Source organism: Amblyraja radiata, chromosome 16 (genome assembly GCF_010909765.2).
Source record: "Amblyraja radiata isolate CabotCenter1 chromosome 16, sAmbRad1.1.pri, whole genome shotgun sequence".
In the NCBI taxonomy this organism is placed as follows: domain Eukaryota; kingdom Metazoa; phylum Chordata; class Chondrichthyes; order Rajiformes; family Rajidae; genus Amblyraja; species Amblyraja radiata.
In genome coordinates, this window is record NC_045971.1 from 18675057 (window position 1) to 18733352 (window position 58296).

Consider the following 58296-nt stretch of genomic DNA (forward strand, 5'->3'; position numbering starts at 1 on the left):
CCAGCAATGGCATTAAAATGTTTTAAATAATCTATTGTGCAATTTTTTGTTTGGTTTTCAAATTAGTATTTGCCATGCAATAACGTAACTTTGCCCCATCATAGGTCGTGCATTTTGTGATATATTTAGCACGTGATCTGTTAGGATGGCAATGTGAATAGTTTGTTCCGACCAGTGGAGGTTCCCAAACTGTCTGAGGTTTTACCGCAAGGCACAGTCTTTCTCACAACTAGGCACCAATGCCAACCATGGTTTTTATTGCAAAACTTTGGCCGCCACTTTGTGAAGGGATTTATTTACTTATGTGAGTATGTCACATTTCTGTAACACCAGCATAATGAAAAGCATTCCTTATGTGATCAATGTGTTTTCCAAATTTAATCTATAATCTTTGACTTGTTTCTTGATATTGTACAATAAACAGGTGGGTGGCGCGACCGATGTCGCAGCGGCCTCTGCAGTCTGTCTGTTTTTTTTATTTTTTTGTCCCGTTGAGGGTATAGTTTGTAGTGGGCTTTTAAATGTGTATGTGTGGGGGGTGGGGGGTGGGTAGGGGAAACTTATAAATCTCTTCCCTGCACGGAGACCCGACCTTTTCCCTGTCGGGTCTCCGTTGTCATTGGGGCCTAGCACCGTGGAGCGGCCTCCAACCGGAACGACCTGGAGGCTCAAGTCACGGAGCCTGCGGAGCTGCGGACCTACCATCGTGGAGCTGGCCGGTTCGGAGCGTGGAGAGCTGCGGTGGCGCGCTGCTGCGACCCGACTCCGGTGGATGGTGACACCGGGAGCTCGCTTGTCCCTGCTGGGAGACTGCTTTACGGGGCACCGGCAACGGCGACTTCTCCCGCTCGAATTGCGGGGTTGAGAGTGACCTGGAGCGGGGCCTTACATCGCCCGGCGCGGCTTTAAATTGCCGTGGACCTGCTAGCACCCGCCGGGGGCTCCAACATCAAGACCCGGAGCAGGGCCTTAGATCGCCCGGCGTGACTTTAAATGGCCGCGGACTTCCTAGCGCCCGCCGGGGGCTTTGACTCTTACATCGGGAGAAAAATGGAGAGCAGGGGAGAGACAAGACTTTGCCTTCCATCACAGTGAGGAGGAGATTCGCTGTGATGGATGTTTGTGTAAATTGTGTTGGTGTGTGTCTTGGTTCTTTTCTTGTATGGCTGCAGAAACCAAATTTCGTTTGAACCTCATGTGAGGTTCAAAATGACAAATAAATGGTATTGTATTGTATTGTAGACAGTAGGTGCAGGAGTAGGCTATTCAGCTCTTTGAGCCAGCACTGCCATTCACTGTGATCATGGGTGATCATCCACAATCAGTACCCCGTTCATGCCTTTTCCCCATATCCCTTGACTCCGCTATCTTTAAGAGCTCTACCTAACCCTATCTTGAAAGCATCCAGAGAATTGGCCTCCACTGCCTCCTGAGGCAGAGAATTCCACACATTCACAACTCTGGGTGAAAAGGTTTTTACTCCTCTCCATTCTAAATGGCTTAACCCTTATTCTTAAACTGTGGCCCCTGGTTCTGGACTCCCCCAACCGGGAACGCGTTTCCTGCCTCGAGCGTGTCCAAATCCTTAATAATCTTATATGTTTCAATAAGATGCCCTCTCATCCTTCTAAACTCCAGAATATACAAGCCCAGCTGCTCCATTCTTGCAGCAAATGATAATCCCGCCATCCCAGGAATTAACTTTGTAAACCTACGCTGCATTGAATATAGATAGCCAACTGAATATAGATTTATAGAAGCATACAAAAGCATAGAAAATAAGTGCAGGAGTAGGCCATTCGGACCTTCAAGCCAGCATTGCCATTCAATATGATCATGGTTGATCATCCAAAATCGTTCCTGCTTTCTCCCCATATCTTTTGATTCTGTTCGCCCTAAGAGCTATATCTAACTGTCTTGAATACATCATAGAATTATACACTGTGGAAACAGGCCCTTCGGCCCAAATTGCCCACACCGGTCAACATGTCCCAGCTACACTAGTCCCACCTGCCTGCATTTGGTCCATATCCCCTCAAACCTTTCCTATCCATGCACCTGTCTAACCTGTCTTCTTAAAAATTAGGATAGTCCCAGCCTCAACTACCTCATCTGGCAGCTTGTTCTATACACCCACCACCCTTTGTGTGAAAAAGTTACCCATCAGATTCCTATTTAATCTTTTCCCCTTCAACTTAAACCCATGTCCTCTGGTCCTTGATTCACCTACACTGGACAAGAGACTCTGCATCTACTCAATCTCCTCTCGATTTTATACACCTCTTTAAGATCACCCCTCATCCTCCTGCGCTCCAGAAAATAGAGTCCCAGCCAATCAACCTCTCCCTGTAGCTCAGATCCTTTAGTCCTGGCAACATCCTTGTAAATCTATAACATGGTGCCCAGAACTGAAAACAATACTCTAAATGCGGTCTCACCAACTTCTTATACAATTGCAACATGACCCCGCAACTTCTGTGCCCTGACTGGTAAAGGCCAATGTACCAAAAGCTTTTTTGACCATCTTATCTACCAGCGACTTGACCTTCAAGGAACCATGCAACTGCACTCCTAGATCCCACTGCTCTCCCAACACTCCCCAGAGCACTTCCATTCATTATGGAGGTCCTGCCCATGTTAGACTTCCCAAAATGCAAATTTCTCTGCTAAATGTTAAATGGTTTAATATGCTAAATTAAAATACACATGTCTGTTACAAGCACTGTGGATTGATATTTGCTTATATTACTATTACCTTGGTGGTCTACAATGAGCCTTGCATATGAAGGGAAGATTCTCTGGATAAACAAATTGCAGGCAATGCAATGTCTGGAACTGCCTTTGCTGAATCTCACCACCTCTTTACTCTGACTCATTCTCTGGTTCCCTTGACTTGCTGTGCCCCACCTAATCAGCATTTAGAGCCACTTGAGAAGTCCCGGAATAAAGTAACTTTTTGTTATTTGATCCAACCTTCAAACAAAATGCTAGCACATGTTGGAGGTCAGTTTGCTGATTCTCAAAATATTTTTGTTGCACCCCCTCTCCTTATTCACCTCTTCATCCTGCACTCCTGATTAGCATTATATATTAATCTTTAGCTAATTGCAAACATACTAACATGAGAACAAGCTTCCGCGTTTGATTCAACAAAGAGCTTGCATTAACATTCCTTTCAACTCCTGCCTGCTTCTTTATTTTAGTTTAGTGACACAGCGTAGAAACAGGCCCTTCGTCTGCACCGACCAGCGATCCCCGCACATTAACACTATCCTACACACACTAGGGCCAATTTTATATCTATACCAAGCCAATTATCTGACAAACCTGTGCGTCTGGAGTGTGGGAGGAAATGGAGCACCCGGGGAAAACCCACGCGGTCACGGGGGAGAACGTACTAACTCCGTTTGAATCATCACAATGAAAATACTGGTGTTCTAAAATCTTTATTATACCTTTTATGTGCAAATAAAATCTAAATTTTGCCCAAAGCATTTAATTGTGTGAGTTTAACCAATGTCTCCCCCCAGTGGATATTGTATTCATAACTTCATTAGATTTCTAATTGATGATCACATGATTTTTTTCAAATACTTAATTGCCCAATTATTGAGCATCACAAGGGAATGGTTTATTTACCCCGATCTGCCGTAATGCCATACTTTCCAGTAAACCTTTCAATGCCCCCAAAATCTCTGGTTGCGAGTTTAATTTAGAGGTACAGCATGAAACCAGCCCCTTCGGCCCAGCGAGTCCACATCAACCATCGATCACCCATTCACAATAGTTCTGTGGTATCCCACTTACTCATTCGCTACTTGCACACGAGGGGTAATTTACAGTCTAATTAACCTACAAACCCACATGTCCTTGGGATGGGGGAGGAAACTGGAGCACCTGGAGAAAACTTGTGGGGTCATATGGAGAATGTGCAAACTTCACACAAACGGCCCCTGAGGTCAGGATTAAACCTGGATCCGGGGCACTGAGGCAGCAGCTCTACCAACTATGCCACTGTGCTGCCTCTGGTGTTTCTGTTCTATTAACCTAATGGATGCTTCTGTAAGCTAACATCCAGGCAACAGTTTACCATTGTTAATTAGTTTGTAAAGTGATATTATCGTTTTAAAACATCAACACATATCTTTTTATAAAAATCCCAAGCAAATTTTATTTTTATGTAATTAGCAAGAACAATTAAAACAGTAAATCCTTACTTTCATAATAATGCCACTGGAACTTTTAATATGTCATTAGTCTTCATGATATCAAATGATAGGGAGGGAAATAGGTTGAACAAGTTAGGGCTTTATTCTTTGGAGCGCAGAAGGTTAAGGGGGGACTTGATAGAGGTTTTTAAAATGATGAGGGATAGACAGAGTTGACGTGGAAAAGTTTTTCCCACAGAGTAGGGAAGATTCAAACAAGGGGACATGACTTGAGAATTAAGGGACTGAAGTTTAGGGGTAACATGAGGGGGAACTTCTTTACTCAGAGAGTGGTAGCTGTGTGGAATGAGCTTCCAGTGAAGGTGGTGGAGGCAGGTTCGTTTTTATCATTTAAAAATAAATTGGATAGTTATATGGATGGGAAAGGAATGGAGGGTTATGGTCTGAGCGCAGGTATATGGGACTAGGGGAGATTATGTGTTCGGCACGGACTAGAAGGGTCGAGATGGCCTGTTTCTGTGCTGTAATTGTTATATGGTTATAGAGTTTACTGGCAGATTAATTAAAACTGCGGTAGGCCTGATGAAATAGTTTAAAAATCAAATGTGTTTCTATTTGGCATTCTTGAATGCCACTTGCACACATGAAAGCACATGTACACGCGTGCTTACATACATAACATGAATCATGCATAGCAACTTGCCCATTATCCCTTTGCATAATCTGCCATTATGTTATCTCGTATCAGGAAGATTTGTCATGCACAGCAGAGTCTTATTTGCCATTGAGAGCCATTCAATATCATGCGGCGATGATCTTTAATGAGCTGAACTTGTTAAAGAATCCTTCAATACGGAAGTAGGCCCTTCGGCCCAACTAGACCCTGTTGACCAAGATGCCCTATCCACACAAGTTTAACCTGTTTGCATTTGGCTCATGTCACTCTAAACCTTTTCGATCTAAACCAATCGATCAAACCTAAACCAAAACTCTTAAAGGATTGGACAGGCTAGATTTAGAAAAAAATTGATGATGTTGGGGGAGTCCAGAACCAGGGGTCACAGTTTAGGAATTACGGGTAGGTCATGAGATGAGGAAAAACTTTTTCACCCAGAGAGTCGTAAATCTGGAATTCTCTGCCGCAGAAGGCAGTGGAGGCCGATTCACTGGATGTTTTCATGTGAGAGTTAGATTTAGCTCTTGGGGCTAAAGAAATCAAGGAATATGGGGAGAAAGCAGGAACGGGTTACTGATTTTAGATGTTCAGCAATGATCATATTGAATAGCGGTGCTGGCTCAAAGGGCCGAATGGCCTTCTCCTGCACCTATTTTTTTATGTTTTCTCTTTCTATGTTTTCTATGATCCATGTATTTTAAATGCTGTTCTAGTACCTGCCTCAACTACCTCCTCTGGCAGTAGTAATAAAGAACTATAGATACTGGTACCTCCTCTGAAAGCTTGTTCCATATACCCAACGCTCTCTGTGTGGAAAAGCTTCCCCTCAGGTCCCAATGAAATCTTTCCCCTCTCACCTTTAACCTGTGACCTCTGATTCTTGATCGCTACTCTGGATTTTATAAAACTCTGTCTTTTAGGTATCCGAATGTCACCAGAAGCTATATGTTAACGTCTTGTTCGTTCACAATGGCTGCCTCACTGACGCTGAAAATTAACGACTGATAAGTGTTAAGTTTAGAATCTTGTGGATTAAATCACTTTATATTTAAACAGTAAAAATTAAACTTTCTTTTATTTTCATCTTTCGTTCCTTTCTCAACATGTTTTTTCTCTCCCTGAGATTTCTTTTTGCAGTGAATTCACCCACTTTAATTTACAACTCCTTCTCAGTCCTTCCACTGGTAATCTCACAATCGTTCAATGTGACAGGTTAAAGCAATGCCCCACTCACTCAATGTTTCATAGCCTTTGTCCCTGCCTGCAAAGTTATCAGTGCTCGCTCTGGGCAAGTTGATGTGCAATATATTAAAAATCTAAACCTTCAAGGTCAAGCTAAATTACCAGCATACTACCCTCCATGCTCAGATGAACAAGTTATGGCCCAGTGGTCGTGGGTTCTGATTATTTTGCTATATATCTTCCAGTTTAATGGAGACCATTTTCTATTACATGTCAAATAAACACCGTTTTAATATAACCTCAATTATCTGACCTGTCGTCAGATGCTTCCAGCAAGAAATATTTAACTTGCGATGAACCATAACTGACTGAACGTTCCAGCCCATGATGATGTGAGGAATCTTCAATATTATTCCGATCAGAAACCGAAAGGAAATGTAAAGATCTTTGCACGAACTCTGACTTCTGTCTGGCCCCTTGCAGAGTGCTAATATCACGAGTGGTGCCAGTATATTTGCTCCGACCTTCGATGTCTATTTGTGTTATTATACTGTGATAATTATGATAAAAGTAAATGATTTGTGAATCAATAAAACTGCTCTCTTTTGTGACCCTGTGGGCAACCTGTGATCTTTGGAAAAAGTTAACATCTATTTCATGGTTACTACAATGATGGTGAGTTGCACTCGATGGCCCTGATGTTGCATCATGCACACGTTTGCCCGCATCTCTATAGGTTTACAGCTGATGCCACTTTCCATTCAGGATAGGCCATTTGGTCCATGGCAGATTTATCTTTCTCTCTTAATCCCATTCTCCTGGCTTCTCCCTGTAACCCCTGACACCTGTACTAATCAACACCTGTGGCAATGAATTCCACAGATTCACCAACCTCTGACGGAAGAAATCGCTCCTCATCTTCCTAAAGAATCGTCCTTTTATTCTATGGCCTCTGGTCCTATCCTCTCCCACTAGTGGAAACATCCTATCCACATTCACTCAATCCAGGCTTTTCACTGTTCGGTATGTAAATTGCTGATGCAAGTCTCTTGAATCTTTATTATACAATCTATGGCAGTATCTAATGGCATTTCAATATAATTGCTTACTTAACAAACCTCTTCACTTAATCATCTGTCTGCTGGTGTTATGGCGCATATACTGTGTGATCCGAAACAATTAACTTCCAAACAGTGAAGTCCTCATATACGTATATTGAATTGTCCCTGAAATTAGCTTTGTTGCCTGTCTTAGATGGAACTGCAATCTGTTGAAATGTGATCTTTCTCTCGGCAGCTGGCTGTTTTCCCTAATTTCTGTTAGTTTATATTAGTGTTTATACATTTTTCCACATTATAATATTAGCAGAAAAGGGTGGATATCAATAAAATTGGCACAAGCATATTGGTCGTATTGGACATGTTATTCCAACTGCACGTGAAAGATCCTTGCTGTTGTATGAAGCATTTCATGTTATTAACCAGACAATAGGCATGCAGAATAAGTGTTGCGGTTTACTTCATAGTTTGCTGCAATGGTAAGGAGCTGTAGACACTATCTATTTCAATGTACCATGCACTCCATTTGCTGTAATGCCCATAAAACTTCATTGGGCTGTACTGATTAATTGGGAGCTGAACTCCCAGAGGAAGACAGTCCCAGGACCACATTGGAAGAAAAAAACTTGGTCTAAGTACAGGATATCGCCTCCCCCTCCGTGTCTTTTTCTATGGGATGGAATCCTCACCACCCAGTGATGACCCCTTCTCCCGTCTCCACCGGTCCCCATCCTCTTGGACTCCCCAGAACGGCCTTCTTACCCTCTCTGGACCTCTTTATTTCTAACTGCCGGCATGACATCAACCATCTCAACTTTTCCACTCCCCTTACCTACTCTAACCTCACCCCCTCTGAATGTACAGCCCTCCGCTCACTCTGCAGCAACCCGACACAAAAAACCACAAAAAGGTCTGAAGAAGGGTCTCGACCCGAAACGTCACCCATTCCTCCTCTCCAGAGATGCTGACTGTCCCGCTGAGTTACTTCAGCTTTTTGTGTCTATCTTCGGTTTAAATCAGAATCTGCAGTTTCTACACCTATCGGCAAGCTGGGCTGTTTAATTATTTTACACTAATTTTTTTACATTATTTTGCACTCGTTTTTTATTACATTAATTACATTGCATTTTGTATATCACCTATACATACAATAGTTAATGCACTGCATATTTAAGGTAATTCAACTTCTCTCACTATTCTTCTCACTGCCCACTCCAATTCTATTTTTAAGGAATTCAACACTTTTTTTGCTATATGAAAACAAACTGCTGCAGGAACAGAGCAGGACCTGTCGCATTGTGGAGGGAAACAGCGGGTCAGACAAAGTCATTAAAATAAATGGCTCCAAAATCTGATGAAGGATTATCAACCTTTCTCCACAGACTCTGTCTGCACCAATTTTTAGTAGTTAATTATTTTAATTTTAGGTTTCCAGCTGTATTTTGCTTTTTGTGTTTTCATAAGTATCTGCTTGTACTGTATGGGTTAAAATGTAGTGTGGAAACAGAACCCTTATTTATAGGTCTTTTTATTTGTTTTCTGTTGCGATGAATCACTCAGTGTTGCCTTGGGGACATGACAGTCAGTCGCTTCTTTCTGTTTCTTTTTTGTTTTACGTCCCTATATCATGTTGCTGCAAAGATACCCAGTGATTTAGCGGTGCATGTGAAGAACCTTTGTGCTCTCCAATGAGGATGAAATGGCCATTTAACATTCCAATACTCGTCATATACTTGGCTTTCTGGACCAAATTTATTACACTGTCATTTCCATTGCACAGGTAGGCTCAGCGAAGAAACAGATGCTTGCAAACGTTAACCTCGACAAGTGTAAGTATAATTACTTTTGAGTTTAGTTTATTGTCACGTGTACCGAGGTACAGTGAAAAGCTTTTGTTGCGTGCGAACCAGTCAGCAGAAAGACAATACATGATAACAATCAAGCAGTCCACAGTGCGCAGATATATGACAAAGGAAATAATGTGAATAATGTTTAGTGCAACATAAAATCCAGTCAAGATATAGACTTTTCATTATATTAAAAAAAAAAAAGTGCGAACCTAGTGGGTCAGGCAGCATCTGTGGAGGAAAATGGACAGACAACTGTTTAGGTTGGGACCCTTCTTCAGTCTGATTGTAATGGGGTGGGGGGGGGGGGAAGCTGTAAAATAAATATTGTGGTGAGGCAGTGGAACAAAGCCTGGCAAGTGATAGGTGGATACAGTTGAGGGGACGGGGGACGGGGGGGGGTTGATTGTTAAATTGGTGGAGTAGGTGATGATAGCTCAAAGTGAAAAGGAGACAAAATGGTGTTGGACAAGGAGAGAAGAGGAGGAATAAATTGTAAAGCTGGAGGGAGGGGTATGGGTGGAAGGGGGATATGGGGATGGAAAAGAGGGGAGATGACAGAAATGTGAGACTCGATGGCAGGCGAGTGTAGGAAGGAGGGGAAGGAGCAGGGTGACAGGGCAATAGATGCTTGATATATATTCAAGGTCGAAAAGCAGCTGTTGATACTAATCTAATTGCAGAATGCACACTCTTTGATGTAATAAATGAAAGATTTGTTATTAATTTCCAGGTATCTATTAATGATATTAATTCATTCAATATACAATAAATATAAGGTGTTGCTTGGCAGTTTATTACCAGGAAATAATAAAGATTATGAGATTACAGTTTTGCTATTAATGTGCTTGTATTATTTACCACACTTTCACTCTGTTGTTATATAAAATAAATAGAAATACAAATGTTGGAATCTGATACTAAAGCAGAAATGCTAGAAGAACTCAGCCAGGCAAGTGACATCTGTGAAAAATAATATTTTAATTTCAAAATTAAAATGTATTCATAATAAAAATATATACAAAACCAATGCGTGCAAAACTCTTAATACATTCATAATGTGCCTCTTTCGCTCACCGAGTCAGCGCCAACCAATGATCACCTGTACTCTAGCTCCGTTATCTCTGTTTCACATCCTACACACTAGGGGTAATTTACAGAGGCCATTTAACCTACAGTTAACCTGCATGTCTTTGGGATATTATAGGAATCCGGAGAACCTGGAGAAAACACGCACTGTCACAGAGAGAACGTACAAAGTCCATACAAACAGCACCTGTAGTCAAGATCGAACCAAGGTTTCTAGCATTGTAATGCAGCAATTCTACCACAGTGCCACTGTGCTGCTCTTGTAGAGAATGTACAAGTTCTTGTGATGTGCACAAATCAATGTTAGCACCTCCCTTTCTCCTTGCACATAAGACCATTGGCACTTGGGGTGATACCCCTTTCATTGATTGAGGGATGTCCTCATCAGACTTAGCTCCTCAATGGCCAGACTGGTTCTTCCCCACAGAGCCTTCATGTTGGTTGCACTGAGCTTCAGTCCATCCCTAAGCAAGTACTCCTGCAGTCTGGAATGGGCCAGTCAGCAACTATCTCCAACGGACATTTTCTTGTGCTGCAAGTCCAATAATTTCTGCGTAGACCAAAGAGCAGTACTAGAAGTCCGTCTGTAAAATAAATCAGTCGATGTTAGATCTATGGCCCTTCCTTAAAACTGAAGGATGCATGGAGGGTTTACAGTTTACAAAGCCTAGCTTGGGGGAGGAAACATGGACAAGGAAACATAGAAAATAGGTGCAGGAGTAGGCCATTCGGCCTTCCAAACCAGCTCCGCCATTCAATATGATCATGGCTGATCATCGAAAATCAGTACCTCATTCCTGCTTTTTTCACCATGTCTCTTGATTCTGTAAGCCCTAAGAGCTAAATCTAACTATCTCTTGAAAACATCCAGAGAATTGGCCTCCACTGCCTTCTGTGGCAGAGAATTCTACAGATTCACAACTCTAGGTGAAAAAACTTTTCCTCATCTCAGTCCTAAATAGTCTACCCCTTATTCTTAAACTGTGACCCTTGGTTGTGGACTCCCCTCAAAACTAGGGGCCACAATTTAAGAATAAGGGGTAGGCCCTTATTCCTTATGGGCCTTTACAGCTGTAAGCCCTTATATCTACAAAGCCTAGCCTGTGGGAGGACCAGTGTTTACCCTCGCAACCAAGGCCAGAATAATTCTGAGGTTTCCTAATGTTACTTTTCCTCCAATTTCTTCCAAAGTATGCAGTAGTCCAGTTTCTCGGTGATATATTAGCAAAGACGTGTAGTTCTCAGCACCAATTATTGAGTTGAGAGAGCCACCTATGAGATTGAATTTTATGAAAATTATATTTTATGGTTTGATAGAGTGATATTTAATTATAATTGTTAATGTTCATGTTCCCTTCAGGCAGCTCATCGGCAGTGCCACTGAGTCCATGTCAGTGGATGGGCCAAAGATAAACAAAAAACTGAATAACTCAGACCCTTCTTCTCAACCCAAAACGTCACCTATTCCTTTTCTCCAGAGATGCTGTCTGACCCGCTGAGTTACTCCATCTTTTTGTGTCTATCTTCGGTTTAAACCAGCATCTGCAGTTCCTTCCTACCCACCAGTGGATGGACCACCTATTTACATAGATAGTATGTAGGTAATACATACCTATCTACGTAAATAGGTACATCGACCACCTACTTACATTAATCTTACATTAATTCCATTATTTATTATCCCCACGGCTTCATTAACACCCCCCCCCCCCCCAGATTTTACCACTCACCAACACATTAGCAGTGACATACATGCTCTAATTAACTTACCGACTTAAAAGTCTTTTGGATGTGGGAAGATACTGGAGCAACCGGAAGAATTCCACACGATCACGGAGAAAACATTCAAACTCCACACAGACAACATCCGTGGCAGGGATTGAACCAGCATCTCTTGCACTGTGAGCCAGCGTTTCTACTAGCTGCATTACTGTCCTGCTATCCTGCAATGTTTTAACTCTCACAAGAATGCGTGAATCTGAGTAAATTGTCACCTGGAGCTATGGTTGCAACAGCATCTCAACAGTAAAGTGAATCCTGGGCACATGACTAACTTCCACTCCTCACTTAGTTGTGAATAGCACTTTATGCAAAGAGTGGGCATTTGTAATTTGTAATATGGCAGTGGGCAGAATAACTCAATGCGGAGGGTTGATAGAATTCTGCAATGGATGCTTTGGGTTAATGACAACTGTCAGAACGATTTCATGCTGCTTTTTAGTGCGGAGTGATTTAATGCTGTTATGCTAGACTCGTATAACTCAAGGCCAATGGTGCCTTTCACAATGTTGTCTTAACTCTAAGCATTATATCCTTGCAACTTACAATTCTTGGTTATATTTAATGCATTGATTGCATATGAGTAGGAATAAATGAAACAGTCCAGTAAAACTTTGATAATCTCGTTCATTTGGGATTTTGGAAGTGCATTACTGGCAGACTATTGGATATTGACCCTATTAGTATAGTTTAGAGATACAGCGTGGAAGCAGGCCCTTCGGCCCACTGGATCCATCCTGACCGATGATCACTCATACACTAGTTCTATTGTAGACACTGGGGACATAAGCCATATAACCTGCAAACTTTACTTTATGGATAAAGTGTGGAAACAGACCCTTCGTTACACTGAGTCCACGCCGACCAGCAATCACCCCAAACGCTAGTACTATCCTATATCCTAGGGGCAATTTACAATTTACAGACACCAATTAACCTACAAACCTGTACGTCTTTGGAGTGTGGGAGAAAACCGGAGCACCTCGAAAAAAACCCACGCGGTCACAGTGAGAACGTACAAACTCCATATAGACAGCACCCATAGTCATGGACGAACCCAGGTCTCTGGCGCTGTAAGGCAGCAACTATACTGCTGCGCCACTGTGCCAACCCAACAATCTTTAAATTCACTATTTTTAGATGTAACGGAGCATTACAATAAATATTCCAATGAACCCAGTAAGTTTAAAGGGTTCAATGGAAACAGGGCTCCAGTGAGTTCCGGGGGTGGATAGGAAACATCATCTGTTAGACGCTTACCAAACCTTTGGAATTTCAGAACGGTCATGCAATAGATTATTGATGCTTTACACTGATTCAATTAATCTCAATTTGGTTCATGGTGATGGTCTTAAAAAAGGATTAGTTTTTTTAATCTTCCTTGGAAAGGAAAGGATAAATCAGTCAGGAATCTCCCATCCTGCTACCAAGCAGCAGCTGGTACAGTTGTTGCCTCTCGACATCAGAGAGCCGGGTTCGATCCTGACCTCGGGTTCCGTCTGTGTGGAGTTGCACATTCTATCTGTGATTGCGTGAATTTCTTCTGGGTGATCTGGTTTTCTCCTACATACCTAAAGACATGTGGGATTATAGGTTAATTGGCCTCTGTAAATTGCCCTGCGTGTGTAGGGATCCATAGAACCAGTGTGATTAGGTGATCGATGGTCGGTGTGGGTCGCTAGGCCAAAGGACCCATTTCCAGGCTGTATTTCTGAAAGAAAATTCCTGATGAGTTTTCTGTCAAGAGATTGGGTGGCTACTTGGTTAAATGGCTGCTGACTATCATTGGTTCACAATGGGGTCACTAGAACAGTATATTAAATGATCATTTCTATATGTGATATGTATCTCAAAGTTTGTTAGCTCCATTAAGAGTATAGGGGGACATCTTTATGAAAAGCACTGAAAATGTGGAGACACAAGAAACTGCAGATGCTAGAATCTTGGGCAAAACCAAAGTGCTGGAGGAACTTAGCGGGATTAAAACTATTCAAAACCACGTGTCAGAATCCAACAGGATCTATATTTAGTATTCTATATTCCAACTGCAAATTAGTATCATGAGATTACATGTTTTGCAGAACTATTTCCATGCTTAGATCTTCTATTTTCATTGGAACAATGAGTGGTTTAGTTCCACAAGTTCTTTCTTGCTAGATTCTTGGCCAAAACCAAAGTGATGAAGGAACTTGGCGGGACAGGCAGCATCTGTGGAGGGAATGGATAAGCAACATTTCGGGTAGGGACCCTTCACACTTTGAAAACTAGTCACCTGGCAACATTAGAACTGCAATAACCAAATCTAACATAAAACATTGCTGTTAAAAATTAAATATATATTTTCTGCTCTGGTACATTTTTTCTGTGTGGTCTCTTTGGAACCAGGCAGACGGGCGATAGGTTTATTTGGTCAATAATACCCAAACACATAGTCATTGCAATTATTGGATTTATTTTCATTTTCTTGAATGTTTTTTTTAATTAAATGTGCCTGCCCCTGGCAACTTTGTTACCACAATAATGTGGAACCTGGAAGTAAAATAAATAAATAATTATCCAAGGGTGAAGAGAAGCACACATTCCTGATACATTGCAGTAATGAGCATTTATGTTGTGACCAAGTTACAGGTTGCTCAGGAAATTATGCAGTAAGTGGGTGAATTTGAATACCATCCACCATAGATTTTGTTTCTTGTCAAAACGACTCGAGTTTTGTCATTACAATGCAAACCACATGAAGTAAGTGAATAGTTTAGTTTAGTTTAGAGATGCAGTGTGGCAACAGGCCCTTCGGCCCACTGAGTCCGCGCCGACCAGCGATCCTTGCACATTAACGGTACCTACACACACTAAGGACAATTTACGATTATACCTAGCCATTTAACCTACAAACCTGTACGTCTTTGGAGTGTGGGAGGAAACTGGAGATCCCGGAGAAAACCCATGCAGGTCACGGTGAGCACGTACAAACTCCGTACAGACAAGCACCAGTAATTAGGATCGAACCCGGGTCTTTGGCGATGTAAGGCAGTAACTCTACCGCTGTACCACCATGCCACCCACTTACTGTACACCAATGTTCAGCTCATTGTTTGGTTGAACAGTACAAATAAAATGGAACAGCACTGGTGAAGTGGCAGCCATAGATAGATTCTTGATTAGTGCGGGTGTCAGGGGTTATGGGGAGAAGGCAGAGGAATTGGATTAGGAGGGAGAGATAGATCAGCCATGATTGAATGGCAGACTTGATGGGCCGAATGGCCTAATTCTGCTCCTGTCACATGAACTTGTGACCATGTTATTGATGTTAAAAACAGTACTTGTCGTTCATAATCTCTGCCAGTTTGTCCCAAATACCTTGGCAGCCAACAAAGCTCTTTTGAAGCTAATGTTATGGCACACATATCTTCATGGGCGATAACGCCAAGACCTAGCTCAGTGCTGACAAATATTTTAGGTAAAAAAAATTGTGATCTTCATGATAATTCCATTCATTAGGATAAGCAGAATCAATATTAGAGTTTGCATTTGCAGATTACAGTTCTGTCCAAGTATTAATGCAGGAATTTTTACATAACATCGATACTACAACACATGAATTTGCACTATCCTCACTGAGCTAAGTTTCATTTAATTAGCTCCATTGAGTCATAGAGTTATACGGTACGGAAACGGGCCCATCGGCCCAACTCGTCCATGCCAACTAAGATGTCCCATCTGAGCTAGTCCCATTTACTCATGTTTGGTCCATATCCCTCTAAACCTTTCCTATCCATGTACCGTTTCAATTTAAAAGTCTTTTAAATGTTGTTATTGTACTTGCCTCAACTACTTCCTCTGGCAGCCCGCTCCATATACCCACCACATTTTGTGTAAAAGTTGCCACTTGGGTTCCTATTAAATCTTTCCCTTCTCACCTTAAAACTATATCCTTAAGTTCTTCATTTCCCAACTCTGGGGTGGGGGTTGGGGAAGACTATGCCTTCATCCTATCTATGGCTGCCGTGAAGAGAGAGTGGACGCTGGCGCGCTTTGGCTGCCGCTGCTCTTTCTTCACACTGTGTATTTGATTTTCTGTTTTTGGATTGAATTCTGTTTTTAATTTGTGTCTCTGTGATGTCTTTTTTACCTGTTCTATTCCGATTATATGTTTTTATTCCGATTACTATGTAAGGTGTCCTTGAGATGTCTGAAAGGCGCCCATTAAATAAAATTTATTATTATTATTATTATCCCCTTCATGATTTTATACCCCTCTGTAAGATGACCCCTCTGGTGACTGTCTTGTTTATGACCACTTGGCAACTGGTTTTGTTTTGTTTGTCGGTCATTATCGTGTCGCCAACCTGCAATCTGATCCACTTGTAGAAAACATGTGTGAGGTAGTTGTGTTAATGTTTGAATGGAAACTCAGTAACATACTTTCTTTTCCTCAATTGATTGAAGGGCCAGGTTTCTCTCAATTGATTGAAAGTACAAGGTTGTGCCTAGAATCATTTAGATGGGATATCACAGGTTTTGGATGGAGACTTTGCTATTGGGCACTGCAATTACTTAGAACGTACAACAGTATAGCAGAAGAATGGGCCGATCGACCCATATTGTCTATGATGAACATGATGCCAAGTTAAAGTAATCTTGTCTACCTGCATGCAATCCATATCCCTCCATTCCCTGCATATCGGGATGCGCTTGCCCAAAAACGTATTAAATGCCAACTTTTGTATCTGCACCATCTCCCTGGCAGTGTATTCCGGGCACCCACCAGCCTCTATGCAAAACAAACTTGCCCCACACTGCTCTTTTAAACATAGCCCTTCTTACCTTAAAACCAGTTGCTAATTTTTTTGCAGCTTTTCGCGCAGCTGCAAGGAAAGTGACTTGAAAGGGCACCACATCTCCCAGCGCAAGAGTACACATCAACCCCTTGGCAACTACAGGGGCCACCAGAGGTACCACCACCGATGCCGATTTTCATCTTTGTCAAATAGTACTTGACCAAGGTCTCAGCTGCAAGAGGGAGACAAAAGGTAGATGAGAGACGAGGAATCTTTACTCTGCAAGGATTACGCAGCAAACACTTTAACAATACATTTCTCATTGTCCACTCTCCCAGGTACAGGTACAGGTATCTCTTCATCATCATCATCGTTGAAAACATTAGCGACGCAGTGGTGCTGGTTTCCGACACTGGGGCACGGTGACAGACTCACCACACATCTCTGTCCTCCATGCAGCTGGCAAGCTTCTCTTTTGTCTCTACACATGCATCTTCCATCAATGTCTTCAGCATCGTCTTGATTGGCCGTCCCGGGTCACGTCTTCCATGGGTGGGTTCCCACAACACAACCTTGTTTGCTGGCATTTCTGGGTGGCGGTGGCAGTGACCAGCGAGCCTCATCCTTCTCCACCTGATCTTCTCGGTCAGAGGTGGATTCTCCCCATAGAGCTGGGCGTTGCTGCTGTGGTCCCTCCAACTGACATTTTGAACTTTTCTGAGTGTAGGTACCATCGAGAGACTTGGACAGTGCTCGAGTGAGAGTCCATGCCTCACACCCGTACAATAATATGGTCTCCACAGTTGCATGGAAGAATCTCAGTTTGAGACCCTTAGACGTCCGAGAAGTCCAGATTTACGCCATGTTGTTGAGGGCTTTCCGTGCGAGCGCTTTCCAGACCTTGATGTCATTCTCCGAGCTCTGCATCCTCGCTCCCAGGTACTTGGTCCTCCACTTTCTTGAGAGATGCACTGCCACTGGTCTTGAGAGGCTCGTGGTCACCAACGTTGTACGCCATGTACTCCGTCTTCTTGGCATTGAGGTGGAGGCCCACTTTCCTGCACTCCGTCTCGACCCTGCCGAGCAGCTCCTGTGCATCCCTAATCTGGTCTGACAGCAGGACGATGTCACCAGCGAAGTTGAGGTCTGACAAGTTGACTGGCCCGATTCTTCTCTAACGCCTTGGGGTGATTGTAAAGCCTCATGTTCTCATGTTCCTTGAGCGCCTGCCTTATGGCATAATCAAGGACAATGACGAAGAGAAAGGGTGCCAGGGGGTCTCGCTGTAAGACCCCCGCGAAGATCGCGAACCATTTTGCTCTCGCCATCCGGGGTGACAACCTTGGCCATGGTGCCCAAGTACATATCCTCAATTGCTCTAAGGAGACGAGGAGGGATACCGTAAGCCTTCAAAATCCTCATCAATTTGCATAGGGTGGTAAAGAAAGCTTTTGGTATGCTAGCCTTTATAAATCAGAGCATTGAGTATAGAAGCTGGGATGTAATGTTAAAATTGTACAAGGCATTGGTGAGACCAAATCTGGAGTATGGTGTACAATTTTGGTCGCCCAATTATAGGAAGGATGTCAACAAAATAGAGAGAGTACAGAGGAGATTTACTAGAATGTTGCCTGGGTTTCAACAACTAAGTTACAGAGATAGGTTGAATAAGTTAGGTCTTTATTCTCTGGAGCGCAGAAGGTTAAGGGGGGACTTGATAGAGGTCTTTAAAATGATGAGAGGGATAGACAGAGTTGATGTGGACAAGCTTTTCCCTTTGAGAATAGGGAAGATTCAAACAAGAGGACATGACTTTAGAATTAAGGGACAGAAGTTTAGGGGTAACATGAGGGGGAACTTCTTTACTCAGAGAGTGGTAGCTGTGTGGAATGAGCTTCCAGTGGAAGTGGTGGCTGCAGGTTCGTTGGTATCATTTAAAAATAAATTGGATAGGCATATGGATGAGAAGGGAATGGAGGGGTATGGTATGAGTGCAGGCAGGTGGGACTAAGGGAAAAAAGTTGTTCGGCACAGACTTGTAGGGCCGAGATGGCCTGTTTCCGTGCTGTAATTGTTATATGGTTATATGGTTATATCGATGAATCAAGTCAAATGCCTTCTTGAAGTCTATGAAGTTTAGGAGGCCGGCAGGTTGTTATTCTTCACCTCTTCAATGATTCTTTGCAGGCCAAGGATCTGTGTGACCGCGCTCCTCTTCTCTCTGAAGCCGTTCTGATTGTAATGTAGCTTTGGGTCGATAGCAGCCCTAATCCGGTTGAGAATCAAGCGGTTGTAGACTTTGGCCATAACACATGTCAGGCTGATGCCACAATAGTTGTCAGTCTTGTTCAGGCTCCCAGATTTGGGGAAGGGGATGATGTTGGATTGTGACCACTGTGTTGTCTTATTCGTCATTAGCGCTGCGTTGCAGAACTTGAGCATGATGTCGTCGGGCTCACAGTTTTTCAACACCTCTGGAGGGATGTTATCAGGGCCTGGACTCTTCCCTTGCTTCAGCAAGGTCTTCACTTTTCGCAGCTCCTCCATGGTGAAGGGGTTGTCGTGAATCTGTGCATCCATGAGGACAGTCTCGATCTCCTCGTCTTCCTCAGTGACAGTTGGAGGAGACCCAAGCAAGTTCTTGAAGTGGGTGAACCAAGTGTTGATTCGGTCCTCTGGAGAGTTCCTGTTGACTTGACCTGACTTGGCCTTCTTCCTGCCACTGATCTCGTTCACGACCCTCCCTTCATCGCTATACCGCTTGCCATTGTTGGCTGCCTCTATCATTCTCGCTACCTCCTCCTCCTTCAGTTTGTCGTACACCTCAAAGAGTTGGAATTTGGTCGCCTCCAGGTCCACCTTGTGCTGCTCCATCCTGCTCCTAGTGTAGGCCTCCTGGCATTCAACAACTTTCCGTGCTGCAACAACTTCCGGGTGCTCAGAGTTGCGACTTGTCTTCACACGCTTCACTTTGGGTAGACTCTTCATTGCTTCAGAGTTGGCCTCTATGAACTGTTCGTAGCGAGCCGTAGCATTTTCCCTCTTATCTTTTGCAGCTTGGTTTCTGGTAGACAATTGCACTGAGAGAATTGGCCAGTGTAAAATGCAGATTGACCCAGCACACAAACCAATCTGCACACTCACGCAATGGCTTTGACAACTGATAAAGTCCTGCCCCAGCCATTAATAAAAACAGCACAAATATCTCCTGATCTCAACAGCTTGAAAGAAATTTTATTAATAATTGCAGAAAGGCTTTAAAAAACAGGATAGAGAATAGAGAATGTCAGTGATCTGAGAAAACTTCAAGTTTCAAATTATATCTAAGTTTCTCAACAGTTTCAGTATCCAGTCCCACCTTCACCTTGGTTAATAAACAATGTAAATCAACCCATTTGGAGACACACAAAAACTGCAACTGGAATCTTGAGCAAAACACCAGGTGCTGGGCAATCTCTTGCGGGTCCAGAAGCATCCTTGGAGGGAACTGACAGATGACGTTTCGGGTTGGGAACCTTCTTCAGACCAGATCCTCCTCAATCTGTAGTCTGGAGAAGAGTCCCGACCCAAAACATTGTCTGCCCATTCCCTCCACTGATGCTGCCTGACCCACTGAGTTCCTCCAGCACTTTGTGTTGAACCCATTTTGGGATTTCTGTATATGTGGGATGTCTAATCACAAATCAAATGCCTGAACAGTGTTTTTACAGTTAAAAAAATTACTGATGTTTATCAAGGTCTTTCTGAAAATTTTTAAAAAGCACAAGTAAAATGCAAATTGTTTTGCATTCTGCATCTCATGGGATATGTGTAATTAACAATAGATCTTGAGGAAATTATTCCACTCTTTTCACTTGTCAGAAAGAATAGAAAACCTCATGTGTGCAAAAACCGCATGATTTATTTAGTTTAGTTTAGAGATGTAGTGCTGAAAGGCCCTTCGGCCCACCGAGTCCGCACCGACCAGCGATCCCTGCACATTTTTTAAAGATGTTTTTATTGCATGACTTCGATGTTACACCAGAGTTTAAGCATTTGTTCATTCTGGAGAATAAATTTATTTGCTGTGGAAATAAATGTTTACTAAGTAGTCGGTCAAATCTGACACCTTTTTGTTCTTTTATTGTTCTTTGGCATTGTCTGAGTAAGACTGCGTATAAAAAGGGCAGAGCATCTTTTTGTTGTTGAAAGTCAGTCGACCGCACCCAGGCTTCATGCTAGCATGGCCAAGTAGCCAACTTACAACTATGAAACCAGTGAAAGTTGTCTCAGTGGGAAGAGTGAGTCTCTTCTTGCTTATTGTACCATGCCTTAGTTGCTGGATAATTACAATATCAGTGTGGAGTCATGGAGTCATGCAACACAAGAACAGGGGCAACGTTAGCGTTACTGCCTTATGGGCCCGTTCCACTTACGCAACTTTTTAGGCTACTACAGGAGACTATACAGGCACCACATGGTCGCCACATGTTCGTTGGTGGTTGCTGGTGAGTTGCTTTCATGGTCGTGAGGAGTTCCCACATTCTGGGAACTAGTCGCGGCCTCATTATGGTCGCCGAGAATTTTTCAACATGCTGAACAATTAGCGGCGACTAGAATAAAGCTGCCATGGAGAGTAGCGAGAATTCTCATGCCTGGGTGGGCCGCTAGGAGGTCCTAGTGGATTGTCAGGAGGTTGAAGGTTCTCTTAGTTTCTCATAGGTTGTAGCTGATGCAGACCGGTGAATTTCATTGGCTCATTGGGGAACAAAAAAAGCAGTAGTTTTCAGAACCAAGGATAACTGACCAGTAATGTTAAATGTCCGCTGAACTCCACAGCTGTGTATCTCTGGCTTATTAAAAGTTGTCTGGCTTCTTAAAAGTTGTCTCCACTCCTTCTCCTTCCTTCTCCCCCCCCCCCCCCCCCCCCCTCTTTTAAAGGACTTACTGTACACTGTACTTTAGCTGTCTTAATTATAGCACCAACCTTCCTGTTCATCCAGGTGTGTGTCTGTATCACCTTGGCTTTGCACCGTGAATTTCAGACAGTGCACCCCCCACTCGCCCTGGCCCCCGCCTTTGCGATGTGTGTGTGTGTGTGTGTGTGTGTGTGTGTGTGTGTGTGTGTGTGTGTGTGTGTGTGTGTGTGTGTGTGTATGTGTGTGTGTGTGTGTGTGTGTGTGTGTGTGTGTGTGTGTGTGTGTGTGTGTGTGTGTGTGTGTGTGTGTGTGTTCCACTCTGCCCGTTGCCGGTTTTTCAGGCGACTGCCAGCAACTTGACAATCGCCGGCAGACCGCTGACAAATCGCCAAAGTGGGACAGGCCCATTACAGTGCTTGCAGTGCCAGAGACCTGAGTTTGACCCCGACTACGTTCTCCCCATGGCCGTGTGGGTTTTCTCCGAGATCTTTGTATAAGTGTAAATTGTTCCTAGAGTGTGTAGGCTTGTGTTAATGTGCGGGGATCACTGGTCGGTGCGGACTCGGTGGGCTGAAGAACCTGTTTTCGCGCTGTATCTCTGAACTAAACTAAACTAAACTAAAGAGGCCCTTCGGCCCCACCTGTCCGTGCCAATCTAGATGCCCCATCAGAGCCGGTCCCATTTGTTTCTCCTATCTCGGCAAGCTGCAGTTTTTTGAACTCAACATCAAATCCCACAATATCTTGCTTTCTCTGTCCGTATCAGAACTGGTCAGCTGATGCATGACATTTCTCTTTCAGCCCAGCTTGTCATGTTCTACATTTCACAAATGTAATATTCCTTTGCTTGTTTTCTCACTCTCCAACTAGCTCATTGACAGCTTATCCACATGGCAAAAAAAGAAATTGTTGGAGGAACTCAGTGGGCCAGGCAGCATCAGTGGAGGGAATGGACAGAGGACATTTTGGGGCGGAATCCTTCATGAGACCTGACATGAAACGTCTTCTGTCCATTCTATCACGGATGCCACCTGACCTCCTGAGTTCCTCCAGCATTTCGTGTCTCTCCTCAAGATTCCAGCACCTGCAGTTTTATGTGTCTCCATTATCCTCCTGGCAATCTGGCTTTCCTTTTCAGAAATGTTATTTTTGTCATATCATCTGACCTCCAACCTCTACAACTTAAAATCAATTTGTTTTCTCTAATTTCACTCAGTTCTGACAGATTCATATTCTTTGACCCAAAGCATTAACTTTATTTCTCTTTCCATGGAAGCTGCCCAACCTGCTGAGTTTTTCAAGTATATTCGGACATATTATTTTGCCCCAGCACCATGCAGTTCGAACACTGTCATTAAGAGGTAATATTTATATACTTACGATCATCTTGTAGCTCAAATTCAATGGGATAATGATCTGAGACTCTTTTGCCCTGTAAAGAGAATTATATCTAAAGCTTGCAGTATGTATATTGATCAAATATTCTTATTTCTCACATCTAATCAAAGACCAAATATTGCGGATGCTTTCTGAACTTATGATGGAAGGATTGAGTCAAATTTCTGATATCTTAGATCGCGCATGGATCCCTATCACGTATATCTCCTCAACTCATTTGATGACTTTAGACATTTTCACAGGATGACCAGTGCGATTTCTGAAGATGTTTTCTATGGAGAACTAGCCTCTGAGAAGAGACCAATTGGGAACCTACATCCAATTATTGAAGACATCTGTAAGAGGGAGTTAGAAGCATCGGAAGTCAAGATGGAAAACCAGGAGGTAGCTACCTGGGAATGCAGTCTATGGAACCACAAACTCTGAAAAGGCTTCCCAGAAAGAAAAGAGAAGCAAATGCTACATGCAAAGGGGGGAGAAAAAAAAAGCCCTCAGAAGGAATAAACATGGTACAGATACCATATACAGCTAAGTCCACCTAGAGATATACTTGATCTAATAGAGCTGTCATTCCCATCTGGGCCTTTATAACTAAGGCAAACACTGCTCTCCAGCAATGGAAGGCACTCTCGTAGGCACATGACCATCATCTGTCAAGGTGCTTACACAGATATAATGCACCCAAATTAACTACTTCAATCTGTGTCTTTGGTATTTTGTTGGTAAATAGTTTATAGATTAATAGATAGATATATGGATAGGAAAGGTTTAGAGGGATATGAGCCAAATGTGGGCAAATGAAACCAGCCCAGAGTGCCAACTTGGTTAGAATGAACAGGGTGAGCCAAAGAGCCTGTTTTTGTTGTACACTGCTCTAGGACTCAAACAGCATTTAGAAATAGGATTTCTCTTCCAGGTTAATAAAAATGCCCAACATTTTTTATTCTTACTGTGTGATATGAGAGGTTGAAAGCTCTCTGGAAATTGAAAGCTTTTGCTGAGCCAGGAACTATGGTGTCAATGAGTCCTTCCCCGGTCACCACAAACCTAAGGAATGAATATAATGTCACATTACGATCAGAATGACTAAATACATGCAATACAAATACTTGAATCTCTGTGTTCTGGACAGTACCTGTCATAGGCACAGTGTGTGTTTGTGTTAAATGTGGTATCGACTTCATCTCCAATCAACCAATGGAAAATAGGATATCGACGCAATCGTATGTTGGGCCAATCTTTGTCTGTGACGTAGCGACAAGCTGCATTGTAATCTCCGAGGATCAGGATGTCCTGCATCAGCAATCAAGAGACAATAAAGTGCTTAGAGAAAATAGACACAAAATGCTGGAGTAACTCAGCAGGATAGGCAGAATCTCTGGATAGAAGCAATGGGTAACGTTTTGGGTCGAGACCAGTGATGGAAATGGGGGGGTTCGCAGGGGGATGGCGTTCCCCTAGTTTTCAATTTCCAGCTCGGGTTTAATCAGTACTGCAGAAAGATGCGAGTCGTTTATCACTTTAATCAACTCAGACGAAAACTATTTATTAACTGCCACTGTTACCACTTGTTAACAGCCAGTAGTTAACAGGCAGTAGTTATACAATGTGTCACCAATACATCGATCCACATTCCTCAGTAAATGTATTACTCAGACCATGTGTTAATGACACCGCGTTCCTTTGAATACAATCCAAGGGAGAATTTCTTAAACTCACTATCAGGGCTACCGGACCGTGAGCACGGGCTCAGGCAAAGTCATGTTATTTTATTATTCCACATTATTTTATTTGCCGCCATGCCGCTGTGCCTCTCTGCCGCTGTCCTCCCTGCCTCCGTGCCTTCCTGCCCCCCTGCCTCCGTGCTCCCTGCCTCCGTGCCTCTGTGCCTCTGTGCCCCCCCTTCCTCTGTGCCCCCCCTGTCTCTGTGCCCCCCCTGTCTCTGTGCCCCCCTCTGCCCCTCTCCCCCTCTCTGCCGCTGTGCCGCTCTGCCCCTCTCTCCCGCTCTCTCTGTTTTTATGTAGAGGGGTAATAGAGAAGTGCTCCGGACCGCGAGCTCACTGACTGAATGATACAGACGTCCTGACTGAAAATCACACCCTTCCGATCAATTATTTTAGGGTAAGCCTTTCTAGAGAACATGCTACTTTTTGCTTTGCCCATTTCCAAAATATAGAATTTTGAATTTGGCATTTGATTGGTACAAGGAGACTACAAAGCTCGTAATATCTATGTTTTTTACGCACTGTAACATTCTACATTTCTACTTTTGGGTATGTATATGGCAATTATGGCTCATGGAATTTTTTCCCACACTTCTAGTTATATTCGTAACAACATATTTAAATGTTAAATTTTGTATCTTTCCCAACCCCTTATAAAATGCCTGAAAAAGGGACCTGACCCTAAACGTCACCTAGCCATTTCCTCCATAGATAGACACAAAATGCAGGAGTAACTCAGCGGGTCAGGCAGCATCTCTGGAGAGAAGGAATAGGTGATGTTTTGGGTCGATACCCTTCTTCGGACCCTCCATAGATCCGGCCTGACCAGCTGAGTTCTCCAGCACTTTATGTTTTGCTCTTAAAATAAATCCTTGGTCCGCTGAAGAAACAACACGATAGACCATTCTGGAAGTGCAAGTTTTGCTGTAAACTTCATACTGTAGAACACATCATAATACACCCTGAGTGATTTAATGTCTATTATGATTGATGAATCTTCTACTATTAATGGGAAAACTGTTAGAAACATAGAAAATAGGTGCAGGAGTAGGCCATTCGGCCCTTCGAGCCTGCACCGCCATTCAATATGATCATGGCTGATCATCCAACTCAGTATCCTGTACCTGCCTTCTCTCCATACCCCCTGATCCCTTTAGCCACAAGGGCCACATCTAACTCCCTCTTAAATATAGCCAACAAACTGGCCTCAACTACCTTCTGTGGCAGAGAATTCCAGAGATTCACCACTCTCTGTGTGAAAAATGTTTTCCTCATCTCGGTCCTAAAAGATTTCCCCCTTATCCTTAAACTGTGACCCCTTGTTCTGGACTTTCCCAACATCGGAAACAATCTTCCTGCATCTAGCCTGTCCAACCCCTTAAGAATTTTGTAAGTTTCTATAAGATCCCCCCTCAATCTTCTAAATTCTAGCGAGTACAAACCGAGTCTATCCAGTCTTTCTTCATATGAAAGTCCTGACATCCCAGGAATCAGTCTGGTGAACCTTCTCTGTACTCCCTCTATGGCAAGAATGTCTTTCCTCAGGTTAGGAGACCAAAACTGTACGCAATACTCCAGGTGTGGTCTCACCAAGACCCTGTACAACTGCAGTAAAACCTCCCTGCTCCTATACTCAAATCCTTTTGCTATGAATGCTAACATACCATTCGCCTTCTTCACTGCCTGCTGCACCTGCATGCCTACTTTTAATGACTGGTGTACCATGACACCCAGGTCTCGTTGCATCTCCCCCTTTCCTAATCGGCCACCATTCAGATAATAGTCTACTTTCCTGTTTTTGCCACCAAAGTGGATAACCTCACATTTATCCACATTATACTGCATTGTTCTGGTAGTCTGCTTGAGAGCAGCAGTTGGTGAAACTTCCCAACCTGTATTATTCTATTTTGATTTAGAACATATGAAACTTGGTGCAAATGCAAAATCTATATATGATGGACTTCTAAGTTGCTTACAAAGAGGTGGTTTTTCAATACAGTACCTAAAGAAAATGTGATATCACTTGTAACTGACGGTGCATCAGTAATGTTAGGACGAAATGCAGGGCTTGTAAACTATTTCTTGATGATTTCCCTAATGCAACTGTTTGGCACTGTGCCAGTCACAGGCTTGAACTCAGTGCAGGTGATGCTATAAGTGAAGTTGCAGGTTTGAATCATTTTCAGATATTTTGTGATATATTGTATTCCTTATATCATAGGTCTCCTAAGAATCAGGATGAGTTAACTGCATGCGCTGATGCTCTTCACTGTCTATTGTTGAAAATTGGTCGTGTTTTCAGTGTGAGATGGGTTGCTTCGTCTTACCGCATTGTAAAGGCAATGTGGCAGCCTTATAAAGCTATTTGGGAGCATTTAGTAAAAGCAAGCTGTGATGCTTCAAGATCTAGTGCAGAAAGAGCAAAGTACGAGGGGCTGAGAAAAGTATTAGAATCATCAGCTTTCGTAAATAATTTGGGCTTGTTGATGGACAGTTTGCTAGAGTTGTCTGAATTATCACTTGAACTACAGAACAGAAATTGTACACTTAGTAAAGCACATGAGGCAATTAAACGAATTATCAAGGTTCTTGAATGTCAAATCAAATCTCCTTCTTTCAACTCCGCAACATCGCGCGCTGCTGAAAGACTCATCCATGCCTTCATCTCCTCCCGACTGGACTACTGCAACTCACTTCTCCTTGGCATCAGCTCCACCTACATCAACCGACTCCAACTGGTCCAGAACGCAGCCGCCCGACTCATCACCCACACCAAATCCTGGCATCACATCACTCCAGTCCTCAAACAACTTCACTGGCTTCCCATCTCCCACCGGATCAACTGCAAAATCCTGATCCTCACCTACAAAGCCCTCCACCATCTGGCCCCCCCTTATCTCACTGACCTCCTCTCCCCCTACCAACCCTCACGGTCCCTCAGATCCACATCAGCCGGTCTCCTCTCCATCCACAAGTCCAACCTCCGCAGTTTTGGGGACAGAGCCTTCTCTAGGGCAGCTCCCAGGCTCTGGAACTCCCTCCCCCAACTGATCCGCAATTCTGTGTCCCTCACCATCTTCCAGTCCCGCCTCAAGACCCATCTCTTCACCTCTGCCTATCCTTAGCCCCACGTCCCCCTCCCTTTTCATCTGTGCATTAATTGCCTCATATTGTGTTTTGTATTGAATTCCGTCTTTACTTTGTGTACTAGTCATGTCTCTACTATTTATTTCATTCCCCTTACATGTTTTTCCTCTACCTGCTAAATTTTTGTAAGGTGTCCTTGAGACTCTTGAAAGGCGCCCATAAATAAAGTGTATTATTATTATTATTAAATAGAGAAGCCAGGAACATTTTATACTCAAGTGGAGAAAGCAACAAGCCAGATGATATTTAATGGAATACATTTGAGAGCTGGTAAAGTATCTACTATACGTAGACAACATTTTTTGAGGAGTTTGGTCAATAATATGAAATCCAGGCTGCTTGAACATACAACAGCTTCCAATGATAAATGTAAAAAGTTTATTAACGTTGAAATATTTAGATATTAACAATATTCCAGAAGATTCACTTTTTTACCTTTGGGGATAATGATGTAGAAGAAATGGCAGAACAATTTGGCTTAAATGGTCGGCTTTGTGTCAGGGCCTTCAGAGAATTCAAGGAATCTAAAGGGGAAGATAGCTACTGCAGATTTTCAGCAGCTGCTAACGGCTGCAAATACAATTCCGGTATCAACAGCAGAATGTGAAAGAAGCTTCAGTGGCATGAATTTCTGTATGTATCACAATAGTAATAATGTACGCATTGAGCTATCTAGAACTGACCAGATACACTAAACTAACTAGATAATTTTAATCGATCATATGAAGTTAAGTTGGGATAAGATTTACTAATTTTTCTGCCCCAAATTCATCAAAGGTGAGCAATGTTAAAAAAAAAAAGTCCTCATGCTGTTCCCGGGCTGTATCTTTAAAGTAAAGGTTCTCATGCAATTTAGATGCCAATCGATAAAGGATTCAAAACATGTTTGGTTTTACTCCGTGCTATTTTTGATTTTTAATAAATTCCCATCCAGTTCCTGGTCAGTTCATCGGTAATGTATTTATGCATACTTTTGCAGAATAGAGACATTCTTTACATTGGCTCCCATAAGATAGGCCCCAGTTACAGACTGGCTGATCCAAGCCTAGCATTGTGCCACCTATGGAGCCCTACAGGCTGAGTTGAGTCCACAAATATCTGTTTGCTGTATAAAAGGATGCTGGCATGTTTGGGGATCCTCAAATGCCAAAGGCTAACTAGCTTTAACCTGTTCAGTGTCACCCCTGAGCATACTCGGGTCATGGCAAATTGTTAAAAAAAACTTGGCAGTGAACGGGTTAATGTCATAATAATTATTGGCTGGAACTATATTTTACCTGTCCGAGCCATTCTTTTGGTTTGTCTATATTTCTTCTCCTTCTGGGACTATTAGGTCGGTGAACCTCAACCTTTGTCTCCTACTCCATCCATCTGTCGAACTAACCTCCCCCATCTGTATCCATCTATCACGTGTGGAGACAAGGAACTACATATGCTGTATAGTATACAAAAGGACACAGCATTAACTCAGCAGGTCAGGCAGCATGTGCAGAGGACATGGGTAGGTGAGATTTCGGATTGAAGAAGCGTCTCGACCCGAAACGCCACCTATCCATGTTCTCCAGAGATGCTGCCTGGCCTGCTTAGTTACTCCAGCACATTGTATCCTTTTCTATCTATCACTTGCCAGGTTTGTCCCACCTCTGCCTCTTTACTAGCTTTCTTCCCCACTCCTACAGTCAGTCTGAAGCAGAGTCCTCACCCAAAACATCACCTATCCATGCCTTCCACAGATGCTGTCTGACCTGCTGAGTTACACTGAGCACCCTTGTGTTTTGCTCAGGATTTTGATCCTCAGTTTGACAAATTGATGCCCAAAAATTCAACATTCTTAGAACTAGGGTTTGTTTTTTTTTCATTTGATGCGTGACAATTTAGTAAGCTTTATGGAACAGCAACACAATGACACAAAATTGTGACAATGACAACGTTGTTTGCCAGTGTTCAGCCTTCCACATGATGGAGTAGAGTGACATGGATCTGTAGCTAAAGTTCACCAAATGTCATACTTCTGTTCTGGGTTGCATAACAATAGAGATATGAAGCAGGATTCCACCTTCCTCACAGAGGATAAAGAAAATCTAAGCTGTACTTGGATTCCTATATTATCTTTGGATGTTGGAAGGGTGCAAAAGAGATCCACCTGCATGTTACCCTGACTTGCAGGCTTGAGTTATAGCGAGAGATCGGATAGCCTGGAATGCAGGAGGTCGAGGGGTGACTTCATTGAGGTAGCTGGCAGAGGCTCAGAGAAATAGTGGATTGTAACCAAATTATTGCAAACTTACTGGGGAACTATAAATGACAGGGAAGAGGAAGCCAAAGAAAGTGCAGGTAGCCAGCTTGTTCAGAATAAGCATGAATTAATTTTTTGAGCAGATGGATTTGTGCTTTGTGCCATTATACTGAGTGCATATTTGCTACTAGGCTTTGTCGACCATACCTCTGTATTGAAGTGTTTTCTTGCATCAGCCCAAACATCATACAACGCATCAACCTCTCTGACTGCATAATTTGGACTGGTGTGGATGGCTGCCAGAACAAAGTCCTTCACAACTGTCAATACACATTGTGCCGCATGTTAATAGGAAAGAGTTTGTGAAAGAATGAATGAATGAATGAATGAATGAATGAATGAATGAATGAATGAATGAATGAATGAATGAATGAATGAATACGTTTATTGTCATTGCACAATACTGTGCAACGAAATTCCATTACATCTCCTCCGGTTAAAAACAATACAAACACGACAAACATTGACACATATGTACACTTATTAGTAAAAATAAATAGGTGTTTTAAAAGAATTTAAAAGAATTTAAAAGAATTTGGCGGCATTTCTTAGAATTACATTTTGCTTCCCCAGCATTCTCTGTTGGAATTTAGCTCTTTTATCGCACATGGGTAGAAACTATTCTTTAGTCTACCGGTGCGAGCCTTCAGAGTCCTGAATCGCCTCCCAGAGGGTAGCAGAGTAAAAAGGTGGTTGGCAGGGTGGGATGTGTCCTGCTTGATATTTGTGGCCCGGCGCAAGCATCGGGCCCTATATATGTCATCCAAGGAGGGCAGTTGGGTGTTTGTAATGTTCTGCGCAGTTTTTATAATTCCCTGCAACGCCCTCCTCTCAGCCACAGTACAGCTAGCAAACCACACCAGGATTCCATAGGAGAGGATACTTATTTCTTACAATACACTCATCAAACGTCTTTAAAGGGCAAACAAATTGGCACTAGAGCTATACATAGATCTCTCTTTCATCTTTGGATGTTGGAAAGGGTGCAAAAGAGATTTAGTGACCAGGGCTTGGGGGCTTGGATTAATGGTTAGATAGGCTGGACCTTGTTTTTAGAGCGCCGGAGGCTGAGGGGAGATCTTTTTAAGCAGTACAAGATAATGAAAGGTAGGGATAGACTGAACACTCACAGTAGGTATGTTGCAAAGCGTACCTGAAGCGTCGCTGAAAATCTGTCGCTGCGGGTGTACGCGATTTTGGCGCCGTTTAGAGGGGGGCGGGTTTAAAACGCGATTTTCTCTAGGCTGTTCAAATCGAAGATGTTCAGCCTTGTTAATTATTAACGAAAAATCGCTGGAAGACCCCGTCGCAAAAGCTATTATTAGTTTTAAAGGCCTCGTATAATAGTTATAGTAGTTTAAAAATCAATCTCTAAACCCGCGAACAACGGCAGCCGTCAGGGTCTCATAGAGCAAACCACAGAAGGTATGTAGCTTATTTTTACATTAAAAAGGGCTTCTTAAGATCCCTTTATACAAAGTTTAATATTGCGAGTAGCTCATTTTGGCCCATTATATCCCGCAGTATTTTTCTGGGCATTTGAGGGCACAAATCTAGCGCAATGTGAACGTTCTAAACCAGCGCGTTCACAGGAACCCACTAGAAAGCTGATTTAAAATGGACTTTAATTTACAGCAATTGAACACTAAATTCCTTCTATTTGGCCTATAAATTAATGTAAATGAGATTTTAAAATCATGTTTTATTGTGAATTATTTATGAATATTATTTGCACACTTAGGCTATTTAAAAGTGTTAATCATTTATTAAGAAATGGATAGATGTTTAGATCTAGTAATTGAAGTTTGAAATTAGCTACACTTGGGTAACTAACTAATTATATGCTTTAATTTCAGGTCATCCAAGTAAGATTATTTTATATTTGTTTCAGAATGGTTCAATCTATGATAACTGAAAATTTCATTCAGTTCTCTTAATTTTTAAGAAAGTTATGGGCTTTTGACTGTCCACGATCACAGCTTTTTTGTTACGTCCATAGAAAATCAATAGGGAACAAGATGCTAATTTCCGAGTATGAAAATGGCCATAACTTTTTAAATACATGAGATATGAAAGTTAATTAGGTGTCAAATAAACTTCTTTTTATGCTTTATCTGATGGGATAAATTACAGACTTGATTTTTTAAATCTCAAAATTTTGTAACATTGCTACTCACAGTACTGCTTGATGACTCTATGACTCTTTGGCCACAAATGACAAATAGTACCTGGGACATTGATTTCCACAAAATTGATGATCACAAAGGGGGCAGAACGGCAGGGGCGGGTTCATGCTACAGTGTTAACCTATGCCCCTGTCCCACTTAGGAAACCTGAACGGAAACCTCTGGAGACTTTGCGCCCCACCCAAGGTTTCCGTGCGGTTCCCGGAGGTTGCAGGTGGTTGCCGGAGGTTGCAGGTAGTGGAAGCAGGTAGGGAGACTGACAAAAACCTCTGGGAACCTCCGGGAACCGCACGGAAACCTTGGGTGGGGCGCAAAGTCTCCAGAGGTTTCCGTTCAGGTTTCCTAAGTGGGACAGCCGACAGGGGCATTAGCATCAAAAACCAAAGACAAACTTCTACTGCAGAAAAACACTACTCCAAGGCATCCCCTTCAAGAACCATTAAATATAAACAAAGACATAACATTAAATACATACATTTGACATTTTCACCCAGGGACTCGGTTCCATCTCCCATATGTATGCCTCTCATAACTTTATATAATTCTATCAGGTCTCCGCTCAGCCTCAGCTGTCAGCCTCCACGTTGTATACATGGATTTTGTAAGGCATTTGACAATGGAAACATTTAGACCGGTACGTACATGGATAGGACAGGCTTAGAGTGATATGGGCCAAATGCAGGCAGGTGGGACTCGTATAGATGGGACATCTTGGCCGGTGTGGGAAAGTTGAGCCGAAGGGTCTGTTTCCACACTGTATGGCTTTATGACTCTATAAGTTTGTCCAACCTCTAATCCAGGTAGCGTCTTGATGAACCAATTCTGCACTCTGTCCAAAACCAGGAGCAGCCTTTTTCCCCAAATAAAGAATCAAAGAAATGCTCAGTAATCAGATAAGTAAGCCTTACTTGAGCTGCGTGAGTGAAAGTGCACGATAAAGGGTTCACGCATTCAGTCCCACACTTTTCACACCCATCGTCAAAGTGGTACCATCCCACCGGCTTCAGAATGTTCTCTCTGTCAGAATTAAAACCCAGAGAATGAACTTCATTGACAAAAAAGGTGCATGTGTTCTGAACATGGTCTAAAGAGGTGTTTTTGAATGCTTCTGAACTCTGGCAGATCTAATGCACATGCAATATATTGTTAGATAACCACAGTGGATTTAACCAGAAACATTGACATTTAATGCTTTTGTGAAACTTCACTCAGAATTGAATAGTGCTGACTATGGCTCAGCACTTCAACTTCCCCTCCAACTCCATATCCGACCTCTCTGTCCTAGGTCTCCTCCATGGCCAGAGCGAGTAACACCGGAAATTGGAGGAACAGCACCTCATATTCCGCTTGGGGAGTCTTCATCCTGGGGGCATGAACATTGAATTCTCCCAATTTTGTTAGTCCTTACTGTCTCCTCCCCTTCCTCAGCCCTCCTGCTGTCTCCTCCCATCCCCCAGCCTTCGGGCTCCTCCTCCTTTTTCCTTTCCTCTCCCCAACCCCCCACCCCCCATCAGTCTGAAGAAGGGTTTCTGCCCGAAACGTTGCCTATTTCCTTCGCTCCATAGATGCTGCTGCACCCGCTGAGTTTCTCCAGCTTTTTTGTGTACCTTCGATTTTCCAGCATCTGCAGTTCCTTCTTAAACACTGACTATGTTGTACATATTTACACAATGGGACAGACCTATCACCAATTATTAATTACCTCTGAGAAGATGGTGGTGAATCCTTGACAAAACAATGGCTTGCTTAAAAATCAAACACGTTGTCGTGGGACTGGAATCCATCTACGCTAGATCAATAAGATCATTAATGACTCGGATAGGTTTATATGAAATCTGGTTGGTTGATGCACAACATTACTCGTGCAATTTAAGATTATTCAATTCACCTGTTATTGGGCTGAGGTTAATATTTATGTCAATGGCTGAAAAGTCTGCAGGAGTGTTAACTCAATTAAACTTTACCTCCGAAACTGTCAAGCATAATATTAAACTATGATTTATTACACTGATTTATCATACTGTAATAAAGTAATATTACAGTATGATTTTATCTGAAGAGCCATAATTCCAAATAATACACAAACATTTCTAATGGTTTTTGTCATTGAGTCGTATAGTACTGAAACAGGTCCTTTATCTGACCATCTGTGTACTCATTTGTAGTAAGTTTGTCGATAGTAAAATGCCTTTGGAATTATTTATTCCAAAACAATCTTCATCCAAAATTCAGTCAGTACAGTCACACTAAAGTGATTATTAAATGTTTAAAGAATAAAATGATGAGTAGGAAGAGCAAATGTTTTAAATCTACTAATGACATGCGACTGTAATCCTAAATTATCCCAAAGATGCATTGACCATGCATTGATCCCAATTGAAATGGTGGCAGAGGAGAGAATATTCATGTGAACAGCATTGATGCTCTGAAGAGAGGATTAGATGTCAATTGAAGTGGAACTGGAAGGGAACAACAACATTTCGAGTAACTGAGCAAATTACAGTCACAAAGATATTCTGAATTATGACCATTCCAGGAAGGTGTTTTCAGCTGGATGACATGATGTCTATTTTTTTTTTTACTTTGTATTTCTCTTCACACCTGCTGCCTGACCAGCTGAGTATTTCAAGCATTGTCTATTCAAATGTCAGATTTCCAGCTTTTCATAAAACAATAAATGCTGCGGATGCTGGAATCTGGAACAAAGCACAAAGTGGTGGAGGTACTCAACAGGTCAGACAGCAGATGAGGTTTCAGGTCAGATCTCTTCCATAATATTTTCTGTTTTGTGTCTTTATCAGGATCATCACTGAATATTTTGCGTATCAATCATGAGCTTTCCTCAATGAAAGGATGTCATTACTAATGGGATGGAGGTCCAAACTTAGTTGAGAAAAAGTAACGATTTTGATAGAAGAAATAAACAAATGCTAGCAACATGGCCTGGTTCGTTCCCACTTCCCATAAGTAATGATCTGCCTAATCCCAAGTTTCCGTCAGTACAATGATGGGGGAGTTATAGATGAAATAGTTGAACTAAAATGGACTTACTTGAAAATAAATGCATATTTTTCTCTATAATTTCTACGTCCAAGGCGATCAGAGATGATATAATTGTATTTCAGCACTGAAAATTCAAAAAGAAAATTTAGTGACTTAAAATAATTCAAATGAAAAGTGGGAGACAACATCTGAAAGATTCAAACTATAGCTTCATTCTTGAAAATAAGCTAAATTCCATCTTCAGTGGATGTTATTGGGTTCCTTTAAAATAGTACTCAGTTGTGTGGTGTAAAAGCCCAACGGGAGAGTGGGGAGAGTTAATCAGATTATATTCTGTTCAAAGGAGTAACATTTGATATTGCACAGATTTACAATGTGTAGACTCGTAGATTAGAAGGAATCCCACTTCTGCACCTTCTCTCCGCAATGGTCCACAAATTCAACTACGCCCTAAAGGTTGCTCTGGCTGGGCATTGCAGTGGGATGAAACAGTGAGCATTGGGTCTCAGGCACAAGTAAAGGGGCATAACTGACTGCCTTCACAACTCAGGATTGAGTGAGTTTCTAAATAAGCAAACCGCAAAAGCATTCCAAGGTGGGACAAGAGGATCAGGATGGAGGATGGCATCGGCCAAATGGGCCTGTGCTCTCTCCTGTGTAATGAGGTAGTGCATGAGGGTCTGGTGGCAATGACTGGTTGGGGGCGATTATCCTTTGGTAATGGGGATGGCAAATTGGAATCTTGTGGCAGGAGGAGATGGGAGAGATCTTGACCTGAAATAACTTGACTTACTGATGGGTAATTGTTTCTTTAGAAATGGCCTGTTGTTGGAGACTAATCCAAGTTTGGCTGCAATGCTCCAAGTGAGGAGACACAAGAGACTGCAGTTACTGGAATATTGAGCAAAAATCAAAGTGCCGGATGAACTCAGCAGGTCAGACAGCATCTGTGGAGGGAAAGGGACAGACATCAGTCTGAAGAAGGGTCTCGACCCAAAACGTCAACCATTCCTTCTCTCCAGAGATGCTGCCTGGCCCGCTGAGTTATTCCAGCATTTTGTGTCTACCTTCGATTTAAACCAGCATCTGCAGTTCTTTCCTGGACAGATGATGCTTTGGGTTGGGAAACTTCTTCAAATTGAAGAAGGATCTCAACTTGAAACATCGTCTGTTCATTTCCCTCCACAGATGCTGCCTGATCTGCTGAGTTCATCCGGCACTGATTTTTATACTTCAAAAGGAGGATTGCATAGGAAACTGTGCCATGCTGTGCATCCCAATGAGAACATAAGGCAATTCACACCTGAAAGCTCCCAGTCAAATTTCCAAAGAGGCACCAAATGAACTGGAAATGTTAGTTTTGGTTTTGCTTTTTGGTCGCATAATGCTGCGAAAACGTAGGCCAGAGACCTGGGTTCGATCCCGACTATGGTTTGTACGTTCTCCCTGTGACTGTGTGGGTTTTCTCCGGATGCTCCAGTTTCCTCCCACATTCCAAGGTCGTATAGGTTTGTAGGTTAATTGGCTTCAGTAAAAATTGAAAACTGTCCCTAATGTGTAGGATAGTGCTTGTGTATACGATATGATAAAACATAATTCATCCCCGGAGGGAAATTATTCTGCCAACAATCACAACACACAACAAGGTACAAGAAAAACTTAAAATTAAAAGTGAAAACAAATAGAATAAGACAAGCGACTGTTGGCTGGCTGCTGTGCGTACAGCTCCTTCACCAGAACAAATGAACAAACAAACAAACAAACACAGACTTATCCGCTGGGCAGAGGATTCCAAACAAAAGTGCCCCCCCCCACTTTGTTCTCCTACTGTCCCTCACAGCGGTCCCCCTACACTGGGTCCTCCTTTGTTCTTCACAGTGGTCATTGTCTTTCCCTCCCCCTCTCACGCTCGTTGATTGTGGGTCGATCGCGAGATCCCACCGCCGCCAAGGTTCCGGCCGCCCCTCTTGCCACCGAGGCTCCACCACCGCCGGGGCTCCTGTTGCCGCTGAGGCACCCGCTGCCACTGCCAAGGCTCACTTCGTCGCCACTGCTGAGGCTCCTTTGGCCCAGGCAGGCCTGTGGGGCGAAATGGTCCTACTGGGACGTGTTCCGGTCATCAGCGCCACGGTTGTTCGGCGGGTGGATCGGGCCTGCGCGGCTCCCCAGGACACTTCTGCCGCTCGCATGGCAGTGATTGCTGGTCGACGCGGACTCGGTGGGCCGAAGGGCCCGTTTCCGTACTGTATCGCTCGTGTCAAGTCTAGTATGGCATTACGCAATAACATTTGTTGAGCTAGTCTATCAAACTTTTAGCATCTGAGTTTTAGGTTCTCACTAGAACTGTAGTCCCTCCCACCCATCCATCTTCTCTTCCCATTGGTTTTGAGTGGATACACATGAGGCACTGTGGAGATGGGGCTTGACAATTAAACTCTTCCAGATGTCACAGTCTAAATCAGCACAGCTTATCGTACACCTAAATATCAGCCTGCATTACACCAGTACAGAACTAAAACAGTAAATAAAGTTTCTCTTTACTTACTAATTCAGTTCTCTCACTAGATCGGTAACCGCTGAGTTTTCCGCACCCATGATTTCTTGAATGGTGATGAGATCATACCTTTGTAAAATCTAATAAAGAACTAAAATGCCTGCTCAATGGATTTCTGCCTTTAAATGTATGCTTGAATTTTGCTTACCTGGATATGAATGTCAAGAATAGGTCTATCATCGATTTTCCGTTGACTAAATCTCTGGATGTTAAAAGATGCAATCATAAGTCCCTGGCTACCTTGCAGTAAGCAACCAAGCACAATGAACATCACACGGTTCCATGGTCTGAATTCTGGATTAAAATAGAAATGAAAAATTAATTGAAGCACGTGCTTAAATATTGATGTGGTTTAATGTCAAATAATCCAAAATGTTGCAAACCTGGTCAGAATAAAAAGTGCAGGAAAGATTCAGCGGTTCAAAAAATGTCAGCAGAAAGAGGAAATAGAGTTAATGACCCAGCAAAACACAATTTTCTAGAGGAACTCGAGGTGCCAGGCAGCATCTGTGGAGGGAATGGACAGACAATGTTTTAGATCGGGATACTTCTTCAGGTGGGGGAGGGGGGGGGAGGGGTAGAGAATGCTGAAAAAGAGAGGTGGAGGTATTCCAAAGCCTGGTAAGTGATAGATGGATACAGGTGGAGGGGTAGGGATGATTGGAATGAGTGGAGTAAGTGACAAAGATTGGAGGTAAAAAGGAGACGATTCTTCAGCTGTGGACAGCATGCCTTTGACTTGCATGCATGCATGGGCAAGCGCTGAAGTCTTAGAGAAGCTGGAACTCAAATTTTAAAGTTTTGACCACTCGCTTTCCACTCGCTGTTCTGCTCCCACACCCATCTCTGAGTCCGGTAGCACAGCACTAACATCTCCTCTGGCAGTTCGTTCAATACACCCAGCACCCTACACCACGGATTCCTATAAAATCTTTCCCCATTCATCTTAAACCTATGCCCTCTGGTTATTGATTCAACTACTCAGGGCAAGAAACAGTGCTTCTACCCCATCTATTCCTGTCATGATTTTATACACCTCTACAAGATTACCCTTAATTCTTCTGCGCTCCATCAAATAGTCCCAGCCTGCTCACCTTCTCCCTGCACCTCAGACCCTCGAGTCCTGGCATCCTTGTACATCATCTCTGCACCCTTGCCAACTTAACAACATCTTTCCTATAACATGGTCCCCAGAACCGAACATGATACTCTAAATGCGGCCTCACCAACATCTTATATAGCACCAACATGACCTCCCAACTTCTATGGTCAATACTCTGACTGATGAAGGCCAATGTGCCAAAAGCTTTTTTGACCAGCCCATCTATCTTTAGTTTAGTTTAGAGATACAGCACGGAAACAGGCCCTACAGCCCACCAGGTCCGCGCCGACCAGCGATCCCTGCACATTAACACCATCCTACACCCACTCTGGACAATGTTTACATTTACCAAGTCAATTAACCTACAAACCTGTACATCTTTGGAATGTGGGAGGAAACCGAAGATCTCGGTGAAAACCCACGCAGGTCACGGGGAGAACGTATAAACTCCGTACAGACAGCACCCGTAATTGGGATCAAACCTGGGTCATCGGCGCTGCATTCGCTGTAAGGCAGCAACTCTACCGCTGCACCACCTTGACTGCACATCTTCAAGGAACCTGTGATGCCACCTTCAAGGAACAATGTACCTGTACTCCTAGATCCCTCTGCTCTGCAACACTCCACAGAGCCCTGCCATTCACTGTGTAAGTCCTGCCCATGTTAGACTTTTCAAAATGCAACACCTCACATTTGTCTATTAAATTCCAGCAACCATTCCTCAGGCCACCTGGCCAACCGATCAAGATCCTGCTGCAATTTTTAACAACCATCTTCACGATCTGCGGTACCACCCATTTTTGTATCATCTGCAAACTTGTTAATCTTGACTTTACATTCTCACCTAAAGCATTGATACAGATGACAAGCAGTAACAGGACCAGCACCAAACCCTGAGACACACCACTAGTCAGAGGCCTCCAGTCTGAGAAGTAACCACCCACTATCACCCTCTGCTTCCTTCCCTGAAGCCAATTTTCTATCCATTCAGCTCTCTCTCCTTGGATCCCATACGATTCAACCTTCCAGAGCAGCCTACCATGTGGAACCTCGTTGAATGCATTCTGTAATTCATATATACAACATCTACAGCTCTGCCTTCATCAACCTTTTTGATCACATCTTCAAAACATTTAATCAGATTCATGAGACAAGACCTCCCACATACAAAACCATGCTGACTATCCTTAATCAGCCCTTGTCCATCTAAATGAATATATATCCTATCCCTGAGACTACTCTCCAGTAACTTTATGATTATAGATGTTAAGCTCACTGGCTTATAGTGCCCAGCCTTTTCCCTGCAGCTCTTCTTGAATAGAGGCACTACATTTGCCATCCTCCACTCTTCCGGCACCTCGCATGCATTTAATGATGATTTGTAAATTTCAGCTAAAGCTCCCGCAATGTCCTCTAGTTTCCCACAGTGTCCTCAGATATATCGGGTCAGGCCATGGAGATTTGTCTTCCTTCCTACACTTGAGGACCTTCAGCACATCTTCGACCATAATACTCTCTGCTTTCAACTTCCATTGACTGCCCGAAGTTCCTCCATCCTCCTGCCTTTCTCCTCGGTAAAAAACAGAGGAGAATGACTAATTGAGGACCATGCCTATCTCCTGTGACTCCACGCAGGGATAACCACTTTGATTCCTGAGGGGTCCCACTCTCTCTCTCTCTCTGGTCACCCTTTTTCCCTTTATGTAATTATAAAATCTCTTAAAACTATCTGCCAGAGCTATCTCCTGTCCCCTTTTGCCCATCTGATTTCCTTTTTGAGTTTGCTCCTTAGTTCCAGACACTCCTCCAGGGATGCACTTGTTCACAGCTGCCTATACCTGTCCCATGCCTCCTTCTTACGCTTGACCAAAGCCTCAATTTCCCTCGTCATCCAAGCTTTTTTATGTTTGCTTGCCTTGCCCTTCACTCCAACAGGGATGTGCATGTCCTGTGCTCTTGTCTCACTTTCCCGATGTTCCTTTTCCTTCAACAACCTATTCCAATCAAATTCTTTGTCCCTTTCTCATACCGTCAAAGTAGGCATTACCCCAATTTAGCATTTTAACTCATGGTCTCTCTCTGTCCCTCTCCATAACTATCTTTAACCTGATCGAACAGTGGTCACTGGTCCCAAAAGGCTCATCCGCAAACATTTGATCCACTTGCCCCTCCCTATGTCCCAAGAGTAGTTACTCCTGCTTCATTTATATCTCTCATTCCTGTTCCCGTGACTTTTAGTCTGAAAATGTATCTCGACTCGAAGCGTCACCCATTCCTTCTCCTCAGAGATGCCGCCTGTCCCGCTGAGTTACTCCAGCTTTTTGTGTCTATCTTCGGTTTGAACCAGCATCTGTAGTTCCTTCCGACACAAGTGATGCCCTCTCCTTGTTGGGGCCTCTACATATTGCCGGAGAAAACTCTTCTGAACACTTTTGAAAAATTGCACCCCATCAAAACATTTCCAAATATGACATTCCCAGTCAATATTGGGAAAGTTCAAATCCCCTATACCACAGCCTTATTTGATCTGCAGCTGTCTGCAATCTCCTGGATAATTTTCTAAAATGTTTTAGAGAGGAAACCTGCCATTCTTGTCTGATCTGCCAGATTTGACTAAAATCCTCAGAAATGTAGTTGATTTCTAACTGATCTTAGAAATAAATAACTAAGCAAGCCGTTTAGTTCAAAGACATTTTGTTATATGCATAACACACTGTTCTCAGCATATATTGCACAACTTGGGGCCAAAGTGGTGCTGCTGGTAGAGCTGCTGCTTCACAGAACCAGAAAACCCGGGTTCAGCCCTTATCTCAGGTGCTGTCTGTGTGGTGATCGCACGTTTCCCTGTGACCATGTGGGTTTCCCCAGGTGCTCTGCTTTCCTCCCTCATTCCAAAGATATGTGGGTATGTTGGTTAATTAGTTGGTTCTTGATTCCCCTACTCTGGATAAAAGAAACATGCATTTACTCTATTTATTCCCCTCATGATCTTATACACCTCTACAAAATCATGTCTCATCCTCTCGCAGTCCTAGTTTGTCCAACTTCTCCCTAGGGACATCCCAAAGATATGTGGGCTTTTGTTGATTAATTGGCCCCTGTAAATTGCCTCGAGTGTGTAGAAACATAGAAACATAGAAAATAGGTGCAGGAGTAGGCCATTCGGCCCTTCGAGCCTGCACCGCCATTCAATATGATCATGGCTGATCATCCAACTCAGTATCCCATCCCTGCCTTCTCTCCATACCACCTGATCCCTTTAGCCACAAGGGCCACATCTAACTCCCTCTTAAATATAGCCAATGAACTCACCTCAACTACCTTCTGTGGCAGAGAATTCCACAGATTCACCACTCTCTATGTAAAAAATGATTTTCTCATCTCGGTCCTAAAAGACTTCCCTCTTATCCTTAAACTATGACCCCTAGTTCTGGACTTCCCCAACATCGGGAATAATCTTCCTGCATCTAGCCTGTCCAACCCCTTAAGAATTTTGTAAGTTTCTATAAGTAGGGAGTGGATGGCAAAGTGGGATAACATCGAAGTATTATGAAAGGGTGATCGATGATCAGCATGGACTTGGTGGGTCGTAGGGCCTATTTCCATGCTGCACCTTTCAATCACTCAATCTGATGAACTTAACATCCAAGGTACCCAGAACTACACACGATTCTTTTGTCTTACAGAAATTAGGTACATTTCTGACAGTGAGTAAATCTGCAGTTTTTAAACAAATCAAAACCAGATTTTAATAAAATAAATTTAGCTGTCAGTTACAAAGGAGTGAGAGTAAGAATTCACGTTTTGGATTGATGACTTCAGCCAGAATTGTTAATTTTTTTCACAAATCCACAGAGATGACCCAACTAGGTGAGTGATTTTGGCATTTTCCATTTTATTTTTGATTTTGTTTTGTTCTCTTAGCCACTGGGACAAGCCGTTATGCAGCAAATGTTTATGCCATCTGTTCAACAGCGCGCTTCCAGTATGAAGAAGCAACCAGTATGGATGGAGCAATCAGATTCATAAAGCAAGAATCTACCAACTTTACATTCTACTGCATAGCACTGGCACCTTAATTCAATAAGCTCTTCTACTAAGTCTTTTAATGTAAATCCTGAACTCTTTGACAGATCTGAACAGTTATTAATAGCTAAAAGAAATAGGGTTTTAAATTCTCTACATTTTATCCATAAGCTTTTAAAAAAATACTTGAATATCCCCATGTATTTCTAAAAGTATATAATTTACCTTTATCTATATACTTATAATACTCTGATCTTGGCTGTGGATGTAATTGTGTGTGGATTTGTGTGTTTATTTATTAGGCATTAGGCATTAGGCAACTTTATTTATATAGCACATTTCATACACGAGGCAGACTCAAAGTGCTTCACATAAAAACATGTCATACAATAAATGAAATAATAAAATGAAATAAAATAGAACTAAAAGAAAAGAAAATCAAAATTAAAAATGCATTATAAAAAGTGCAAAAGTTAAAAGTGCAATGTAGTTAAGATTTAGCTGAAAGCTAAAGTAAACATAAAAGTTTTCAGTCTTGTTTTAAAAGTGGTCAAAGTTGAGGCAAGTCTTAAATCTTCAGGAAGTTTATTCCAGCTATTTGATGCATAGTAACTAAATCCTGCTTTCCCATGTTTTGTATTTACTCTGGGAATCACTAGCAGATTGGTTTCAGAAGATCTTAGAGAAGGCTTATATAGTGGAAGCATGTCAGTGATATACTTTGGCCCTAAACCATGTAGTGATTTATAGGTGAGCAGCAGGATTTTAAAATCAATTCTCTGACATACAGGGAGCCAATGTAAGGATTTAAGAATTGGTGTAATGTGTTCAAATTTTTTGGTCTTTGTTAGGACTCTAGCAACAGCGTTCTGAACAAGCTGTAGCTGCCTGACAGTTTTTTTTGGAAGACCTGCAAGGAGACCGTTACAATAATCTAGCCTACTATTAATAAAGGCATGTACAAGTTTTTCTAAGTCTTGAGCTGACATGAGTCCTCTTAATCTTGCTATGTTTTTGAGGTGATAGTAGGCCGATTTTGTTACTGATTTGATGTGACTGTCGAAATTTAAATCTGAATCCATAATGACCCCAAGATTTCTGGCTTTGTTTGAAGTTTTCAGGGACAGAGAGTGAAGGTGTTGGGTTACTTTAAGCCTTTCTTTTTTAGCACCAAAAACAATTATCTCCGTTTTGTCCTTATTTAGTTGGAGAAAATTTTGGCACATCCAGTCTTTGACTTGCTCAATGCACTGGCACAACAGATCTATGGGGCGATAGTCATTTGGTGATAGCGCTACATAGATTTGAGTGTCATCGGCATAGCAGTGGTGGTCAATATTATTATTTCGCATGATTTGCCCTAGTGGGAGCATGTAGATGTTGAATAAAGAGGGCCCTAAGATCGAACCTTGCGGTACTCCACACGTCACGTTGGTTGGTTCTGATACAAAGTCGCCAATGGAAACAAAATAGTTCCTATCTTGTAAATATGACCTGAACCAACTTAAGACTGTGCCTCAGAGCCCCACCCATTTTTCCAACCTGTCCAAAAGTATTGAGTGATCAACAGTGTCGAATGCAGCACTGAGGTCTAATAGCATTAATATTGAAACTTTGCCAGAGTCTGTGTTAAGACGGATGTCGTTTACAACTTTAATAAGGGCGGTCTCGGTGCTATGAAGAGGTCGAAATCCTGACTGGAAGTTGTCGTTGCAGCCAGTTGAAGCCAGGAAGTGATTAAGTTGCTGGAGGACAACTTTCTCAATGATTTTACTTATGAAAGATAGGTTTGATGTTGGTCTATAGTTGTTAATAATAGAGGCATCTAGGCTCCGCCTTTTTAAAAGAGGTTTAATAACTGCAGTTTTCAAGGCTTTTGGGAAATTGCCTGATTGAAGAGAGCTGTTAACTATTTGCAGTATGTCTATTGCTAGGCAGTCAAAAACATTCTTAAAGAAGTTGGTAGGTAAAGCATCAAGGCAGCAGGTGGATGGCCTTAGTTGTGTCACCGTTTCCACAAGAGTTTTAGAGTCTATGACATTAAAGCATGTCATCATTGCCACGTTACCTTTGCCTAAACAGGGTGGTGATCCAACATTTTTGTTTGAAGCGGTGATATTGATGGAACGTCTGATGCCTTCAATTTTATCTGTATAAAATAATGCAAACTCATTGCATTTCTGCGTGGAATGGAATTCAGGTGGTAATTGTGTTGGGGGGTTGGTCAGTCTGTCAACAGTTGCAAATAGGGTTTTTGCCTTATTAGTGTTGTTGTTAATGATATTGGAGAAAAATGTTTCTCTAGCACTTTTTAAGTCTAAATTGTAGGCACGGAGGCTCTCTTTATAGATGTCATGGTGAATATGAAGTTTTGTTTTCCGCCAGATGCGCTCAGCTTTCCGGCATTCTCTTTTCTGGGCTGTTACAAAAGCAGCTTTTCTCCAGGGTGCCTTTTGCTTACCAGAAATCGTTTTAAACCGTAACAGGTGCAATGACATCTATAACTTTCACAATTTTGGAGTTAAAGTTATCTACAAGATCATCAGCAGAACATGGGTTTAGAGGTGGTAAGAAGGAGATGGCATTTTTAAAGAGTACATTAGAATGTTCATTTATATACCGTTTTTTGACAGTATTTGATTTTGTCTGTATGTCGGGAATAAAAGATATATTAAAGAAAACACAGAAGTGGTCAGACAATGAAGGATCAGTCACGAAAATATCAGAAACAATGAGATCCTTTGTGATAATCAAGTCCAGGGTGTGCCCATTACAATGAGTAGCCTCTTTCACATGTTGAGACAGGTCAAATGTGTCTAAAATAGTAAAAAATTATTTTGTCTGTGATTCACATTTCCTCGAAAACCCGATGCGCAAACGGTGAACTTTTTACATATTCCGGTAGAGTTTTACCTCATGATCTCAAAAATTGCCTCATCTGAAAATTTAGTATTTCCCGAGTTATTTCTAAAAAAATTGTTCACAATTCTGAGATATTTTTAAAAGCTAACGAGTTGGTTGCTCCACAATGGCTCTACTCCTCACGGCCAGCTGCGCAGTTTTCAAAGTGCAGCCTGCTGGGCACTGTTTTTGCACGCGCTGTGAGTTATGTTAACCCCCCCCTGGTTCTTCAGAAAAAACGAGCACGTTGGCTCTGTTCTGCTGATCCCGAGGGCTTCCGAAGGCGCTTCCAAGAGCTTCAGAACGATTCCGAGGTCGACGCACGTTAACGCCTTGGCTCAACTTTCCCCAAGAACTCCTGAGAACTGCCGAGGGCTTTGGTCGATGCACGACGCACGCTCGCACCTCGGGTTTCCAGAGAACTCCCGAGGGCTGCCGAGAGCTTGTTACTAGAGTCGGGCCCTGTGCTAGAGCGCCCTCTCTCTCTCCCCAGGCTCTCTCCGCTTTTCGCTGTCTGCTCGCTCGCCTGGCTCCCCTCCTCCTCTCCTCCTCTCCCCCCCTCCACCTCTCCCCCCTCCTCCTCTCCACCTTCCTCCTCTCCCCCCTCCACCCCTCTCCCCCTCCCCTCTCCTCCCCCCCTCCCCTCTCCTCCCTTCCCTTCTCTCCCCCCTCCTCTCTCTCCCCACTTTCCTCCTCTCTCCCCCTCCTCTCTCTCCCCCTGCACCCGTCTGCCCCCCTCCCCCTCCCACTCCCCCCTCCCCCCTCTCCTCCCTCCCTCCCCCTCTCGTCTATGCCTTGATTTTTACTTTCCAAATATTTTAATAAATTTGTAATTTTTTTGCACAAATCCACACTGATCAGTGACATTTACAAAAGCAGTTCCAAATGCTTTGACAGTTGTGAGTTGTGAATGGACATTATAGAATCATAGTACCTGCACCTGAGACCAGTTTACAGTACGGAGCCTTGTGGAATGCTTCTCAGGATCGGAGGCTCGGACTCTCTGGTCCTCTGTACACGTAGCAGGTTAGTGCAGAGGGAGGGCAGTGCCAGCCGTGAGCTTAGGCACGGTGCCAGATTCACGCTGATCAGCCCAAAATCTCACTACAATCACCTTTCATCAGAACTGCCTGAATTGAGAGTTGACCTTTCTCTCTCTCCAGAGATATTGCCTGACCTGCGGAGCATTTTTACCAATTTCAATATTTTTAGTTGAAGTTTAGTGAGACATTAAGTCCTGGATGTTGGCAAAGTAACTGTACATCTTTTAGACTGAGCTCGTTATCAGTGTTCTTGCATAAAGTAATACAACAACTTCAGTTCTCTTGTTTTTTGGGTGGGGAATGATTTAATAACCACATATAATTATTCTTCATTTTAGTTTATTCAATAGTAAAATGATAGACCTTTCTTTTTTTAGCTCCTGCAAACTTCATAAAACGTACTCTCTACCATTTAATCCACAATATCTTGATTAATTTCATTTTGTTATAAATGCCTATATTTATACACACTATATAACTAGGTTCTACATCTAGGTTTCTCAAAAATGGAACTATTCAAAACCAAGTGTCAGAATCCAACAGGATCTACATTTCATATTCTATATTCCTGGTCATGGAAATATTTAAACTGCAAATTAGTACTGTGAGATTATGTGCTTTTCAGAACTATTCCAAACCTCCTTTCCGAAATAAGATTTATTTATTTCCAAATCTAAATCTTCTATTTTTATTGGAACAATGAGTCGTTTAGTTCTACAAGTTCTTTCTTGCTAGAATCTTGGGCAAAACCAAAGCGCTGAAGGAACTTGGCGGGGCAGGCAGCATCTGTGGAGCGAATGGATAAGCACCATTTCGGGTAGGGGCCCTTCATCAGACACACTTTGGAAACTAGTCACCTGGCAACCTTTGAGTCCAAGGAACTGCAATAACCAAATCTACCATATAACACAGCTGTTAAAAATCACATTTATATTTTCTCCTCTGGTACATTTTTTTCTGTCTGGTCTCTCTGGAACCAGGCAGACAGACGATAGGTTTATTTGTTTAATAATACCCAAACACATAGTCATTGCAATTATTGGATTTATTTTCATCTTCTTGAATGTTTTTTAATTAAACTTTCCTGCATTCTGGCAGCTTTGTTACCACAGGAATGTGGAATCTGGAAGTAAAAGAAATAATTAATAATCCAAGGGTAATGAGAAGTACACCCCCCACATAGGACATCCTGAGAAACATTAAAACATACATTTAGATGCACTAAAAATAACAAAAAGGGTGAAAGGACTAACAAGCTGCTGGCGAGGCAGCCACTGCGATTTCGGATGGAAACTTTGCAATTGGCCACTGCAATTATTTAGAACATTGAACAGTATAGCAGAAGAATGGGCTAATATTGTCTATGATGAACATGATGACCAGTTAAGGTCATTTTATCTGCCTTGATCCATATCCCTCCATTCCCTGCACATCCATGTGGCTTTCCAAAAACTTATTAAATGCTCAAGACAGAACAAAAAGCTGGAATAACTCAGTGGGTCAGAAAGCATCTCTGAAGAAAAGGAATAGGTGATGTTTTGGGTCTGAAGAGGCGTCGCGACCTGAAACATCACCTATTCTTTTTCTCCAGCAATGCTGCCTGACCCACTGAGATACTCCAGCTTTTGGGTCTGTCTTTGGTTTAAACCAGCGTCTGCAGTTCCTCCTTGCACTTATTAAACGCCCACTTTTGTATCTGCGGCATCTCCCGGGTAGCGCTTTCCGGGCAACCACTTTGTATATAAAAAACACATCCCTTTTAAGCATAGCCCCTCTTATCTTAAAACCTTAAAGCCACGCCCTATTACAAACCTTAACAGTAGTTTTTATAGTCGGCACAACAGTCGTTATGTTTGGAGCAGCTTGATGTACAGCTGCAAGGAAAGCGATCTGAGTAGGCACCACATCTCCCAGCGCAGGAACTCATATCAACCCCTTGGCAACTGCAAGGGCCGCCAGAGGTACCACCATTAATGCCGATTATCCCCCCTGTCTTATAGTAACTGTCAGGGGCTTGAGCTGCAAGAGGGAGAGAAAGGTAGACGAGAGATGAGGAATCTTCACTCTGTAAAGGGCCTGGCCCACTGTACGAGGTAATTCAAGTGTTCTCCCGAGTTTTCCCCTGATTTGAACTCGGAGAATGTCCGTAGCGGGTCCGTAGAAGTTCATGGATGTCTCGTAGCGGCTCGTACGAGTAAAAAGTAACAATTATTTTCATCATGAGTAATTTTTTACTCGTGGACATTTTTCACAGTGTTGAAAAAATGTCACGTGTTGAAAAAATGTCACGAGTTTACCGGATTTCCCGAATACCTACCGTTACTCGTACGAGCCGCTATGAGACATCCAAGAACTCCTACGGACATTCTCCGAGTTCGAATCAGGGGAAAACTCAGGAGAACTCCTGAATTACCTTGTACAGTGGGACAGGCCCTTAAGGATTATGCAGCAAACACTGAGAGTAAATTTCTGACTTTTCCATAAAGCCTAGCCACTCTCCCAGTCACAGGTATCTCTTGCAGCCTGGTCCCTGGTAGACACTTGCACTGAGAGCATTGCCCAGTGCAACATGTTGGCTGCCAGGCTCACTCATGGCCTTGACAACTGAAAAAGCTCCGCCCCAGCTATTAAGAATAGCAGCAAGAATTTTTATTCTGATCTTAACAACCGGAAGTAAATTTTATTAATAATTGCATTTACACTTTAAAAAGGGATAGAAAATAAAGAATGCCACTGAAGCTGAGAAACCTTCAAGTTTCAAATTATATCTAAGTTTCGCAAAAGTTTCAGTATCTAGTCCCACTTCACCTTAGTTAATATACAATGAAAAGCAACCCTTTTGGAGACACAAAAAAAACTGACAAATGCTGGAACCGTGAGTAAAACACCAGGTGCCGTGGAAACTCAGTGAGTCAGGCAGCATTTGTGGAGGGAACAGAAAGATGACGTTTAGGGCTGGAACCCTAGTTCAGACTAGATCCTTCTTCAATCTTAGGTCGGAAAAGGGGTCTTGACCATTGCCTGTCCATTCCCTCTACTGAAACCTGCCTGATGCATTGAGTTCCTCTAGCACTTTGTGTTTCACCCATTTGGGGATTTTTGTTTTTCTGGTACGTCTAATCGCAAATCAAATGACGAAACAGTTTATTTACATTCTATTTTTACATTTACTGATGTGCATAAAGTATCCATGATTCTCATGGCAGCCTGGTTTATCTTATCAGAAATATTCCTTATGTCATATCCATCCCACCTCGAATCTCTGCTACTTAAAATTACTTGTTTTCTCTCATTTCACCGTGCCGTGCAACATTAATTTTATTTTACTTCACGCAGAAAGTGCCTGTCGTGCTGAGTTTTTCCCTCGATCAGCATCCAGTTCCAATGTTGTCATTACGAGGTAATGTTTATATACTTACGATCACGTTTCAGCTCAAGTTCAATGGGATAATGATCTGAGACATCTTTGACCTGTAAACAAAATTATATCTAAATACATTTATTAAAAGTTCTTAATTCTCACTTCTAATCACAGACCCACTTTTGCTTCTGATGCATTCTGAACAAAGATGCAAAGATAGAGCAAAATTCTGACATCATAAATCACACATGGATGACCAGTGGGAGATTTTTTTCAAGATGTTTTCTATGGAGAACTAGCTTCTGAGAAAAGACCAATTGGGAAAACCTACATCCAACCCATGAAGACATTTGTCAGAGGGAGCTAGAAGCATCGGACATCAAGATGGACAATCAGGAGGTAGCAATCTAGCATTACAGTCAGCGGAACAACAAATTCTGAAAAGGGAAGAGATGCAAAAACTACAAGCAAAAGGGGTTAAAAATAGCTCTCAGAAGGAATAAACATGTAGCTTAAGTCTACCTAGAGATATACCAGATCCAATATGGCTGTCATTCCCATCTTGGACTTTATATCCAATGGAATGCATTACCTTGTGTACAAGGCCATCCTCTCTTAAGGTGCTTACACTGATATAATGCACCAAAATTGACTTCTTCAAACTGAGCCATTGGTATTTTGTTGGTTAATATTGTATAGCTTAATGGATATGAAATATGATATATTAATAGATATGGGTATGAATGATGGGCCAAAGAGCATGTTTCTATTGTCTACAGTTCTATGTTGAGAGGAATTTTTCTTCCAGGTTAATAAACTTGATCAACGTTTTTCATTCTTACTGTCTCATATGGGAGGTCAAAAGCTTTCTGGAAATAGAAGACTTTCACTGAACCAGGAACCACGGTGTCAATGAGACTTTCCCCGGTCATCACAAACCTAAAGAATGAATACAAAGTCACATCACAATCAGAAATGTGAAGCGATCATTGAATTACTAAATACATGCAATACAAATACTTGAATCTCTGTGTGTTCTGGACAGTACCTGTCATAGGCACAGTGTGTGTTTATGCTAACAGTGGTGTCGACTTCATCTCCAATCAACCAATGGAAATTATTATATTGACGCAACCGTATGCTAGGCCAATCTTTGTCTGTGACGTAGCGACAAGCTGCATTGTAATCTCCGAGGATCAGGATGTTCTGCATCAGAAATCAAGAGACAACAAAGTGCTTAGAGGTGCTGCTTGTTATCAATGAGCTAAATGCAATTGGGGAGTAGAAGTTATATGATTTGTATTACTGAACATTAGTACAAAATACTTGTAATTTCTTTCATTACAACTTTCAACTAAACATACTCAACTAAACAACTCAACTTTCATTCTTTCAACTAAACATAAATTAAAAATTAAGAAAAATCTTTAAAGAGGTATATTATTAAAAGCCAGGAGGGGGAATTTCAAACTGTATTTAAAAAACTAAATTCTGAGACACTAGGAAGATCATGAAGATTATGTAGAAAGAAAATCTATGAAAGATCTTTGTCCTGACTGTGTCCCACCTCAGCCTCGTTTCATCCAACCAACTACAATTAGTCGGAAGAAGAGACCTGACCCGAAACATTGCGTAGCCATGTCGTCCACAAATGCTGCCTGGACTGCTGAGTTACACCAGCATTTTGTGTTTTGCTCCGAATTTTTAATCCCACATTTGACAAATTGATGCCCAACAATTCAACTTTCCTAGAACCTAGCATTTGTTTTTGGACGACAATTTAGTGAGTTTAATGGAGCAATAACATAATGACAATGTTGTATGCCAGTTGTTTAAGAAAGAACTGCAATTGCTGGAACAATCAAAGTAGACAAAAATGCTGGAGAAATTCCGCGGGTGAGGCAGCATCTATGGAGCGAAGGAATGGGTGACGTATCGGTCGAGACCCTTCTTCAGACTGATGAGGGGATGGGGGGGTGGGGGGGGGGAGGTGGGAAGAAGAAAGGAAGAGGCGGAGACAGTGGGCTGTGGGAGAGCTGGGAAGAGGAAGGGAAAGAGGGAGAAAGCAAGGCCCACCTGAAATTAGAGAAGTCAATGTTCATACCGCTGGGGTGTAAACTATGTAAACTAATGTTGTTTGCCAGTGTTCAATCTTCCACGTGATGGAGTAGTGTGACATGGATCTGCAGCTAAAGTTCACCAAATGTCAAACGTCTGTTCTGGGTTGCATAATAATAGAGATATGAAGCAGGACTCCACCATCCTCTCAGAGGATAAAGAAAATCTAAGCTGTACTTCGATCTCTATAATATACTTACTTGTATGTTGGAAAGGGTGCAAAGGAGATCCATCTGCATGTTACCTTGACTTGCAGGCTTGAGTTATAGCGAGAGGTCGGATAGCCTGGAATGCAGGAGGCCGAGGAGCGACCTCGTTGCAGTAGCTGGCAGAGGCTCAGAGAAATAGTGGATTGGAACCAAATTATTGCAAACTTACTGGGGAACTATAAATGACAGGGCAAAGGAAGCCAAAGAAAGTGCAGAGTAAAAACAAAGTGAGGTAGCCAGCTTGTTCACAATAAGCATGAATTAATTTTTTGAGCAGATGGATTTGTGCTTTGTGCCATTTTACTGAGTGCACATTTGCCAATAGGCTTTGTCGACCATACCTCTGTATTGAAGTGTTTTCTTGCATCAGCCCAAACATCATACAATGCATCAACCTCTCTGACTGCATAACTTGGACTGGTGTGGATGGCTGCCAGAACAAAGTCCTTCACAACTGTCAATACACATTGTGCCTCATGTTATTAGGAAAAGGTTTGTGAAAGGAGCTTATTTCTTGCAATGCACTCAAGAAAAGTCAATGGTTTTCTCAAACAAAGAATCAATGAAATGCTCAGTAAGCAGATGAGTAGATCTTACTTGTGGTGAGTGAGTGAAAGTGCACGATAAAGGGTTCACGCATGAAAGTGTCAGTCCCACACTGTTCACATCCATCGTCAAAGTGGTACCATCCCACCGGCTTCAGAATGTTCTCTCTGTCAGAATTAAAACCCAGAGAATGAACCTCATTGCGTTAAAGAGTTAATGAACATTGTATTGACAATAAGGTGTATGTGTTTTGGACGTGGTCTGAAGAGGTGTTTTTGAATGCTTCTGAATTCCGGCAGTTACAGTATAATACGCATGCAATATATTGTAAGTTTACCACAGTGGATTCAACCAGAAACATTGACAGAATGTTTTAATGTTTTGTGAATTCATCAGAATTGAACAGTCATTGTGTGCTGACTATGTTGTACATATTTACACAATAGGACAGACTTTCTTACCCATTTTTATTGCCCCTGAGAAGATGGTGGTGTATCCCCCTTCTTGGCAAAACAATGACTTGCTTATAAGGCAATTAAAAATCAAACACATTGTTGTAGGACTGGAATCCCATCTACGCTAGAGTAATAAAATCATTAATGACTCAGATAGGTTTTTATAAGATCTGGTTGTCCGACAGCCAATATTACTCATGATATTTAAGATGATTCAATTCACCTGTTACCATGATGAGAATTATATTTATGTCAATGACATAAGTCTACAGGGGTGTTATCTATGAAACAATCAAGTTTAATATTGAAGGTACAATATGATTTTACTTGAAAATGTTTACAGCTGGAAGAGCCATGATTCAAAACAATATGTAAACATTTTAATGGTGTTTGTTATTGAGTAATATAGTACCAAAACAGGCTCTTGATCTGACCATCAGGTACTCATTTGTAGTAAGTTTGTCAATACTAAAATGCCTTGGGAATTATTTATTCCAAAACAATCTTCATCTAAAAAACAACCACCCACAAGTGATTATTAAATGCCTAATAAATAACATAATGACAAGGAAGAACAAATGTTTTAAGTCTACTAAGGTCTTTTTTTAAATTCTAAATTATCCCAAAGATGCATTGACCATGTATTGATCCTAATTGAAATGGTGGCAGAGGAGATAACATTCATGTAAACAGCATTGATGCTCTCGAGAGATGATTAGATGTCAATTGAAGTGGAACTGGAAGGGAACAACAACATTTCGAGTAACTGAGCAAATAACTATGTCACAGAGAAATTCTGAACTATGATCATTCCAGGGAGGTGGTGTTGACCAAGGTGAGTATGTTTTCAGCTGGAGGACATGGTCTATTTTTGTTTAACTTTTGTGCCTCTCTTCACACCTGCTGCCTGACCAGCTGAATATTTCAAGCATTGTCTATTCAAATGTCAGATTTCAGATTCAACTTTAATTGTCATTGTCAGTGTACAGTACAGAGACAACAAAATGCAGTATTCCAGCTTTTCTCTAAGACAATAAATGGTGCAGATGCTGGAATCTGGAATAAAGCACAAAGTGCTGGAGGTACTCAGCAGGTCAGACAGCAGAATGACGTTTCAGGTCAGATCTCTTCCATATTATTTTCTGTTTTGTGTCTTTATCAGGATCATCACTGAATATTTTGCACATCAATCATGAGCTGCCTTGCTTCAGTTTCCTCAATGAAAGGAGGTCATTGCTAGTGGGATGGAGGACCTAACTTAGTTGAGAAAAAGTAACTATTTTGATGGAACAAATAAACAAATGCTAGCAGCATGACCCATCTGCCTGGTTCGTTCCCACTTCCCATAACTAATGATCTGCCTAAACCCAGTTTCCATCAGTACAATAATGGGAGAATTGTTGATGAACTATTTGAACTAAAATAGACTTACTTGAAAATAAACGCATATTTTTCTCTATAAGTACTATGTCCCAGGTAGTCAGAGATGATGTAATTGTAGTTCAGTTTGGTTGCACTGAAAAAATAAACATTTTATTAGACTTATTCAAATGAATCTACAAATAGAAAAGCATGCAATATGTGGTTAACACAAAAAATAAATAATTTTAAAAGTGGGAGATAACATCTGAAAGATTCAAACTTTAGCTTAATTCTTGAAGAGAAGCTAAATTCCATCTTCAATGGATGTTATTGGCTTCCATTAAAATAGTACTCAGGTGTGTGGTGTAAAAGCCCAACTTTTACTGTGTAAAAGCCCAACTTTGGGGAGAGTTAATCAGATTTCAGTAATCTGAGAATCAGTAATCAGATTACTTTCTGTTCAAAAGAGTAAAATTTGATGTTGTGCACATTTGCAACGTGTAGACTCATTGATTAGAAGGAATCCCACTTCTGCATGTTCTCTCCGCAATGGTCTACAAATTCTTTTTTTTAAATTTTTTTTATTATTTTTAATAGAATCAATTGTACAAAGATAAAACATTCGGCATCTAAGATAATACAATTATTGTACAGCTTCATTTTTAACCTTATAACCTGAAAATGAAAGAAGAAAAGAAAAAGAGAACAAGAGAGGGAAAAAATGAGAAGTGAAAAGATTGCGCGAAAAAGCACAAAGAGCACAAATGGTCTACAAATTCAACTGCGCCCTAAAGGTTGCTCTAGCTGGGCATTGCAGTGGGATGAAACAGTGAGCCTTGGGTCCCAGGCACAAGTAATGGGGCACAACTGACTGGCTTCACAACACAGGACTGATTGAGTTTCTAAATATGCAAACCACCAAAGCATTCCAAGGTGTGATTAGAGGATCAGGATGGCGGATGACATCGGCCAAATGGGCCTGTGCTCTCTCCTGTGTAATGAGGGGGTGCATGAGAGCCTGATGGCAATGACTGGTTGGGGGTGATTATCCTTTGGTAATGGGGATGGCAAATTGAGAGATAGGGGTCTAGTGATGATAGTCAGTGAGACCAGCAGATCAAAAAATAGTTGTAGGCCAATCAATGCATCATAGCTTAAAGGGTCAGCAAGAAGACTGATGGTAGGACTGGTGTAGGAAGGGGTGAGGAATGATTAGAGGTAAGACTTACTGATGAGCAATTATATCTTTAGGAATGGCCTGTCATCCCAGACTAGCCCAAGTTTGGCTGCAATGCTCCAAGTGAGGAGACACAAGAGACAGCAGGAATCTTGAGCAAAAATCAAAGTGCTGGATGAACTCAGCGGGTCAGGCAGCATCTGCCTTCATCTATATATTGTAAATGGATTGGTTGTAATCATGTATTGTCTTTCTGCTGACAGGTTAGCTGCAACAAAAAGCTTTTCACTGTACCTCAGTACATGTGACAATAAACTAAACTGAACTGAACTGAGAGGGACATGAAAAGATTATGTTTTTTTGGGTTGGAAACCTTCAGTTTGAAGAAGGATCTCGACCTGAAACAACGTCTGTCCATTTCCCTCCACAGATGCTGCCTGACCTGCTACGTTCATCCGGCATTTTTTTTAACTTCAAAAGGAGGATTGTGCTGGAAGCAGTGCCTTCCTGTGCATCCCAATGAGAAAAATCTGCCAGGAACACATGGCAATTCACTCCTGAAAACTCCCAATCAACTTTCCAGAGAGACACCAAATGAGCTGGAAATAGTTGTTCTACCAGAAAAGACAAAATGTTGGTTGCACAATGCTGAAGAAAATGAAGGGGTGGCATGGTGGCGCAGCAGTGGAGCTGCTGCCTTACAGCGACAGAGACTTTGATTCAATCCTGACTACGCATGCTGTCTATACAGAGTTTAAGAAAGAACTGCAGATGCTGGAAAAATCGAAGGGAGACAAACATGCAGGAGATCTCAGCGGGTGAGGCAGCATCTATGGAGCAAAGGGATAGGCGACGTTTCAGTTTGAGACCCTTCTTAGTCTGAAGAAGGGCCTCGACCCGAAACATTGCCTAATCCTTCGCTCCATAGGTGCTGCCTCACCCGCTGAGTTTCTCCAGCATTTTTGTCTATACAGAGTTTGTACGTTCTCTCTGTTTCTTCGGCCCACACAGTCCAAAGACCTGCAGGTTTGCAGGTTAATTGCTTTTGGTAAAAATTGTAAATTGCTCCTAGTGTGTAGCATAGTTCAGTGTATGGGTTGATTGCTGGTCGACGTGGGCTTGGTGAGCCAAAGAACATGTTTCTGCACTGTGTCGTTAAAGTCTAAAGTCTAAAATGGCATTATGTGATAACATTTTTTCAGCTGGTCTATCAAACTTTTAGCAGCTGACTTTTAGGTTCTCACCAGAACTGTAGTCCCACCCATCCATCTTATCTTCCCATTGGTTTTGAGTGGATACACAAGAGGCACTCTGGAGATGGGCTTGACAATTAAACTTTTCCAGATGCCACAGTCTAAATCAGCAGAGCTTATCATTCACTTAAATATCAGCCTGCATTACACCAGTGCAGAGCGAAAGCAGTGAATAAAGTTTATCTTTACTTACTAATTCAGTTCTCTCACTAGATCTGTAACCGCTGAGCTATCGGAATCCATGACTTCTTCAATGGTGATGAGATCATACCTTTTTAAAATCTAATAAAAAAAACAAATTAAGTGCTTGCTCAATAGGTTTCTACCATAAAATGTTTGCTTGAAATGTGCTTACCCGGATAAGAATGTCAAGAGTAACATGATCATCAACTTTCCTCTGACTAAATCTCTGGATGTTAAAAGATGCAATCTTAAGTCCCTGACTCCATTGCAGTAAGCAACCAAGCACAATGAACATCACACGAAGCTCCATGGTCTGAATGTTGGATTAAAAGAGAAATGGAAAATTAATTGAAATGCATGCATAAAAATATAAATGGTTTAATTAAGCATGTAAAATACTCCAAAATGTTGCAAACCTGAAGCCTGATTAAAAAGTGCAGGAGACATTGAGTGGATCAAAGAATATTTGCAGTTACAGAAAAGAGAATTAATCACCCAGCAAAACACAAAGTGCTGGAGGAACTCAACGGGCCAGGCAGCATCTGTTGAGGGAGTGGACAGACGATGTTTTGGATCGGGATATTTCTTCAGATGGAATAAGGGGGGGGGTGGGGGGGGAGGGAATGCTGAAGAAGAGAGGTGGAGGTATTACAAAGCCTGGCAAGTGATAGATGGAAGATAGGCGCAAAAAGCTGGAGTAACTCAGCGGGAGACAGGCAGCATCTCTGGAGAGAAGGAATGGGTGATGTTTTGGGTCGAGACCCTTCTTCCTGACC

General features: G+C 42.2%; 1 protein-coding gene, 1 long non-coding RNA gene and 1 pseudogene across 2 annotated transcripts; all 3 read right to left on the reverse strand.

Moving 5' to 3' along the window:
• Positions 1–16625: 16625 nt before the first annotated feature.
• Positions 16626–37419, reverse strand: LOC116981734 (annotated as a pseudogene).
• A 352-nt stretch (positions 37420–37771) lies between these two features.
• On the reverse strand, positions 37772–46826 carry LOC116982012. The gene is made up of 3 exons (XR_004414330.1): positions 46748–46826; positions 37933–38078; positions 37772–37864 (listed from the first exon to the last, which is right to left on the reverse strand). It is a non-coding gene; the product is annotated as an uncharacterized LOC116982012 (long non-coding RNA).
• A 1843-nt stretch (positions 46827–48669) lies between these two features.
• LOC116981735 (deoxyribonuclease-1-like) lies at positions 48670–57830 on the reverse strand. Its single transcript, XM_033034787.1, has 9 exons — positions 57693–57830; positions 57531–57619; positions 54978–55061; positions 53142–53257; positions 52886–52998; positions 51266–51423; positions 51060–51156; positions 50276–50327; positions 48670–48875 (listed from the first exon to the last, which is right to left on the reverse strand). The coding sequence occupies exons 1-9, from the start codon at positions 57828–57830 to the stop codon at positions 48670–48672; spliced, it is 1053 nt and encodes a 350-aa protein (XP_032890678.1).
• Between the last annotated feature and the right edge of the window lie 466 nt (positions 57831–58296).

Bases quoted from the DNA above. Each gene is read 5' to 3' on its own strand.
- LOC116981735 (XM_033034787.1), bottom strand. From the start codon at position 57,830: ATGGAGCTTCGTGTGATGTTCATTGTGCTTGGTTGCTTACTGCAATGG. The intron at 55,062-57,530 runs GTAAGTAAAGAT...TTATTTTTTCAG, and splicing joins CTAGTGAGAGAACTGAATTA to TGCAACCAAACTGAACTACA. The intron at 51,157-51,265 runs GTACTGTCCAGA...TTCATTCTTTAG, and splicing joins ACACACTGTGCCTATGACAG to GTTTGTGATGACCGGGGAAA.